Below are 70,950 nucleotides of genomic sequence, written 5' to 3' on the forward strand. Positions count from 1 at the left end.
GCCTCGCTTGTGTTGGGGCTCTGGAGCGAAGCCCTGGCCGCAGCGCTCGCTCCTCGTAACTCATCCCAGGGACGCACGTGATGGGGAGGCCGCGGGCGACCGCACGAGGACCGCAGGCCCCAACATACAATTTATGGCTCCGGTGGGGGAAAACAGCAGCCGGTTTGGGAGCAGAGCAGTGTGCAGGAGGGGCCTGCCTAGGGTGAGGCCGCTGTCCGGTTTCTCGGAGCTCGCTGTTCAAGCATTGACTCTGTCCATCACTCGCCGCAGCTGCCCCAGCTGCGCGGTAGATGCAGGGGGAAGGTGAGGAGCACGCGTGTGGCAGGGCACGGCTCAGGGCGCTGGGACACAAAGCCTGCCACGCTCCAGTCCCGCTGCACGTCACAGCTCCTGGCACAGTTTGGGCAGTGGGGTTGTCCCACCCTGCCAGGTGGACGTTTGGGTCTCTGATGCCGTTCGATGTCAGGCACCCGCATCCATCGGTGCTCGCGGTGAGCCAGCTCGGGTGCCGCGTGGGGCAGCAAAATGGCCATGGGCTGGCCCCAGTCCGCAGCCCTGACGTGGCCAGGCAGACAGGCGGGCCTGGAAAGGCTGATTGAAAAAAGCTGGGTGACCTGGGATGACACGGATGGCTGGTGAGTCAGCGTGGCCCCAGAAATGCACCCGATGGGTCGGGACCGCAGCATCACTGCCAGCCCCGAAGGCGGGAGTGGGAGGAAGGCACCATGGCTGAGACAACCCAGCACGGGAGGGTCTGGGGGCCCACTTGTGCTTCCCCGTGGGATTGGGGTGCAGCCCTGGCCTGTGCCCCGAGCCTGGTGCCTGCTGCTCACTCAGGACTGTTAGTCATGCCGTGCCTCAGTTTCCCCTCTTTGCAGGGGACGGCAGTGCCCCGTCCCCAAGGGCAGCACGCTGAGCTTTGGTAAGTTCTGGGGCTGAGTGAGCTGACAAAAAGCAAAACTGGGAAAGGAGGACTATTTCTCCAAAACTGGGCAAACGGGTGTCAAGGTCCATCAGTGCCGTGCGGGGCGGGGTGTGGAGGGTTGCCATTTCGGGGCTGAGCCCACTCGCTGAGGACGCCGGGGTCTGTATAAGCCTGAGGCTCCCTGCAGTGCCAGCCCGTGCTCTCCGTCCTCCCGTTCACTCACAATTCAAAATAAATACAGGGAGTGAACATGACCTTGAGTGTATAGACTAAAGCTTTTAAAACTCTCTTCTAATTCTTTTAACTTCCCGCACATCTATCCTCTGCAGCAGCCTCCTCATTTCTCTTTCTCTACAGTAAACTTAAACCCTTTCTAAAGTGCCCAGAGAAGATGCTGTAGATGAAATGTTGCTTTAGCTTAATTTCCTATTCCTAACATATGCTTTAATTAATGTCATTTGCTTTGATTTGCTGCCAGCATGCCAGCGCTGCACTTCCTTCGTTTCCCAACCTTTACCATAACCTTCTGGGAATGAGTATCAGGTGTTCCTGGCTGATTTCTTCTGTTTCAGGGCGTTTGTCTTGAGCTCCTTGGCTTTTCTGCGCTGCGTCAGTGGCACCAGCACAGAGGCAAAACCACAGCGACTGCCTTGGCGGGAAGTGCTGAGTATGTGTGGTACGCAGAGAGTGATGCTTGTATGCAAAGCACTGACCAATATTTCTTATCCCCCCCTTTTTTTTTTTTTTAACATGTTCTAGAGCTGGAAGTTCAATCCAGAGCAGTGAGGAACACGGCAAAGCAAGGGAGAGGGGGGATGGGGACCCCTGGCTCCTGGTTTCTCTGTGTGAGGATTGGAGGTGTCCCCATCGTTAGTCTGGGCGTGTGGTCATGGTGATGAGGTGGTGGTTGGGGTCTGGGGCAGAGCCCCCCTTGTCCCCTCCTGGAGCTGGCTCCCAGCTAGGTGTGGGGAACAGCAGGGGCAGCAGCCCCTGGCTCCCTCTGTAGCAGCAGTCGTGCTGAAGCTCGGTGGGGCAAACCCCCTCCATCTGAGCAACAGGGCTCCATGGGCGAGAGCAGCATCTCCTGCTTCTCCCCAAATTTCGTCCTGTTGGCTCATGACAGGTGCAGACTGACCAAGAGAACAGAGAAGCCCCTTCTTCCATCCCTCTCGCTGTTCCCACATCGTTCAGCATGGCGGCGGACACGCGATGCCCTTCCTGCTGCTGGAGCTGCCCCAGCCTCGCTGCACCGCCAGGTCAGTGCCCTCAGCTGCAGTGTCGGAAGGAAAACTGCTGATCTGGGGGATCTCTCTCCTTCTGTTCTCCTGATGGAGCCAGCCTGGTCTCCCATCCCCAGCAGAAAAGCAGCATTAAGCTCCCCACGACTTTCTGTAACTGGTATGCTTGAGAGCAGCTCCCTGCACAGCAGAGCCCGGAGGAATATTTAGCAATTGTCTGTTCTGGCCCCAAATCACTGGCACTTGCGTACAGCAGGCCTGAAATGGCCCCTTTCCCAGACAGCTCCTTAAGCAAGGTTTTCCTGTCTCTTTATTTAATGAATCTCAGCCATCCTTTCTCTCCTCGCTGGAGCCAGGGGCAGATGCAGGAGAGGTGGCGCACGCTGCTCCAGCACTTCATCTCTCCCCTCTCTCCAGTTTCCCTCCTTCTACCTGTGGCCTTTGGGGCTCCACAGCAAGTCATGTCCCACAAGGAGGGAAAATTCCCAGCTTCTGGGTCCCATTTGCTCCTGTTGAGACCCCCCCACCCCAGTAATAGGACCATGATGCCTTTTTGCAGCTCTTTCCCCCTCCTTGACTACAGGGGTGAAACCACCCCCAAGGCTAAGCCCTGCTTTCAGAGCAACCCCGCGTGCGGGGTGAGGAGGAAAATGCCCAAAATGGAGAACGGCATCTGTCCCAGGCCTGGCCCTGCCCCGCTGCAGCCCATGGAATGTGTTTCATCGCAGCGTCCCGGGAACAGGACGGAGGCGTGGGAGGGATGGGGCTGAGCGGGGAGCGAGCTGCCACATCCCGGAGGCTGGCTGGCGATGCAGGGTGGCTTTCTGGTGAGCAGAGTCACTGGGAACCAAAACTGTCCCGAGGGTTTGCCTCTTTGTGGGAGATGCTCGGGGCAAATCCCATCCCAGTGTCTCCGGACAGCAAAGGGATGTGGTGGTAAATTTTGATGGGCTTTGCCGACCTGCTTCCTAGGAAGGACCTTTTATTCCCCCTTCCCTCCCTGCCGCCAGCTCCCCAGTGGCTTTGCAGCCTCTCAGGGCTGGGGCTGGCCCCACAGCTGCTCCCCCCTCGTCTGCAGGACAGAAACTCAGGGCTGTCGCACTGCCCCGCAAAGCAAAACCCCTCCCCAAAGCAGCCCCTTCCCCCCCGCAGCCTCCTGCTCCCCAGACCCCTGAGCAGCTCCCTTTTTTCTCCCCGCTCTCATCTGCCTCTCTCACCTCGCCTTCCTCCATCCCGTCTGGCTGCCTCCTCGCCGGCAGCTCCACATCCGGACGCGTGTTTGTGCCTCTCCGCTCCAGCCGTGAGCCCCTACGCTGGGAGGCCAGCTGCTGGCTCTGCTCGCCGCTCCCCTCTGCCCTTTTAAATCACAGCTGCCTCCCTGTGCCCCGAAAGCCTCATGCCCCTTAAATCTGCCCCAGGGTGATTTAGCAAGGACCTGGGACAGGACTGACCCCCAGGAGCGTGATGCACAGCTATCATCAGGCATCTGGCGAGTGTTTACGTCCCCAGGGTCCCCGTTAGCTCCTGGCTCAGTGTTTCCCAAGAGCCTGAAAGATGGGGTGTCCCCTCACCCGTAGCCACGGTGTCGAGCCCCCACTTCGACCCGCTGCAGGGTCTGGCCCCAGTCCAGGGAGAAGGAGGAGGAGGTTTCCTTCTGGGCAGCACCGTGGTAGAAAGGGACTGGCCAAGAAGAGCCACAGGCTCTGGCAGGGACTGAGGGCTTGTGTGTGCCGGCCTGGGAGGCGGTGGCTTTTGCCGATGGCTGAGATGATGCTTTTGCCTAAATAGCAACTGGGATGCTAAGGTAAACAGTGGGAGCGTGGGCTGCGGCCTCTGTCCCAAAGCACGGCGGTGCTCACCGGGCACTGCTGACGCGCGCCCGTGCATTGCGGTGCTGCTGAGTCGGCAGGGTCTGGCCCAGAGGTGAGTGTCCACATTGGCGTTGTGACATTTAAACCTGGCTGGCCCGCTGTGGTGGAGCAGCGTGCTGTGCCACACTGGGGGCTCGGACAGAGTCTGCACCTAGCTGCAGGGCAGAGCCAGCTGGCAGCTGGCTGCCTTCATCCCTCCCACTGGGAATTTCTCACCCAGGCCAGCATTTTCCTGTTCATCCTGGAGGGCAGTGATTTCCTATAGCGGTCACCTCCTTGTCTCCAGCACAAATGAAATGGTCACTTTGGGCAGGGCTTGCCCTGAGCCCCTCATCCCCTGTGCGGTGACGGGTAGGTGATGCCAAGCGTGCCCCTCAGAGCCATGACACGTTGCTCTGAGAGCACTCTGGCCTGGTTTTGCAATACCTTAAGGCAGTTTTTTTTTTTTTTTTTTTTTCTCTGATGCAAGGCTTCTGAGACAAGCCTCTCCTCCTTTCTTCCTGCCTGGTGAGAAGTGACTCGCAGTGTTGTCACTTGGTGGATTTATGTGCATCTCGTTTTAGCTCGTAGCCCATGTGCTCCAGAGCAGCTTACCCAGGAGGTTCCGTGCGTCCTCCTCCCACTCCACCCAGGTCCCCAGCTCACGCCGCTACCCGAGTCCCTTCTCTCCCGGGCTGTCCTCTGGGCCTCAGCCGGCAGTGCCGGTGACCGTGATTGTGCGACCAGAGACGCTGACCCGCCGTAAGCTGCAGTGTGCGGAGCGGTGATGGCAGGGCCTGCTTGGGCCCCGTCCCACCAGCACCATTTTGACTCAGTGCAGGAAACGGAGCCGAGCTGCGGCTGCCGTGGCGCTTGCAGCCAGGCTGCAGGAAAATCACAGCGCGCTGAGCACTGGGCATTGTTCTGCTTTTATTTTTTAAACCATTATTTCCATTTCGGCATGGCCCTGTTTGCCTGCTCCCATGTTCCAGTGCACTGTAGCTTTAGGGCTCTTTTCATTAAAAAAAAAAAGAAAAAACAAAAAAGTAATTACAAAGCACATGGAGAATTTTTTTTTAACTTTTTTTTTTTTCCGTATTGAACTTAAATCAAACCTTTGGCTAGGAAAGACTGTTGGGGACTATCTCAGTTTGGTGTTCAGCAGGGCAGTGACCTCCGAACTATTCGTTCTTACACAGAGTGTTGCTGAGCTCACAGTAAAGTCTCTTCCGTACAAAATGTGCAATGGACTTGAAATGTTATTTTTCTAGATGCTGCTTTAAAAAATAGTAAGACAGCGTATTAAAAAAAAAAAAAGGACCCAGAGCATTCAGGCAAAATTAGTGTTAGTTTTAGAAATTAAAACAATTCCATAATTGGTTGCTTTTATCTGTAAAATACTTCAGCTTTAAAAAAAATGTCTAGACAGATGAATATTCGTTCATTGTTTAATTATTACTGGTTACATAGTGAACACTGCCTGTTTGCATCCTACACAGCTTTGCTCGAAATTACAAGGGGTAAATACACTTGGTACGCTGGGACAAAGTTATCAAATATCCCCCAAATCTTTAAAACCGAATCGGAATACGGCTGTCCGTTCGATGGACCCAGCTGCAGCGGTGCTTGGTGCAAGACTGAGCAACGCCTTAGTTTATAACGCTTTAAAACATTTGTTAAAACATTTCCTTACTGGTCTAAAACAAAGCCTTAGAGCCCAGGTCGGGCAGATACGTGCGGATAATTCGACTGAACGATTCAGAAGCAAAGAATCACTCGCGTTTTTTAAAACCGTGGGTATTTTCAATACGCCCTTCGTGTATCCATTTGGGGCAGATGCTTAAGATGAAAGGGCCGCATGTCAGCCCGTATCTTACCCGTGCTTCCTGTCACCGTTTCTTTGCAATTTAATTTTTGTGTTTTTCCTTTCAGCTTAGAAGTGTTTGGTACCAGTCTCTTGGCAAAAGAGCCTGAGGAATGGAAGGGTAAAGAAATATGACCCAGCTGCTATGCACAATGAGGTTTGTAAGTCCTTGTATGGTATAAATAAGCATATTACACAGTTATTAGAAATTTGGCGCTGTCCCTGTTTAGAAGCCCTAGTCTGCTGTGCGATTCCTCCCGAGTCCGTGCACAATTCGGTATTAGCGCTCCGTTCTTCCAGCCTTACTACCGGCCACATTCGGCAACTTTTTCTCAGTCCTCATCCGTTCAAACCTTCCTCGGCGGTGTAAACCGGTGAGTTTCCGCTCAGTCGACCCCAGCTCCCGCGGCCGAGGCTCTGGGGCTGGACCGCTCGGGGTTTTCCCCTCAGTCGGGGCGGCCCGGGGGCTCGGCTTTTCCCCTTCCCCGTCGGGTTTTGTGTGCGGGAGAAGCGGGTTTGTTCGGGGAGAATGGGGAGCGGCGCGGCTGGAGGAGCCGTGGAGCATCCCCGCGGGTCTGAGCCCGCTCGCCTTTTCCCGGCCCGCGGACTGCGTGTGATTGTTGGAGAAAAGTGACAGTAATTTTTTTTTATTAATCGCCGGTGTTTGGGGCCAAGGCGTGAGGGAGCTCGGTGACAGTGATGAGTGGTTTGGAGCGCTGGTCCCTCAAAGCCGGGCTTATCCTCCCCCTGCTCACTCCTTGGCCTCGGCGGTGACGAGCCGTGAATAGGAGCCACCCTGCCGTCGGGGATCCGGCCGTTTATCTGCCGGGTGATGACAGTCGGGTTGGTTTCGAGCCTCGCCGTGAATTACCGGAGCCTCCGGGAAACGCACGCGGCTGCCGCAGCCCGAGAGGGCTCCGGTCGGCGGGGACGCTTCTCCCGTCCCCTGCAGTCGGGGAATGATGAAACCGATCGCAACTTCCCCCAGCCCCACCGGTACCGATCGAGGTGTGCGGGCAGCCTGAACCGGGGGCGGAACGGGCCCGGCACCACCGCATAGACGGGGAGGGAGGAGGAGGCGGCTTTAGCTTGCAGGATGGCCCCCTCTGCCTTTTTTTTTGTTGTTGTTGTTGTTCAAAGAGAGGTGGTGGGGGGGGGGGGGGGATGAATGCATTTAAGGTAGGGAAGCGCAGGCAGGGTCCGTGGTTCCCGCTGTCCGTGGCTGCGGGAGGAAGGGGTGGAGGGAAACTCAGCCAAACAAAGCTGAGCGACCGGTACCAGAGTCAAATACAAAAATTCACCTTGCCGTGGAGCCTGGGCTCCGCAGCATGCGGGGAGAGCCCGGCCTGCAGGTGGGAACCACCGGTGGGACGGAGCGGCTGCGGGGCCCGGCTGCGCTCGTCCTCTGGGGCTCTGCGCGGGCTCTCCGCTCCCGCGGCGGTGGGGTTGGGGTACCGGGCCCGGCCCGCGGCTCAGAAGCAGCGCGGAAAACACCGCGGGGTCAGCGGCGGGGAGAGTCCTCACCCTCCCCGCCCTCAGGACGGCTCCTTACCCCCATCCCCTGTGCGGGGCCAGCACGGACGCGGGTCTCCGCTCGCCCTGGCCTGGCCCCGCAGCCGCACGTCGGGGCCCGACGCCGGCCCGGTCTCGCCTGCCCCCGGCCCCGCTCCGCCGGCTCCTGTGGGAATTGTTCGCCGCTCGCATCCCCCGGCCCGCCTGGGCCTTTCTTTTTTTTTTTTTTTTTCCCCTTTTTTTTTTTTTTTTTTTTTGGTAGGACTGGGGAAAAGGTTCATTAAGAGGTTGACCCCAGTTTACTTTTTATTCTGCTTCTGTTCCCAATTGCGGCACCACGTGACGGTGGGAGTGAGTTTGGGTTTTAAATTCACTTTCAAGAAAAAAAACCCCGATAAAAAAATCCTGCCCCGTGCAGCCCCTCCGGCTCATGGCCCTGTCCCCTTGAGCCCGGGGCTGCGGGAGGCGACCGGTACCTCGGCTCCCGCCCGGGACCCCCGGCTCGGGTAAGCGGCTCCCACCCGCTGCCCTCTCCGCGGGCGCGGAACGGAGGCGGCAGCACGGCGGATGTGCAGGGGCGCGATGGGGGTGCTGTCTCGAGACAGGGCGGTGGGCAGCAGCGGTGCTGTCGCGATAGAGGGGGGGGTAGCGCGGGGGAATGGGGGCTCAGCGCCGGGCGGGCAGCCCCGACAGCAGTTGGGGGGGTGGTTGGTGTGCGGTGGGGTCTTGGTAGTCGCGACGGCAGAGCGGGAGCGGCCCGTTGAGTCGCGACAGCGCTCGGGGACTCTCCCCAGGGGAGGGTTCTCCCCCTGGTTTGGGGGGTTGGCTTGGCGGTGCCCGTGCCTGGAGGGTGCGGGGGCTCCTGCCCGTGGCGTGTGCGGGGCGGGGAGCCCTTCTCCCCCTCTCACCTCCCCGCCGCCCTCACCTCGGGGCGGCCCCGGTGGGGCTGAACCCGGCGGCCTGGCCTCGCCGCCGCTTTGTCTGCGGCCGCCCCACTCCTGGGGCAGGGCTGGGGGCTCCCTGTTACGACCGGGGGAGGACGGGGAACCCTGTATGTGTGTGTGTGTGTCCCCCTCCCCTCTCTCTCTCGGAGAGACCCGCACGCAAGGGCCGGCCCTAGGCCCGGCGGGACACGGGGCGGTTTGGCTGCCGGTGCAGCAGAGCCAGGGATACGGCCAGAGGCTGCCGACCCCTCCCAAGCGTGACCCCCGCTTTCCTCATCGCCTCTCCCGGGACCATCGGGGCAGGCAGGGGGGTGCACGCGGACACCGGGGTCTCCCCCTCCCGAGCAGCGAGCGGCTCTGCTCACTGCCAGGCCCGGCGCAGCACCGAGCTAGGCCCGGGAGGCCGGGGACGCCGCGGCCGGGCCTGGTGAGAGGGGATCGGGCGACCGGTGACCCCCGCTCAGTGCCCCCACCTCCCCCCCCCCCACCCCCTCCCCCCTGTGTCGGCCGTCGGGTGGGCGCGGGGCGAGGGGTGCGGGCCGGGCGGAGCGGGCCAGAGCCGGTCTGCGGGGCCGTGACTGACGGCGGCAACGTCAGCAACAGGAGGGGAAGGGAAACGGGAGGGAGGGGGGGTGGGGGGGAGACAAAGAGGGAGGGAGTCGAAAGGCCCCAAACTGGATCTTTATGGAACATTTTCCGCCGAGATCAAGGGAAAGTGAATCCGCGCAGCGGGGGATGCCCCGCACGCCGCTGCCATCGGGGGCCGTGGAGCTTCGCCCGGCCTAAGCACCCCGCGCAGCCTCCGCGCTGCCCCGCGGGTGCCCTTCATGCCGCAGCCGCCCCCAGGCGAAGCCCGGAGCCCCCCGCTGCGCCTCCTGCCCCCCGGCCGGCCGTGTGAGTTCCCGGGGTGCGGAGGGAAGGGGGTTTGGGGGGCGGGGGTACCGCGGGTGCGGGGATCCCTCCAGCCAGCCAGTACCGGGACGGCTGCCGCCAGGCTCCCCGCCCCCCTCCGCTGTTTCCCCGGCCACAGACCCGGCTCCGTCCCCGGGAGCAGTGGGGGTCCCATCCGCGAGCAGCAGCCGGGCCCCTCGGGTGTCTCCGGGGCTGGGGAGAGGAACGCTCCGTCGGGGGTCGTCAGCGTTTCCCCTCCGTGGGAAGCACTGGTTTCGGTGTCCGGGGTCGGGACCCCGCAGCCTCCTCGGGGCCGCGCCGGTGCTGCCCATCCGTCCGTCCGTCGAGCGGCCGCGTCCCTCGGCGCTGTAAAAGTCGGGGCTGATGCGCGGCAGCCCCGGCGGAGCTGTCAGGCCTTATCTTTATTGGCTTTTCCCAGTCTCCGGCCAAGTTTAAGAGGGGCCCTTTTATCTCGGAGCCCGGCACTCCGCCTGTTTACACCACCCGGCTCCGCCGCGGAGCCCCGACGGGACGGGGCAGAGCAGAGCGACCGGCCGGGCCGGGCCGCCCTTCCCGACGGGTAGCGGTCCCGCATGGTGGCAAAAAGCCGGGGGAGGGGGTGGGAGAGGAGGAAGGGTCGGGGCTGTTTTGGAGGAAGGGGGCTGCGGCCACATCTGAGCTGAGCTGCCTGGGCCTCAGGCGAGAGCATAGCCACGCGTGGGTGGCTCCCCCGCGGGGGCAGACGAGCCCGGCCCAGCTCTCTCGGGCACATCGGCTGGACGTGACCCGCCCCGGTGCTGCGAGCTAACGGTGCTCCTCTCTTCCCCCTGACCCCCCGTCACCCCCTCCCCAAAGGAAATGCTCCAGGAGAAAAGCCTCTCTGAAACCGAGGAAGGGTTTCCAACAGCCCCCGCGCCCGGCCATGCGGACTCCGCCGCCGGTTCCCCGGTCCTGGGCGTAGCCGGGGGGAGCAGCACGCCGCTCAGCAGCCCGCAGCTCCCCGACCCCGAGCAGGTACGCACCGCCCGGCCCCGCGGCCCCCTCGACGGCTTCGCCCCTCGCGCTCCCCCTCCGCAGCCCGCCCGGAGCCCGGTCCCCCGCCACCGCGCATCCCATTGGCCACAGCCGGGAGGGAATCGCGAGGAAATCGAATTTTGCTTTACTTTTCTTTTATTATTATTATTTTTTTTTTTCCCCCGGAGCAAAGCAGAGCCGCTGCCGTCGGGGCGCGGAACCGCGGCCGCTCCTCCCGAGCAAGATCCGGCCCGGCGGTGTGTTTTGTTGTTTTGGTTTGGTTTTTTTCTCCCCACTAAATATATATATATAAAATTTTTTTTTTCTCTCCCCCCCGTGGTTTCTCGGCCCGTCGTGGCTTTCTCTGCCTTCGTCCCCCGCGCCCGGCTGGCGCCTCCGCGTTGCGGAGTGGACCCAGGTCTCACGCAGAAACCGCGGCCCTGGATCCGCGCATCGCTCAGCAGATCCGGGTGTCCCCGCTGATGCTCTCAGCCTCGGTTTTTTGGGAACCCCAGGGCGACAGCAGGGTCCGTCCGCTCCATCGGGGCACGGAAACACTTATGGGGGGGGGTGGGGGAAGAAAGAAAAAGAAAAAAAAAAAATCTATTTGGCCGCAGTGGATGTGGAAGTCTGCAATTAAAAGCGGCCTCAGTCCATTTCTCTTATTTTTGGCAAGGGGCAGTGGAATTTTTGGGCCTCCATCCTCCATCCACAGGCGGGATGAGGCCAGGGTGGCTTTGCCTGGCGCCCCGGCCCTGGGTGTGCAGCCACCCTGCCCCAGCCCCTCTCCTAGGAAAGGTTTTCTCAGTTCTTTCCTTGCCATTCTCATTCTCTTTATTTTTTTTTCCCCTCAGACAATAGAAAATATCAAAGTCTATCTCCACGAGAAGGAGCTATGGAAGAAATTTCATGAAGCTGGCACCGAAATGATAATAACCAAAGCAGGCAGGTTAGTGAAAAATTCCCCGCAATGTGTTTTGCTTCTGATCCGCGTGAAATGCCCTTGTTTGCCGCAGCTGGGTTTTGCAGAGCTACCCCAACCAGTGGCGTTTTAAAAAAAATTATTATTGTGATTGCAAATTTCAGTCAGATCGGTTTTTCGGTGTAAGCTCTGTGTGTGTTTGAGTGTGGCAATGAGATTGAGGATACAAGAAAGAGTTGTGCGGTCATTTGCTACATTTAGTCCCAATTCTCTTTGGTAGTTCCTCGTTTTATTATTTGTTGTGTGTGTTTGTTTGTTTGAAGATGTTAGCATGATTGTGGCTCTACTTTTTTTTTCTTTTTTTTTTTTCCTCCCCCTAAAGCGTACCCCACTCCCATTTTCTGCACAGTGCGCTAAGACCCCTGCTGCGATACTTTGCACCAAAGTTTTAGCAATACGAAGGCTGAGGCTGTGCTTTTAATCTCAAAACTTATCCTGTTAGTTATGGAAAAAAAAAATTTCTGCCTTCCCCTGGAAGCAAACCATGATTTTTACCAAACCAGAGCCCCCTCAGTGCGCACATCGAGGAACTCACAGAGGCTTTTCTTGGCCGGGGGACCCAGCTCAGGGCTCCCTTCCCGCCCGGGCTGCTCGGTGCGGGGATGGCAGAATTCAGGTCAGAAAAATCAAACATCAGAATGAAACCTCAGACCATCACCAGCCTGGGAGCCAGGCGGTTCCCAACAAAACCGGCTCCCACCGTGGCCACAGAGATATCTGCCCTCGGCTGCTGGGGCAGCGGGCTTGCACCGCTGCTGCTGGAAAATTAAAAAAAATCGCCAGGCTTAGGTGCTAAAATCCCATTAATTCTAGCACAGCTGCGTGGTTCTGCCCTGCGATTGCTGGGTTAACACCGTGCTAGGGAGCGGTGGGAGAGGACACTCAAATCACGGGGAGCAAGCAGAACAAAAAACTCTCACAGTCAATATCTGCGCAGTCTTTTTTTCCCCGTGGTCCCCGATCCTTCGTGCAGGGGGGTCGGGTTATTTTTATTTTTTTATTTTTGATGAAGTGATTGTGCAGGTAACTCTGGCCTTATCACACGACATTTTGGTGTCTGAAATCTTCGGGCTTGTTCTGTCGCCTCTGCTGATGCAGGGAGCCGGGTTCCCTAAGTCGGCTGAGACGGGGGGATCAAGACCTCAGATATTTCACCCTGAATTTATAGGATCTGAGCGTCTCTGTGCGGGACGTGTAATATCTTTGCCCAATTCTAGACCCCAAGCATCCCAAATGTGCATGTTATCTCTCCCCGAGTCTTAACGCGGCTCGTTTAAACGAATCCATCTGGAGGGGGCTCAGCCCCGCATTCCTCATCCGCGGGAGCTGGCAGCGCACAGGCAGCCACCTTCCAGGAGCCTGCGGATGGGACGGAGGGGATGGGGGGGGCTGACCCCAGGAGGTACAAAACTTGGGAGTTTGAGTTCTCCGACCGAATTCTCCATTTGTGAAAATTCAGTGCAGCACCATCAAGCTAACAGCACTTTAATTTTTTTTTTATAAATAGTTTTTCTTTTATTTTTTAAATTTTTAACTGCTGAAATGAAACAGAATAGTCCCTCCATTTTTTTTTTTTTTTCCTCCGTGCCCAGATGCACATGGTGTCAAAATAAAGAGCAAATTGTTTTCTCACTGTTAGCTCTGTCCCGGCCCGGGCTCCCCAGCAGCGCCGAAAACAAATAATGCACAAAATAGCGTGAGAAGGGCAGGAAAAAAAAATCGGGCAACTTAAATCCCGTGATTGCTTAAGTCTTTTCCTTCATCCCGAGTGCCAGGCTGAGCCACTCGTGTCCGTGCTGAGAGCAGGGCGATGGTAATGGCGAAATGAAAATGATTGCTTCTTGCAGATTTTATTTTACCCAAGCTATTGAAATAAAGAGTAGCAATAATAAACCTCCTCTTGACCCAATTAAAAAAAAAATGATGGTTAATGGAGATTTGTATGCACTTGTATTTAGCATTGGCGGGGGGGAAGAGGGAAACCGGCTAATTGCGGGCACTAATTAGGACTCTAATCCCCCTCCCAGCAGGCACAGAGATGCCCCTGAATGCAGTTACCTGAAATCACTTAAATGTCGGTCTGTCTGACCTCAAGGGGCACAAACGAAAAGAAATCGAATCCTGATTTTTAAAATTTCAAACAACAACAGAAAGTGACTTTAATGACAAGTTCACTCAATGGAGAGGAAATGTAAAACTCGGCGGAAGCGTTAATTCCATGGCAATGGTGTAAAATAGCCTTTTTGTATAAACAAGGCAAATATTGATAACTTGGTAGGGGGGTGGAGGGGGAGTCATTTGTTTCGTTCTTTGTAGAGCTCCGCAGAACGAGCCAACTATAAATTATCGAGAATTTAGGGCTGAGAATTACTTTGGGGGATTATTACTCCCTCTTAGGACTGATCTGTGGGAGACATTAGGAGAACACAGCAAGCTCAGCATTGAAATAGAAATCATGTTGTTGCCAAGAAAGCTTGATTTATAAAGTGGAAACATCTTTAAAATGCACTCGCTATCTTTTTAATGTTCGGCTGCTTCGTTGTGGGAGGGAAAAAAAAAAGCGAGAGATTATTTTATATTAAAAGGATCATCAAAAGATAAAAAGTTTATGTTAGCGAAGTTCCCTGAACTTTGCAGAAAACCGCTCTCGCCTCCCGCAGCCCCGGCCCCTGCCCATCGCCGCGCCCGGGCTCGTCCCTCCCGCCCGAGATTTGTTCTGGTGGCGAATTTTCTGCTCCTGAGGATTTGCCGTCGCCAGGCTTTAAAGGCCGAGTTACACCGGGTTGCGAAAATCCCCCCGTTTTCGCTGGAGCCGTCGGTTGCCCGAGGGCTGCCTAAGCCGGAGGGGAGGGAGAAGATAAACCGCCCACGCGTGATTTCGTTAAGCGCTCTCGCCGGTGACATTTTGCACAGCGGCTTTTTCGGGAAGGCAGCTGAAACCCCTGGGGTTCGGGCGAACCAGCCCAGCACGCACTGGTGTTTATAAATAAGGCTCTAACCCTTCACAAATTCTCCCATTTATTAAAAAAAAAAAAAAAAAGAAAAAAAAAAGAAGAAAAAGAAAAATTTTTGCAGGCAGAGAGGTCCTGTGAAACGAAATGAATGCAGTCGGTGTGGACGGTGACAAGGGGCGGGGGTGCTGGCGGTGCGGGGCGCCCGGCCGCGGGCGCGCACCTTTCCCGCTGGGCGGGGGGCGTTGCGCCGGGGTGCGGCTGCTGGAGGGGTGGGCGAAGCGGAGCGCGCACCGGGGGCTTCATGGCAAATCTCGCTTTGCCGTTTCACCCTCTTGCTCTCTTCTTTAACTGAACAATTGTAATTAATTAATTTATTATTTTTTTTAAACCTTGTGGCAAACCGCACTTCGTCTCTCGTAATCGTGAAATCTCATCATCCAGACCTTATTTCTGCAGGAAGTAAATTTTTTGCGTTCACCGTCTTCCTGGCTCAGGATTTTTCTCTTTCTGTTAGTTTTTCTTTAGCTCTAGCTGTTCCCTAGTTTTTCCAAGGTGCCAGTCCTTGCAGCTTTTCTCCAGATATTGCCAGGAACAAACAATTTGATGCAGCTTACGGCTAATCAGTAAAAAATATCGGTTCACAGGATGTCTGGTCACATTTTCGTGAACAATTACTGAAAAGAAAATACTGTGTAATTCCTCTGTGGTAGCACAACCACCCCAGCGATGCGAACAGGAGGCTTGGGATACTGAAACCGAGTTTTGGCTGGAGTGCAGGATGTGCACAGGTACAAAGATCGCTCCGGTCTCTATGGTAGCGGGGTTTAGGAAGCATATGTAGGAAAATACTGCACAGGAAAAAAAAAAAATCAATAAAGCAGTTTGCATGTGTGGAAAAGATACAAACCCCCTTTAGATGTTCAAGTTTCATTTTAAAAGTGGCTAAAAAAAAAAAAAATCTGTTCCCAATCAACTTTAGTAAACCAAAATAAAACTAGTTTTTAGGACATCAAGGTCTGAAGACGTATAAATGCTTTGGCTAAGCTGGTGCAGCTTTCCTCTGTGAATAATCCTTTAAAAGTTAAATTTTCCATGGCTCTGTAGGGCATATGGATTCCCAGTTCTCGTTACAATTAAAGGGAAATATTTGTCCAGAATCTTTTGAGGCAGTTACAAGAATCTCTGCTAAAGGTTTTTGATCCAAAAGCAAACCTTAATATCCGAGATCAGGGATGGAATGTGAGCCATCAATTTAAAACTTGGAAATAAAGTAGATATTTAAGGAATGTTTGATCTGCTGAGTCCTAAATTTGGGATCTTGGAATTACCCTGTCCGGGCAAACTCCTGCTTTCAGAGAAAGGAGCAGGAGCAAACTCCAATGGCTCTTGGCCGTGCCGCTAAAGATGTCGACAGCTTTGGCACAGAAGGCAGACCTCGCGCACGCCGAGTAGGGCAGGGATGGGGTTTTAGTGTTTAATATGCTTCTCTCTTCAGACAGCAATCCTTGCTTTTGGTTTGTTAAAGATGTGAGGTGCTCACAGTCAAAGGTGTTCCCAAAGCTTCTCCCGCTTGTCCTCAGGCTGGAGCTGCGGCAGCGCTGGCCAGGGTTGCCAGGAAGGGGTTGGCCAAGCCCAGACCAACTAGGGAAGATCGCTACCATTGCTGGGGCTCTGCCTCTGCATCGGAGGCTCCCGGGCACGGGGGCTGCAGGTCATTTCCTGCTCTGCACCGATGAGCCGGCCCGCGGCCTGGCACCCACGCCAAGGCTGCCCACGGCTCCTCCGAAAGGCCCTATGGAGCCTGTGCTGCCAGAGGGGCTGCACCACGGAGGGAGCCGGGTGCGGGAGCGAACCTGTCCTGAACCACTGCAGCGCCGGGTCGTTGGCCACGCTCTTGCACAGCTTCTCTCTGAGGTACCTCTGTGCTGCGCTGGTGCTGCCCGCACCGACCTCTCCCGTCATGCGGCACTTTGGGATGTTTTCTGCCCAAGTTCAGTTACGGCAAAACGAAAGCACCGGAGAAGCATCCCATGGCAAGAAGCCTGCCCGTGTTCCAAGTTACTGTGGGGCAAAGAGAGGAAATGTTTCTAGACCATGAGAGCAGCCATCCAGCTAACCAAGTTCTCAAGTATGTGAGAAACAATGTTTTATTTAAAAATTGGATGCGCTAGCCAGAAGAAAAAAATACAACCTCACCATTCCAAAATATAAAAATCCCTTAACTGTCTGACCTTCTCATCACTAGGTCATGGTCCTGCCACCAGATAAATCTCTCCTATCTGTCCATAGACTGAGAGTTCAATGTTGCTTGTGTTAGTGACAGTGAATTTGGGGCTGAAAAATGAACTACTGATGAGAACTCCTGTTGAACCTGTATTGTTTGTTATTCTGAGGCAAGGATCTGGCATGGGCTAATCCAGCACTTCAAAGTTAACTGCTCTTACTTTGTATACAGAGCGTCATAGCGGAGTGGCGTGGGTGATAAGAGAAATAAGGGACTGAGGGTTAGGATACACTGGGAAAATGGGACCCTGTTGAAAAACTCTTTGATCTCTTTAAAGTATTTTCTGAAAGCAAGAATCTATCAAAAAGGAAATGCCATTTAAAAGGCTAAAAGAAACAGCTGACATCCCCAAATTTGTTTTAATCTGCCCCGGAGAATATTATTTTTAAAGATGCGTTGTCAGTGGAAGAAGTACTTGTCAAAAGAAGGGAAATTGGAAAAAAGCAGAAAGGTCATCAGAATGGAAATGTTGTTCTTGAAGCCTTTGCGCACCGTTCCTTTCCCTCCTAACAACAAAGACGAGGAGAAGCATCCTTTAGCAGCCATGGCCAATTCTCAAGAAGAATTTGGGGCTGCATTAGTCATTAGCAGGGATGCAGGCGTGTCATCTGCCTTGGTGCTCCAAAACCATCACTGGAGGCATCTTGGCGTGCCCAGCAACCTCTGAGGAGGTGGTCTGTCAGCCATGATAGGGCTTGTTAGCCAAGATGTTGAGTGATTTCTTGTCTTTCTGATCCTTTCACAACCTAAGCATCACCTTTCCAGACAGCACCATGCAGGAGCTTCTGAAAATCCAGTCATCGCTTTATTTGGCTACCTTGAAATTGAAGATTGTAAAATCACTGGAAAGCTTTCTCTTCTTGAAACTCCTTTTGAAAATAGGACTTCAGCCGCTGAGCTGCTGAAGGGCTGGGGAATGTTTTTAGCCCCTGAAAGGAGGGAAGGAAGCACTCGGTGGTATCTGAAGCACTGTCCACACCACAGGGAGATGCAGCGAGCACCAGTCTACATATTCCCACAGGCTTCAGAGAGCACTGATGGCCTTTGGTGAGGACATGACTTGTGCTCCTCCAGCAGGACTCGGGTGTCCTGTTTCCATGCAGTTTTCTCTCCGGTAATACCGGTTGGGTTCCCCACAGCTTCCTTGTTTACTCTGTGCTGGTCAGAGAAACTTGTTTCTAGCAAACGCATCTGTAGGAGCATCAGAAATGATGCGTCTAAGCAAGGAAGGTCGTACCAAATCCCTGGGAGCAGGAGGGTGGTGAGGCCCGTGGGGTTTGCAGAGGCCACCATGTCACCCAGCATCCCAGGGACACACAGGCCCTGGCGCACAGCGTGGTGCGGGGCAGTTGGTGCTCAGATGAGCGCTTTGAGCTCTTTGATCAGCTCTTTGATCAGCGCTGGATTGCTGTCCCTTACCCAAAAAGTTGAACTTGGGAGCCTTGCAGTCACCCGTCTCTCCAGGAGGAACCAGGCCTGCTCGCATGGGGATTAGAACACAAGATGCCCATGAAGTGGCCAAGCCTGGGAAGCCTGAAATGCTGGGAACTGCTGCCCCAAATGAAAGCAAAGCTTTCCTCTTATCGCTGGCTTCCAAATCCAACCAACCAATTACACATTAATTAAACTTTGTTTGAACATAATAGAAGCTTTGGCTCCATGTCAGTAACTGCTCCACGGTAAAGGGGATTGGATAATAATAGAATAAATAAATAAACAAGAGATGCTTATTCTAACAGTTCATTTTAAAACAATTTGTGAATATCACGTAGAGATAAAATGTGCCTAGCATAAACTTAGCTAAGCAGTGACTGCTTCGTTATCAGAACAAATAATTCACTCGCACATCATCTTTGAAGCTTGGGAGGGCTACAGAATTGCGCTGCTTGTTTATTTTCCTGACTTTTACTGTTTTTGCTACATTTCATCTGCACAGAGCTTCGGGGAAGGGTTTAGCCGGGGCTGTGGCAGCGCGGTGCTGAGCCCCGGCGACGCCGGCCCCGCTCCCGCTGCCCGCGGTCCCCAGAGCCAGGCTCTGCCCTGCGCAGGGCATCATCCTGCACCCCAGCCCCCCGCAACCGGGTGCCAGGCCGTGGTGTTTTAATGCCATGTCGGATGGCCCCTTCGCTCCGTAGCCTTTGGACTCGATGATCTGAGATGTCTTTTCCAACTGTAATGATTTTATGATTTTTTCTCCCATGATTGCTTTCTTTGAGGGCAGATTTCTCATGTGAACGTAAATCTGATTTAATTTTTCCCTTCTGAAGGGCAGTTTCCTTTCTTCTGAAGGGAACTGGTGTCCCTGCCAGTGCAGGGAGAGAGGTGGAAACGTGCCTGCCAGAGCTGCTGAACCCAGCAGGGAGCTTCGAGGGATGTGGGCGACCATCAGGACGGTGCTGAGGAGTTTGGATGGTGCCTTCTTCACTGGGTTGAGCTGGAAGGGGGGCTCCAGCTGTCGTTGTGGGCTGCTTGTGCTGTGTTCCCCCATGCATCGCCGGCTGTCGCACAGGCACACCGTGGGCTCGTGGCCGGTCCCTGGGCTGGCAGGGGAGCTGCGGGGCTGCTGTCAGCGGGGAGCGACCGTAGCACCTAATGTGTGCTGGTGGGTTAGCTGTACGTCTCGTGTGGCTTTTAGAAAAATGAGCATAAAGAGGAAGAATTTGGTCTGGTCCTGGACCGCAGGGATGGCGGTGGTGTTTGCACATTCAGGGCGTTCACTGCAGCCCCAGGACACTCTGTCCGACCAGGCTTTGGGTCTGAACAAAAGATGATGACGCCAGGAATTGCTGTTCTTAATCTTCTACTTACTGGTGGCTTAAACTTCACCTAATAGTTGGTTTGTCCTGTGCTGCACGTGTGCCCAGCCCTTCACCTCGCTGAGCTTCCCGCCCTTGGCCCGGGAGGTGTTGCTGAGGGTCAGATGCCGCACGCTCCCTGGGAAGCCCCAGATTCCCAATTTTTGTAACTGGTTTCTGCACCGTGAAGCTCTCAACCGGTTTGGAATTGCGTGCGGCGGCGGGAAGGAGGGCGGATAAACCGCGGATCTGCCTGGGTCTTGCTTCAGACCTCCCACCAAAGCCAGGCTGAGCTTTCCCGGAGCTTGGCAAGACGTTGGCAAGTTTTTATTGCAGCACTGGGTTATTCTTCTGCCGCCGCTGGTCCCTGAGCGATGGGTGATGAAGCAAGCTATTGTCAGGGAAAGCTGGCCGAAGCGAAGCATCCTCTGCGGAGACGCCCATCCGCCCCAGAGCTCCTGCCTGCGGAGATTTGGCAGAGGGGCCGGTTATGCAAAGCTACTACTGAGCGTAGGGTCTATGGCTGTGAGTAGCTCCATTGACCTGGAGTAAATTTGGGGAAGCAGGCAGGTTTTTGGCCCCTTCCCAGGGCTGACGGGGAGCTGTATGGACCCACTGTAGGCACAGCCCCGCTCCCGGGCAGGGCTGGTGCAGCCCCGCGCCTCCGCCGTGGTTTTCTGCTCCCCTCTTTCACACGAGATGTTTAATAAGGGCCAGGACATGATATTAGGTGTTCTCTCTTGCTTTTTTTTTTCTTTTTTTTTTTTTTTTTTTTAAATTGAAACTCTATGACTGCATTTTCTTGGACCCAGCTCTTCGGTTTGTCATGCCTTCCCACCAGAAATGCACAACCCGTGTTTGTATCGTATTGCAAAGAGATATTTACTAAATGAGTCTCTGCCAAGGGGTTGAGAAATATGTTTTCATTAAGAAAATTAAACTGACAAGTCCCTGGACAGCACGTTAGTCGCATATTTTTTTTTTTAAGGCCAAAATGCAGCAGCTAATAATAATGATGAAATGTCCGTGCACAGCCAAATTACTAAAACCTACCCCGTGTTTTCCTGGAAAAGAATGCGGAGAGTTGGCAAACTTGGTTGTAGCTGGGTCTGTCGACTGCCGACTACAGTGCTACCACTGCGAGATACCGAGCGGTTTGCAAGTTAAGCAACACCTTCAATCAGATGTGAGTCCCCATTTGTTATCCTTAAAGAATTTCAGCTGTATATATTATAGTAGTACTTTGGCTCTTTGTATTTATTTTAGAGGCCTATACTAAAGAACATTATAAACTCAGGCATGTCCATGCTATATGAACTCCATATGCTGAAGCTTAATTTTAAATGCCATTAAAAAAGCACTTAACATTTACAGTATATCAGTCTGGCTACTTTAGCAGCTTGGATGTGCTACAGTAAATGAAATGATTGGGAAAAAAAAAAAGAAATTCAGAAGCTAGGTGTTCTAAAAGTCCCAAATGCACGTCGTTCACCTCGTACGACGCGGTCACTGTCAAATTGTATCGTTTCTGGGTTTTAATCAATTTCTCCTCTTTTTTTAAAAAAATTTATCTTAAAATGTCATTTTAAGGCTTAATTTAAAAAAAAAAAGAAGCTTGGCATTCAGATTGGATTCCTTATGGAATTTTTTTCAATGTGTGAATTGGGCTGTGTATTCGCAAATTGAAATGTCCTACTGTATTTATCCAGGTGCTTACCTGTAGGAGGACAAGGTTAAGAGGAGTGCAGAGTTTATGAATGAAAATCAAATACGGACATTGGTAAACCACCCCTTTTTAGTCCCGGCTAATTACATGGTAAACATCTGGAATTTCTGCAGGGCGGTTAAAAGACTCAATTGAAATGGTTTCGAACAGGGCCCATTTTGTTGCCTTCTCCCCAAGCAGCGACAAAATGGTGCTACAGACCTGGGCCAGCTCGGCCGGGCGCGGGGCAAGGCGCAGGGGAAGGAGGGAGGAAGGGCGGGAGGCAATGTGGCCTCGACGTCTGATGGGGAAATGATATCAGAATTTGGGCCCTTCTTAATTAGGGTAATTAGAATGACTCCAGGATGTAGCAATTCCCATCTTCCATCCCCTTGCGCCAGTGGAAAGGAGAATTTTCTGTCCTGGCTAGTTGCTTGAAGGCTGTGGTGAGCCCGTTTGCTCAACTGACGTGGTTTTTTTACTGGATGAGGAGGAGGTTGGAAAGACGGAGCTAAAAAACCAGTTGCTCAGAGGATGTAAAGTGCCTGATCTTGCAAATCCCGGCTCCTGATGCAGTCTCGAGGGCTTGGGAAGCCGATAGCAGTGTCCATACCCATCAGGGCAGTCTCCTTTGGATCGCAAGACTGGGTTGTGATGGTATATACTGGTTTCACGGCCATAGCTTTATTAAAAAATATTCTTTAATATTGCAAAGATTAATTAGATATGTAAGATATATGAATGTTTTTTAATGATACGCTGGTTTATGTGACATTCCCCGTTCGGCATTGGTTGCTACGTGTCTGCTAAACTCGATGGTAAATCAGTGGGCTGGGTAAAACAGAGCTCTGCGGTGCTCCTGGTTCCTGAATTTGGGAAATTCGGGAAGGCCGGAGGAGCGGTGACTGTCTGGATCACTGCGGAGTTTAACCCTTTGTGTCCCCCTGGGCTTTGCCAATCCTCAGTTTCCAGTCTGTGGCAGGGAAGGCGGATTCAGCCGCTGCGTTAGGAGACGATGCGGTGGGAGGCGGTGTGGTGGGCGCTGGGAACACGTGAATGAGAAAGCTGCATGTGCTTCTTCTGAAGTGTAGTGAGATCTCTTTATGCACCTTCATGGCAACAAGAAATCTGCATTTTTGAGGCTGCCATAAGCCATGTGGAGACTCCTGGGGTGGTGAGGGCTCCCTGTCCAGGCCTCCCATAAGGAGGGATGTGTTGACCCCCTCCTATCTCTCTACACCGGCCTTTTCCTGGCAGTGGCCCATAACCCCCCTCTACAAACCCTCGTCTGAATTTGTGCCCTGTTTTGCGCTCGCCCTGCACAGCCCGTGCGCTGGAAAGAGTGAGTTTAATTCAAGTGATGGATCAGCAGCAGTAATGTTTTGTGGCTCTTTTGTCCTAGCGTGAATTCCTCACGTGGTGGATCTGCCTTTTGAGGTGCTGCTCCAAGTTTCCATGGGATCTCGCACTGCTACAGGTCACTCACTGATGTGTTAACCCTTTGCTTTCCCTCAGGAGGATGTTCCCTAGTTACAAGGTTAAAGTGACCGGAATGAACCCCAAGACCAAGTACATCTTGTTGATCGACATCGTCCCGGCTGACGACCACCGGTATAAATTCTGTGACAATAAATGGTACGAGAACATTTCCTTTTGCCTTCTTTTCTGTAAGAAAATTGCAATTGGATCGACCGTTTGCTGCACAGGCTCAGAAACCAACACAAATACCTTCCCCCGGAGGGATGCCAATGTCCTAGAGCTCTCTTTCGTAGAGCAGCGATAGGTACAAGCGCCAATGGCTGAAGTTAAAACCAGGCAAATATAAAATAAAATATTCTTAACAGGCTGGGTGATTAACTGCTGGAACAAACTGCTAATGGAGGTGGTGGATTGCTCATTTCCAAAGTGCTGAAAATTGCATGTCTTCTCGGAGGAGATGCTTTAGGCCGAGCGTAGGTTGGTCACGTGCAGGTGTAAGGGGGTAAAGCCACAGCCCGCATTGTGCCCGAGGCTGGAGTAGATGATCTAACGGTCCAGTTTGGCCTTAAAAGTGAGGTGTCTCTCTGAGTCAAGAAAAGTTTTAAATTCCTTTCTTCTATAGTAATATTTTCCTTTTAGGAGATGAGCTATAAAGCAAAACATGGGGTGATTCTTTTATTTTTCCTCTGGAGTTTCCTTCTCTTCTGTTATTCTTCACTTCCCTGTGCCTTTGATAGTGAAGCTACTCACCCTATGGCAGCTGTGATTTTTGCTTTCTGACGAAGGAAGCCTGTTGTGTTCTCCTTTGATTTTTATCCCAAATACGCCAGCAGCCTCCCTCACTGTGAGCAGTCACTGTGCTTTTCCCAAACCCTTCCACCGACCGCTGCCTGGTGAAGAGACGAGCAACGGAACATTTCGTAGTCATCTTAACGGGAACGAGCCTGGTGACATCCTATAAAACAGTAATAATTTACTCGCACATTAGGGCTGCTCTAGTTTTTTTTTTTTTTTAAATCCTTTTTCTGTTCTCTTTTGTCCTGAAGTGCCGCTGGGTAAGAGGAGCGGACCGAGGGCCTCTGCGGTGCGGCAACCACTTTGTGTTTTAAACATTAAGCCCTAGATGATGGATAGTTGTTAACTCTGTTTAATTTAGCTTTTGCCAGGCCTAGAGGGGCTGCTTTTCCTGCTGCTGGAAATTCTCTGTTGTTTTTTGGTAATATTGCTTTTATTGGTGTGTTAAAAGAGGAGAACATTGCACAGCAATGGGGGGGGTCACCATTAGGCGGTGTCCCATGGCCGGGTCTTGTGTTGGTGAGAGCTGGTGATGGTGATGGTGTGGGGGCAAGGGGAGCTGGCAGAAGGCCAGCAGAAGGCCTTGCAGAATGGCCTTTGAAGGCTTCATCCTCTCCAAAAACCCAGATGAGGCTTCCTCCTTGACCAACGCCAACCAATTGTCATGTAGAGGCACTGCCCCACGGAAATGCCCCGTTGGAGCAGAGATGGGGTTTCTCGACAGCTAATGACCCTAAAACCAGAAGCCCCGAGACCCCGTGAGCAGCAGGAGCCTCTCCGACCCCCCCGCACCCCAGCACGTCCCCCCAGGGCTGGCAGAAGGGTTGCCGGGTTGAGTCCAAGGACAAAATTCTCTCCTGGTGTCCGCACCGAGGTGATGAGATCTGTAACCGCTGTGTTTGCAGGATGGTGGCTGGGAAGGCAGAGCCGGCCATGCCGGGGCGGCTGTACGTCCACCCCGACTCGCCGGCCACAGGAGCGCACTGGATGCGGCAGCTGGTGTCCTTTCAGAAGCTAAAGCTCACCAACAACCACCTGGATCCCTTCGGACATGTAAGAGAGATGTTCTGCAAGGGTTTGGGGCAGAGGTGGGCCCACGATGCTGAATTTGTATCTGGGCTGGGCTGCTGGGTGGGATGTCACAGTTAATTTAACAACGAGGAGCAATGTTTATTTTGTGCTGTCGGTGCAACTGGGTGGGGAGGGTTTAATGGCGAGGGAGGGGGGCTGTCGGTGCTGCCAGTGTGCTTCCTTGCTCTTGTAAACGCAGCCTCCAACTCGCTCCGTTGTTGCCTGCCGGATGCCACCGACCTTTTATTTTTTCTGCCCAGGAACTTTCCAGGCAGCGCTGTGGGATTTGCAGCCCCGGCTGTTGCTGCGTGCGGTACATAGAAGTCGTAGAAACAGGTTGCATAAACGCGTTCTTTTCCAAGCTGGCTTTGGCAGCCCTGTAAGAGATGAAGTATTTTACTTGGAAAATCTTAATTCATGTGTATTGCGAACGCAGAAGAGGGAAGTACACGGTTATCTACCCTAGTGCCTTCCAGGCAAACAAGTGCTTAGATAACGCGTATAAAAGTACGGACCTGTCTGGTTTGCACTGCCTGAGCTGAAAGTCACTTAAAAATAAACAAACCCCGCTGGCTGGCGGAAGGGAAGATAGGGTTTAACATCCTTTTAGCTTAGTGCCATCAGCTCCTCCTAGAACCACAGGTAAGAGAATCTACTCTGTATCATAAATGTGGTTTTTAACCTGCCAGGCTTTTTAAGCAGCAGCAGTTTGAGGAGGTGAGAGGGGCTGTGAAAAGGTCCCGAAGAAGGGTGCAGAGGGAGAAGGGGGCGTATCCCTCTTGCTCAAAAGAATCATGCACCAAGCCTCTAAAGAGCAGCTTTTCAGGTGGAGTGATTGTCCTGATGCCACCTAAGAGCCGCAGAGCAAGCGCGATCCTGACACAGCCAAATCAGGCGGAGCTTTGTGGGCTGACTCTAGGTGCAGGGTAACCCTACCAGGTTAAAACACTGGTAAAAATCCAGGGTTTTGGCTGCTTTTGTGATTTTCTGGAAATTTCAAAGTTTAAAAAGCGAGCGTGCCGATGCCGCGCGTCGCTGCGGCAGAGCCGGGCTCTGGCAGGGTGACACGGTGATAACCCAGCCCTGCGCAAAGCCGTCCGCAGCGCCGGGATCTGACCCTCCTCCCCCACCTACTGACCCCAGCGAAACATGTGTGAACTTCAAAGGCTCGTCAGGACCGTTTAATGCTGAGGTTATTAATCACAGGCCACCGCGCCCCTTCACTCTTCTTTAAGGGGGAAAGCACCACGGAAATGAAAACAACTGCGTTAAGGGTCGCGCAGTAAAAATTACATAAAGCCCACAAATGCCAAGATTTGGTGTCAGCAGCCGTACCGACCTGCTTGCTTTGCACGTGGCATTTTTTTACTCCTCTGTTTTTCTCTTGGTTAACTGCGTAGCTTAATATATGACTGTTTATGTTGTAAAATGCAAACCATAAAACATACAGGATGTACGATGTGGCCGTAAAACAAACAGGATGTGCAGTGTTGGTTTTGCAACCCTAAACGTTTGCTTTTCCTGACTTTGTCATTTTTTAACTGCGATTTTAACACCGCATTTTAACAGGGAGGATTTTTTTCCCCAGCCTGTTTGTCCTCCCACAGAGCTTCCCTGGTGACACAGAGGGGACTCTGGTTTGTGTTTCGGGCAGCGCGATGCCGTGGCCGCGCTCCGAAGGAGCCGCACGCGCTGTCCTGCCTCGTACCACGGCCCGGCACGCTCTGTCTCGCGCTGCTGGGAAAAAATGCCTGGAACCACCTCTTTTCAGTGCCCAGGCACTGACAACCTGCCTCGCTAAATGGGATTCAGCCGCTTCTTGGACAGTTCCTCGTTAGGCTTCTAAATTAATCATCTGCTTTAGAGAAGCGGTGCTTCACTTTCTGCTGTGCACGTGCAGCAGAGCTGGGCTCTGTACCCGGCCAGCGTGAGTTTTCCTATCAGCTCGAGCTGAGAACTGTTCTGCTGTTGCATGGGTGGCCGGTGTCCCCAGGACAGGCCGTGCCGGCGAGGTGTCCGGCAGGGCACGGTCCTCCCAGCCCTGCCTGCGAAGGCATTACATGATGAAGAATAGCAGCTTCTCATTTCTAGGAATTTGTTCCCAGCGATTGCAAGCGCTCTCTTAAAGCTCCCAAGACAAAACAAATCGGAAAACCCACAGGGTTGGTTTGCCTTCTCGTGCCCCGGCGAAGCCTGCCTACCATTTCCTTTTGTCTTTGATTTTCTCCAAACCCCAAAACCACGCGGAGCGATGATTTCTGCAGGCTGCTGGTGCTTTTTTTGGCTTGCGGGCAGCTGCCCAGCCAGAGCCGCGGCCGGCTCACCCTCCCCGGCACCCTCGGCAGCTCCTGCAGGCGTTATGGCACGGGGTCCATTCCACCATCCCGCGCCCCAGCTCTTGCCAGCATCCCAAAATCTTTGCTGCGTGTGAGCGATCCCCTCCAGCCCTGCCATGCTCCGATGCGTGAGGCTCGGACAGAATCCGCTTGATGCTTGGGGGCAGGAGGGGCGAGGAGGCAGGGGACAGGCACGTGGCAAAATATCTTTGTGCTAAATATTCCTCTTCTGGATTAACCATTTTTTTGGCAGACACTTATCTCTTCTATTCACCTACTGGTTAACGTCGAGCGTGGGGAGCTGATCCGGGGCTCAGGCTGGGGCGTGCGTGGTTACGGGGGTCTCACAAGAAGGAGGGGGTGGATTTGATGGGTTCACAGTTGCCGCGCAGCCAGAGCACCACAGGATGCTGGGCTCCATCCCCGTCCGCGGCCGCTCTGCGTGGTGTGAGGGGCATCCAGATTTGAAGGGCAAACGCCTGGCGGCATGTTTGAGCTGGGCTTCTCGGCACCTGGGATCCCACCTGGAGAACAGTGAGGCAGAAATTTCGCATTATTTCCGTGGATTATTGGTAAATGAATCCGTGTCCCCACTCTGTGCCCCGTAATAGCTGCTTAATATCGGGGACAAGCAATTCCGCAGAGTTCATAGAGAGAAGTGTAGGTACATTTGAGGCTTAAAATAAGTAAGTTAAGCAGCTTAATTAATAAGCCGTGGTGCCGAAGCCCTTCCTGTGATCCGCAGAATTAGGCGGAAGATTATTTACTGTGCTGGCAGGAGGGGCTGCCTCACAGCGGTGCTGGAAAGCCTCACGCTCGGACACCCAGCCCATCAAACCCAGCCACCAACTGGTCCTCCCTCGTCTCAAAATCCTCACTCTTGCTTCTTCCCCTGGCCCATTATCTATCATGGTAAATTAGTAGTTGCTGTCAGAGGCATGGGAGGCATTTTTCAATGCAGACACGTTAAAAACGAGCACATTTTAAATAAAAAGTGAAGCGTGGAGCTCTGTAATCTGCCTGCAAACCCCTCCGGTTGAGCAGGTTTTGTGGCAGGTAAGCCTGTGCCCAGTTCACACACCACAGCCTGAAAATGTGGGCTGTATATTTTCCTCTTGGGAGATTTTTTGACCATGAAAGGCTTCTTTCACACCAGGCTTAACAACTGCTGTTGAGCATGGATTAAGAAATCAGCAGCCGCTGTACTGTTCAGCTACGACGAGCTCTATCTGATCCTAAAGAAAGCATTGTAAGCCACCCTATGCTTAGAGTAAAATCTTAATGTATGTATTTTCAAAGCTCTACATACAGAGATAATCAGCCTGATAGAGCCGCTGATTTATGTTGGGCTGGTGAGTGACTGAGTTAGGGATTCTGGCAGAGCCGATGCTCTCTGCTCTAATGCCACGTGAATAACAGGCCGTCGCAGTATTCTCTCTTTGGAGCCAGAGGTGCTCTCTCAAGTGCCGGCAAGCTGCACAAGGGTGGCACATCCCCTACCCCATCCCAGTGTATTCTGCCTGGAACACGTCGAGCTAACATATTGGTTCGGCCATACCAGCCATAGATGATGCGTGAGAGTAACCTCTCCATTGGAAAGGAGAACACAATTCCCTGTTTTTTTTTTTCTCAGAAGGTTTGTTCAGGGCATACGGGGAAATACTGAGCAAGTCCTGACGAGTATCTCCGCAGTGATAAATGCTCACGGATGGAATTCCACTTTCCTCAGAGGTTTAAAGTATGTAAACAGCGGGGCGGAGGGCGCCCGTGAGATGGTCCTTATGGCCGGGCTGCGGGGCGGCAAGGGCAGCTCCTGGCCCCGGCAGGTGAAGGATGCTCAGGATGGGTGTGGAGCTGCTGAAGGGGCACGGGGAGCTGGCTGAGGGGCTTCGGCTCGGACCCGCGGTGAGGTGGTTCTCCTGTGTTACTCGTTTTCAGTTAATCAGGATTTTTTTTTTTGTTATTTCACCGTTCAGGCTTTTATTCATCTCCTGGCTCAAGGTATTGTTTAAGATGCTGAGCCTGGCAGCTCTTTGAAGCAAAAATAATCTATTTTCTTTTCCACTTGTGAGTGCCTGGGGCACGGTAACCGTACAGAGGGCCACAGTAACCCCATAGCACACTCAGGCTCTCAGCCCTGACTCCCTGAAGACCCCACAAGTGCTGCCCTGGGCTTGAGCAGCGGGCAGAGCTGGCGAGGGCGCCGGGAGGGGTCCCTGCTCCCACGGGATTGTGTGGGGGCGTGGGTGCTGCCTGCTCCATGGTGCCTGCAGCATGCCATGACAGAGAGAGAAAAACCTCTTGGCACAGCCAGCCCTCCTGCTAGGGACACATAATAGTGAACAGAGGTGCCTAATAATGCACATGGAGGTGCTTAAGGTACCTTGAGGGGTGGTGAGGATGAGCAGCAAGGGCTTGAAACCGTCCAGCAAGAGTTAAGCAGAGTCCTTGAACACAAGGGCTGCCGCAAAGAGGCAGGGGTTGTTAATTAAGGCAGCATTTAATTTGGTTTTACACTCCGGGGACTTCAGGCGTGGGTGAGAGGACCAGCCATGAAGAGTGCCAGGCTTAGGGCTGTGGGCCAGTGGCTCCTGAGATTGAGCTTGGATCTTTCTCCTGAAGACCTTTTGAGTGGGGTTTCAGTGTCCAGAGGCATTAGCGATGAGCTGGATGGCAGTTCCGAGGGAAGCCTGGCTCACCAGATGCGATGTGTCTGGGAGAAAACCCTACCTTGCCCCCAGGCCCCCCCTTCCCCCCTGATTTTAGGCAGGCTGTGAACACACGGAGCCACGTAAGGCCAGCGCTGGTAGGCGTGGAGTAACGCTGGAAAACGGCAGCGGAGCAAGCACATCACGTCAGGGCTTGCTTTTGTTGTTGTTGTTGTTAATGACTCCACTGAAACGAAACCTCTGCCAGAGGAATCAGCCTTTCTCATGGGCTTCTGCAGCCGGGCCAGCTTGGAAAGGGCGAGAGCATCACATCAGTATTTCTGGCAGGCTTCAGCTGGGATCAGATCAATTGGAAATGATTTTCTTTTTTTTTTTTTTACAGAATATATAAAGATATTCCTGTGAGGGAAAAAAAAAAAAAGACAAGTAATAAATGTAGATTAGAAGTGGTGATTGTGACAAATAAAAGTAGATATTTAATTTAACCCCCCAACACAGCAGTGGTGAGTTGGTTATGTTCCACACCCTGTGCCTACCTCACTCCTTGGCTGCTGACGGTGCCTTTTAATGGCCAGAATGGACTTTATCTGCTTCTACTGTGTGGGGTTGTTTTGGTTTCTGAGATGTAACCTACTGAGAGTCAAAGCTACAGGATATTATAGATGGTCTGCACTTGTGGTAGCATTTTAAGGGATATTCCTCATTTTCTTGACCCAAACCTGCTATTTACTGGCTTTACTCTTTAATGCTGATGGCTTTGCTCTTTAATGCTGATGAGTTTGTTATTTCTCTCCGGATTTATTATTTGCACACTTGGTTTTATTTGATTATCACTGAAAGACTTAATTTTCCCCCTGGTCTTGGGGTTTCCCTCTCATTTTTCTATTAATTCAATTTTAGCGTTTTTCTGTCTTTGCTCGTCAGGCGCACTCAGGCACTTTAATTAGGTTAATGTCCAAGTGATCCTATGAAACCCTGCATTTTATTTACAATTTTTTTTTTATTTGTTTGCTTTATGATTTGTGGCCAAGCAGTTTCCTCGCCGGGCGCTGGTATGAGGTTTATGTGCCGCCTCGGCAGCAGCCTCCCCGAAGGGCCGGGGCCGCAGCAGCTCCCGGGCAAGGGCCTGGCTGGTGGGAAGGGACGCGGCCTCGCGGGCTGCACCCGGCTTGGGCTCACGTCGAGCGGTAATGTCTAGCTCTGTAGCAACAGAGAGGTTTCACATCCTTATTCTCAGCTAAAGATTTCTTTTATATATGTGTATATATATATATATATATGCACACACACAGAAAAAATATTGTTTTAATATATAAATGATTTCTTATATATACACACACATGGTTTTACATATATATATATATATAAGAAAAATATATAAGAATTTCATCTCTATACATCTCTCCTGTTATCGAACTAGCTTCTTTCTCAGTCCATTTAAAACTTGAAAAAAACCTTCTGTCCAGCCCTAAATCTGCAATCATTTTTTTTTTTGAGTATCACTTAGTCTTCTGCTGAAAGAACATGCATGAAAAGGTTATTTTCTTTTTTTTTTAAACCATTCATTTTAGGATATGTCTTACAGCTGATCTGAGAAATAGTGGTGCCCAAATAAATGATAAAGGCCGATGTGAACGAGCTTTGTTCCTCCAAGAGAAAAAAGGCGCAGCGCTGTGTGCCGCTGGGGATGGCAGGTGTTCCGTAGGAATGAGTAGATCCCAGTGTGCAATTTAAATAGCTAGGTAAGAAAAGACCGGTGGAACTCTTGGTTGAGAAGATGATTTATATCTCGTTTTCGATCGTTTTGTTGTTACATTACTGGTTTCTATGAGTCAAATGCAGTCAATTTCAGTAACGTTTAACTGGAGTCACAATCTGAAGTTGTCTTCCAGTCTTAGGTGGGGATCTGGCCTGGAGAAGGGCAAGCGAAGAGGTCATGGCTTTGCCAAAGAGCTCCTGCGCCCGCGGGTGGCGTGAGGCCGGGCAGCAGCACGGGGTGGCTGAGGGGCACGCTGGCTCACACACGGGTGGGGGTCCCAGCATCACAGCTCTGGGGTCTGCCCTGGGCTCGCCGGTCAGAGACAAATGCTCACGTGCTCGTATGGAGGTGAACTTCTCCACACCAAAGCTGTATTGAGCTTTCAGGAAATGCTACGACAAATTTCTGCCGCCATTAGATGAAAAAAGACGAAGAAAAAAAATTAAAAATTCCAGCTTTCGCCCTCTTATAAGGAACAATTTCTCTGAGCTGATGTTGACTCTTTTCCCAGGATTTTCCAGCCTTTCTTTTTTTCCCCATTGTGCAGATTGCCAGGACAAACGTGCGGCTTTGGGAGGCTCCTCCTCCGGCAGCTCGACGGGGAGCAGCCCGGCCGGCTTCAGGGCCGGGGCCGGCTGGAGAAAGCCCCTTCCCACCGTCGGTGGGGTTCTGCCGCACGGCGAGGCAGCCCGGTTTGAGCAGAGCAAGGCGAATCGTTGCCTGGGGTGGCTTGTACCATCACATGCTCTAAATATTGATCGAGACGAACCGCAGAGGTGGCTGCGATGCTCGAAGAGCCTCATTGATTAACATGCTCTTTTTTCCACGCCGGAGGCTGAATCGGGCTCCTTGTTCTGGTCCCTCGTGCCCCAGCTCCGCATCCCAACGTGGGACAAGGGCCAGCCTCGGCTCAAAGGCTTTTTCACTTTAAAAAGAATAGAAGGAAGGAAGAAAGAAGCAGAAAATATATTAAAATGAGAGATTTTATATTAGTTATGTGATCCCCTGGGAGCAACCATAAAATTATGTGGCTTTTTCGTAGCCGTTTACTATTCAATATAAAAAGGGCAGTTGCCATAACAACCACTGCATCAGATGACATTTGATACCTTGGCGAAACAGGGAGCGCTCTTAAATCAACTCCCCAGATTTCATACGAAAGTAAATACGTTTTACTGGTGATTTCAAGGCAAGTTTGCACTGCGACAGGCAATGCGGTGCCGTTACCCCGCTAAGCTGCTGGCCCCTGGGCCCGATCCTGCAAGCTGGTAGATGTCTTCAAGGCCCGAAGCCGACATTACGCAGCAGCGTGTGAGATTAGACGCTGAAGGACTGTGTTTTCCTAAGTAAAATTAAATGGAAGGAGCAAATGACACCATTTTTTTTGACATTTGTTGCTGACTGGGGAATGCCAAAAAAATAAAGCAGTTGAGCTACGTTACAGCTTCAGTTCCAGCTGCCAGCTGTGTGATCAGCACAAAGGAGGGTGACGGCGAGGGGAGGGAAAAAGAAAAATATGTTTATGTAAGCTCACATTGACTTTGGAGTCGGGCTCTCTCGCAATCTGGTCCGCACGTGCGACGTTGCGGGGGTAGAAGTGACATCACCCTCGAGATCCGCTTTGGCTCCGCTCCGGCCAGCGGTGAGGGAGTCAGGCGGCGCGGCGGGGGGGGCTCGGGCAGGAGGAGGCATCACTGGGAGCTTCAGGCCGTGCAGCGCGGCAACCGCCTCGGGATGGAAAATGTTTCGCAAATGCTGGAGGAGCCGCTTGGGTCTCGCCCGAGGAGGGTCTGCGCCATCGGTTGCCCGCAGCAGCGCAGCTGGTTCCTACGGCATTTTGGTGCCATCCGCACTGATGCTCTTAACGAAGGTTGCCGTTACTCCTGTGGGTGTTTTTTAGCAGTCATTTTCTTTCTTGAAAATGTGTATTTTCCAGGCAGAGAAAGTGCTTGGGTGGCAGCGGTGGGAGGTGCCATCGGTAGGAGGGCCCGTGTCGGGATGGCGAGCCAATAGCCACTTCCTAAACTGGGAGTTGTCCATCTAGTTTGAGGATTCTGGTTGGGATATCTGTTTGATTTGCCTTTTGTTGTTTTGGTTTGAATACCAAAAATTACATTTATTAGACTCCCAAATATGCAGCCATTTCACTAAGCTGAGCTGTTTGTTTCTCTCATCGGCAAACAGACAAGATCACCGGTTGCAGAGAGAGGCTTTCTGTGCCTCAGTGCTGCTCAGGAAACACAATTCCAATTATCTCCCTTACTAATTTTTGTATCCTTGTCCTTTATCACATTAAAATTCCCCTCTAACCAATTCACCCGTAACTATTTTCGGTGTGAAGATGAGGCAAACCATTTCTTTTTCAGCAGCTCACCTATTTCAAACTGCTCACATTTTGTACTGAAAACTGTTTAAAAATGTGTGTGACAGCGCCTGACACTGACTTCATCCCCTTGTGCCTGTGCGATGAAGGAAAATGTGAAGTTACGTTTTTTCGCATCACCTACATCGCCTTCTGTCCCGCCGGGCGCTGCCGCCGAGGCCCTGCCCGCCCCGCACCGACCAGCAGCCGCCGTGCTCTGCCCCGTCAATTAAAATACTTCTCATTTTTGACACAATTCTTTAAGTTAATCTTTCCACTGATGTTCGTCATCGGAGTGGAATTTACATTTGTTTTGTGTATTTTTAGCCAGTGGCCAGTTTTCCACAGCAGCCTTGAAAACTATTTAGCCAGAATTGTTGGCATTTCGCTTCGCGCAGGCGCGGTGTTTTGCCGCTAAGGCTTGGGAGGGTTTTTTGAATGATTTGTGGGGTTTTTGAATGCGTAAGCACAGGGAGGACGCGTGTGCAGACACAGTCTCTGTACAGCAGTTCTTGTTTTCAAGCCTGTGAAATGCTCCGTGTGAGTACGCGAAGGCTGGTCGCTGCTCCTCGAAAAAGAGGTGAGAAATTATCCAGGCTGGGAACGTGGTGGGGGGCATTCGAAATAGCACCATGACTTCCCATTTTCATCCCCAGTCTGATGTGCTGACCGCTCTGCTAAATAGCCAATGGTTTGGTTTTATTTTTTTTTTTCTTCGTCATGCGAGAATGGCATATTTTTACGGGGCTTTGCTGGGAGCTGTTTCCCATCCCCATCCGTGGACACCGACTCACTGAATTTAACCTCAGGGTCTGCGGTTCTCACGTCTATTAATCACGTTTTGCGCTCAGGGACGGCTGTTGGGCTTTGATCTGGCACATCTCAAGGGGTCTCTTTTTGTGGTCCCTGCACGCGAAGAAATGTGGCACTTTCCAGCAGGTACTTACACTGAGACACGTGGGCAAAGCGTCGCTTTGCTGCGCGGGACAGACGTGCCCAGCCTTGAAAATGCACTGGGCTGAAATAAGCCATTTAGGGTTATATTTTTTCCCCCACAAACATCCCACTGATGCCAAGCAGGTCACAGTGAAACTACAGGCAGGTTTGCAGCCACAACTGTAACCTCGAGCATCTATCAAAAATCCTTTCCTAAATGTGTCTGTCAGGCTCCAAAAAGTAATGTCTTGTTCATTTTCAAAATTGTTTGGATGCCTTGAGTTTATAAAAAAATTATAAAGTTATATAAAAAAAAGATAAATATTTTTAAGGGGCTCGTTACAGTCCAGTGGGTACTACTTTGGAGGGGGAATACAGACATGCAGAATGCATCCAGAGTGTATCGGAGCTTGGTCTCCTAATTTTCCCTTTGGAAAAAATCTCAGTTTGAGACTGGTGTCTTTGTCCTGCTCTTGGCTTGCTCTGGCTCTGGGGACAAGCCACTCACCCTTGCTAGAGCTGGGCGGCCAAGGACAGGAGCACACCCCACCTTCTGCTCCAGACAATCGTTATTTATCAGCTTGGCTCAGCTCTTAATTGTTGAAAATCGAAATGCCCCTTCTTACGGAGGTCTCGGCCCTCCGGCGTTATTCATCTTGGCTTTGTTTTACGAGTGGCTGATACATGAAAGCAGAGCAAAGGCTCCCAGCCCAAACCTGAGCCGACCCTCTCAGATCTACGCCCTGCACATCAACAGCCGCAAAGTGGTTAAGAGACTTGATGCAAAGCTGATAAAATGCCAAAAATTCCTCATTCTCTCTCTTGGGGAGCAGAGAGGGTTGTCTGGAAAATGTCAACAATAAAAATTGCATTTAAGTGGTATATAATGCAGCCAGCTACTGTGGGCAGAGTTACGCGCACCAGACGAAGGGCTGTACCGAGCACAAGCTCCCTGCGCTGCCTCCCGTCCCAGCCGGAGCGCACAGAGCAGCGCAGCCCGAGCTCCCCTCAGCGTGGGCGGGCACGGCGCAGGAAGGGTTCCTGAGCACGAAAAGCTGATCACGGAGCAAATGTCTTCTGTTTCTTAGTAATCCTCACTTAAAATTGGCTAAATCCACAATTAGTGTAAACTGATCCCGCTCTGCTGCGTTGTGTCCGTCCCTGCATCCATCCATCCGTTTCTCCATCCACCTCTCTCCCCATTCAACTGCCACCAGTTGAAGACCCCAGTGCAGTCCTCCCTCTTCGGCCCTGTGCCCGTGTCGCTGTCGGGGATGGCCTTGTCCTGGCAGGCTGCTTTGGGCACCCCAGTAAGGGCTGGGGTGTTGCCTGGCTGGAGATGCCCCGGGCTCGAGGGCCAGCCGTGCGTGGGGGGTGCAGACTCAGCTGGCCAGCTTGGGAGCGGGAAGAGGAGATGGAGAAGGGTTGTGCCAAGACAACAAGAAGAAAGCAGTATTTCTTCTTTGCCCAGTAAAAGGACTAAAGACTTTTCTTAAAACTATTCCAATTCTTAAAAGAAATTCCAGTTCTTAAAACCATTTTGTTCTGCAGCATCTGGGCACATCCCTTCTTTGTGGAAGACCAACGCCGCGGGGCCAGGCGGGGCCGGGCGGCACGGCCGGGGCTCAGACGGCCCCGCTTGGCCCCTGGTGCTCCATCGGAGAGCCGGGGCTGTTCAGTCCCTGCTGGGCCTCGGCCCTTCCTCGCCTTCCCTCGCCCCCGCCGTGAAAGCGCGCTTGGCCGCGAGACTCGGGAAGAGGGCAGAAGCTGCGGGGTGGCTGTGAGAGGTGCCTGGACCCAGCCACCCGCACGGAGCCACTCTGCAAACAGGAGGGAGGAGGGAAAAAAAAAAAAATTAAAAAAAAAAACAAACTCTTTTGTAGTTTTCTTTTACCAGCAGATAAAAGAAAAATAGTTTTCTTTTCTTCTTTTTTTTTTTCCCCCTCCCCTGTGGTTTCTGTGAAATTTTTTTGCCTCTGCTAAACTGTGTATTTTTCAGCTCAGTAAAGTATTTATTAGGAATCTTTATGGACCAGTCTGCTGGTGAATTATATGTATTGTACAGCTTCAGCATGAGCTGGGAAAAAAATTTATGGCTTTTTTTCCACCCAGCCTGACTCTATCCAATAGCGAGAAGAAAATGAGGGTTTACCGGGAAAGCTTTAAGTTCAGCTCTGCTTGCCAGAGCAGCGGATACCTTTTCTGTCTTGATCCATGTGCGTTTATATAATGTAATTTTCCCCTCTAATTTGAAAGCAAAGCTCAAGCTGAGCGCTAGTGGGTTTTTGTGTCTCGCTAGTAAAGTCTGGAGTAGCTATGGCTTGTCTTTTTTTTTTTTTTTTTAATTTTGGATTTCTCACTTTAGCACCAATTGTTTTTCAGATCATCCTTAATTCAATGCATAAATACCAGCCACGACTGCATATTGTGAAGGCAGATGAGAACAACGCTTTCGGGTCGAAGAACACAGCGTTCTGCACCCACGTTTTTCCGGAGACCTCCTTTATCTCGGTGACCTCCTACCAGAATCACAAGGTAGGCTGCTTTTCTGGCTGAAGGCGCTTCCTTTCTGTTCACGGGCTTCGGCAGCTCGCTGCCGCTGCGAAATGATCCCCTCGAATTGCGGCGGCACCGCGACGTGGCTGCGGCGCTGTGCTTTGGTGAGCAGGAGCTGTTTGCTCAGAGGGAGAGCTTATTGTACTGCTATTGTGCAGCAGAAAATCCCTGCTTTAAAAGAAGAGTTTCCATCCCAGCCCTACAAGAACTAAGGAAGAGCGACGAGCCAGAGGATGCAGCACAAACATCGTTGGGTAACAGTATCTTGGCAAACCCTACGAGTCTGGATGCTAACAAATCGGCGTGCTCCTGAACGCTGAGATGTCATTCAAAACAGCAAGCAAATCTAATAATGACTGGTAAAGCTTGCTCATAAATCTGGAGTGAAAAGTAATTATAGTATGTGTATTTAGGGAGACACAGGCGGAATGCAGCCATAAAAATGCAGCTAAGAGCGGCTCTGTGGTTAGCACACGAAGGCAGGAGGTGGTTTAGGTTTGTTTTTGGGGATATAAAGTACAAAGGGCTTGGGTGAGTGTCACAGTCACCTGTGTCTTGTCAGGTCTGGCTGCTTTTCTTTTTTAAGCGTGTTGATAGCAGCGGGTAGGTAGCGATCCCGTCTGAGGGTTTTCCCAGCCCAGGTTCCCAGCGGGACGGATGGCACGGTGACAGTTCATTGTCACCTCCCCGTGACAGTGCGCGGGGAGAGGACACCGGGCAGGGGATGGCAAGGCTCCGTGTTCAGTCCTGCTGCTGATCCGTGTGCCTTTGCACAGGCTCCTGCTCCCTTGCGGTTTTCCTAAGAGTGGAGTCAGACCGCAGGGCTGCATGAGAAGAAAATGCTGCAGGAACAGCACCGTGTGCGAAATTCTCCCTCCCCAACAGTCTGAGCAGAGCTTTTCCTCCCAAGCAGGATGCCTGTATGCCCTTTGATGCTTGAAGCATAGAGTCCTTGCGAGATTTTGCAATTAGTGAGCCAGTTAAAAGGCTCAGAGCGGAAACATGGATGTGAGAGTTATGGTAAGATGGGAGGGGGAAAAAAAAGTCCCTATTTGGACACTGAAGTGAATCTTTGCAAAGTTGTAGCTGTTGGTGTAAAATGACCAGCTGCCCAAACATGGTTAACCAAAAAGGCTCGAAGGAGCGTATTTACTACCTATTTAAAACGTCTCACATGTCAATAGTGCCTTTCATCCCTAAGGTTCCCAAAGTGCTTCATAAACTTAATACTTCCACTGTCACTGCCGCACAACCGCTGCCTGGGGGAGGCTGGTACCCGGGTGGCAGCACGGACCGGACCCGACAGATTTAGGGAGACGAGTGCTGATTCCTTAGGGAAGATCCTGTGCGGAGCTGCCCCAGTGCTGCCCAGCTCTTGCTGTGGGGTCTGCAGGCTGGAGGGGTCGGATGCTGCCCGGCACGGGGCAGCACGATGGGGAGTCAGGAAAATCACACCCTCAGAGAAATATCCAAACGGTTTTACTTATTCTCTTAGGCATTAACAATTATCTGTCCCCCCAGCCAAGGCATCTTTTATGAAAAACAAACCACCACATTATTTTTAGCTCAGAAAGATCCTGCTAGCAATAATTGTCCTTGCGAATAATCGTCTTTCTAAACAAAAAAGGAGAGTTGTGGTCCCAGAGTATCCCAGAGATGCACAGCTGATGACAGAGGCTACCGCGCGTACGGATCAGAGAGGAAGGTGTTTTCCCAAAACTCCCTCCTGGGTTGGATGAAGCCAGGGAAAGGTGACAAAAAGGGGTTAAAGCTCATGTCAGAGGAAAACCACAGTCACGAAATAACAAAACTAAACAAAGATGTACAAACCTGGTGTCGGGCTGTGGGTTAGGAAGGGCCCTGCGCTTCTCCTCGTCCGTCAGCTGATTGGGAGCTGCCCTGGAGCCGCTGTGGGCTGCGGGAGCAGAGAGGAAAAGCTCGAGGGTTAAATTCGCATCACCACCTTCCTTTTCCATCACAGACACCGGCCAGCTGTTTTCTCAGGAGTTTTTTGGTCAGGGATGTTTTTCAGCACTGCCAAAAGGATCGTTGTTAGACAACCACATACCTCTTCCCGGCATTCCTGACCATTGCACGGCTTGGTTCTGTACCTGCCTTACAGAGGGAAGGGATCAGACTGGCAATGGAAAACTGTATTTACTGGGGCCATAGGACAGATGAACTACTGAACATTTTTAAAGGAAATTTCACACATAATTTTTTTTAACAGAATTTTCATGCAGTGGGACAGCTTTCATAGCTGACTTACAAAAGCTGAGCTCCATCAAAATTAAGTCTAGTCTAAGTCAATCCCAAAACATTTTGACCCCTTTAATAGCTCTTGAGGAGGAAAGGTAGCTCTTGCAAAACCACAGCCCAAAGATAAAGCACTATTTGAGGTATGGTTCTTTTCGCAGAGGAAAAATGACTGAATGATGGACATAAAGCTAAATAAAATTGTTATGGAAATCAAGGAGAGCCGTGCCATAAGGCATAGGGCACTCTAACATAGAAACCTTCTTTGAAATCAAATATATTGCCTGAAACAAGAGCTGAGAATAAGAACACAGGACCCAGAATAAGACCCAGACTCAAGGAAATGCGCGTTCCTGTCCTTGTTCGTAACTGACAACTTTGTCATCTTTAAAAGCTGCTTCTGCAAGATCTAGCGTGGAATGTCACAGCTCCATTTCTCTCTTAGCGCAGAGACACTGTCTCTGTCCCCACATCTTTAAATGGCTGAAGCTCTCACAGACTCCGCGTTTCACGGGGTGGCACGTAGGACAGGGCACCTAGAGACCTGCGGCCTCAGAGCTGCTGCGGCACGTGGGGCGCTGATCCCTTTTCAAACCCTTTATGGTTTCATTCTTTTAAAGATAACCCAGCTGAAAATTGAAAACAACCCCTTTGCCAAGGGATTCAGGGGGAGTGACGACAGCGACCTGCGCGTGGCACGACTGCAAAGGTACGGCCGGGCGGCGCGAGGAGGGACGGCGGCGAGGAGGCGCTCGGTGGGGCGGCCTCCTGCCTGCCTCGTCGGGGTTGGGGAGCCGCTGCAGCGTGCACGTGTGCGCACACGCGTGTGCGTGTGGGGACACCGAACCCAGGCAGCGTCTACGGTGCCAGCGCACCCTTCAGACCCGAGCCCTGCGCAGAAATAAGCCTTGCAGCTGGGCTTTAATCCTCATTCTGCTGCTGATGTGCTACACCTCTTTGGAGAAGAATGACTTAGAAGGTGCTTACACCACAGAGTGCATCACATTTTCTTGTGTTTGAGGACATTAAGGCTTTTAATGCCATTTATACCCCTGACAAGCTTTTCCTGTCACTCGGTGACATGCTGTGTGTGGTGGTGTACCGCTTGCCCACACCCAGCAGTGTGACCAGTATGAGTTCATTCTACTTGGCAAAGGGCGCTGAAGTCATTGGATGGAGATGCTCTAGGAAAGCCACACTAATATTTCATCCCCCTATTAATACCGATTGCTGTCTAACTGGTAATAATTTTTCTCACCTCCTTTAGCAAAGAGTATCCAGTAATTTCCAAAAGCATCATGAGGCAGAGGTTGGTGTCCAGTCACGGCCAGCTTTCAGCAAAGCCAGATGTTAACCCACTTCATGGGAATCACCAGACCCTTCAGCATTATCAGTACGAGAACGGTGCTCACATGCAATTTGCAGCTTCAGATACTCAAGATCTGCCACTCAACACCTTCACAGCACAGAGGGATTCAGGGCTCTTCTATCATTGCCTAAAAAGAAGAGGTAACTCGTGTTTACAGCTAGAAAAATATTACAGCAAATAAACCTAAGAGCATGAGCACTGACAGACTTACCACCAATTCCAGTTCGTTTTGGAGCGATCTCTTAGGCCTTGCTCTTCAAAGATACTGATGTGATCCAAGTGTTTTGAAGGGTCAGGACCCAAGAGCTGGGTTTTCGGGCAGTTATTAGAGGTTTTGTCCCATAGAAGGCAAATTCAGACTCTGAGCCAGAGCTGAAAAAAATAATCAGAATGCATCATTCAAATGGTGTGAAAATTACCCATTGTGAGACTCAGCTGAATTAATAATTGTTTGGAGGAGGCCTCATCTATCCTGAGATGCTGTGACACTGCCATTAGCAGTAATGAAATTATACACACTCAGCACTTTTCCAGGACGAAGCCGTCAGCAAGTCTCTCCATCTCTGCAGATTAGCGGGGCTGTGGTACCGAGGTGTAAGCATCCCGTTCTCCTAAACCACTGGTTCTCAAGTTTAAGGGAGCTGTGACTACATTCTCTTCCTTTCAGTCCCGAGTCAGATGAGATCATGGCATGTTTTAAGTTAAATGGAAAAATTTAGCACAGAAAAAAATCCTATTTGCATGTCTCATTGGCCGCTAATTTATTTAAGCTGTGAGAATCCTCTGATTGTTGGCAAATGAAGAATCTAACAGCCCCAGTAATGAGGACTAAAAGGCAAATGTGTAATTTTAGCAGATATTTAATCTCCAGATGAATTCACTAATTCACCCAGAGAATATTCCTAACAGCTAACAGAAAGTAAACCCGGGCACGGCCATCGTCATCCGTAGGAGAGGGGCTGCAGCTTCTCAGCGTAAAGGCGAGGGGAAGGGCTGATGACTGGGAAAGGGCTCCTTTATCTGGAAATATTTCTGCAGCTTTTGACATGAATATCTGGGAAATGTATAGCCATTTTTGTAACGACAGGAAGGCAGGCTGCGATAAGACCCTCTAAGAGACTTCTTGAATTTGTCAGGAGTAACACCGCAAGAGCGTCAGGGACCTCTGCTATCTGGATGAACGTGAAGTGGTCTCTGATGTGAGAGTAGCAGCCCCAGTCACTCACTTAACCTGACAAATGTCACCAGAACGCTTTGAGGCTGAGGGGATTAGCCTGACGTTTGCAACACAATGTCTTTTTGATGTTGTGCATTGTTTTTCCAAACTGAAATGGTTTAACTGGATTAATCTGAAAAAGAGCAGCAGTTGTTCGGCGAAATAACCAGAGCTTGCATGCTTGGCTCTTAAGGGGACTCCATAAAACCACCTCAGGCTTTCAGCAGATTGCTGTTAAATGCCGTCGCGCTGGGAGCTGCTGCTGAACACGCATTTTTTTTCTGTTTGCAGAAAGTGCTCGGCACCTGGACCTGCCCTGCAAGCGCTCCTACCTGGAAGCCTCCTCTTCCGTAGGAGACGATCACTATTTCCGTTCCCCGCCTCCGTACGATCAGCAGATGCTCAGCCCTTCCTACTGCAGCGAGGTGGCTCCGAGGGAAGCGTGCATGTACTCTGGTTCTGGGGCTGAAATCGCTGGTGTCTCAACGGTTGACGACTTGCCGCCTCCGCCTCCCCCCTTGAGCTGCAATATGTGGACTTCTGTCGCACCTTACACCAGCTACAGTGTTCAGACAATGGAAACTGTCCCTTACCAGCCTTTCCCCGCTCATTTTACCGCCACCACCATGATGCCGCGGCTCCCATCCATCACGGGTCAAGGCTCGCAGCCACCAGGTAACAGCCACCACTTCAGTGTCTACAACCAGCTGTCCCAGTCTCAGGTCCGGGAGCGCGTTCCTCCTTCCTCTTTCCCGAGGGAAAGGGTGCACCCGTCCGTGTGCGAGAGAAAACCCCCCTCTCCGCACCTAAACGCGGCGAACGAGTTCCTGTACTCACAGAGCTTTTCCTTGTCTCGGGAGTCGTCGCTGCAGTATCATTCAGGGATGGGGACTGTGGAGAACTGGACTGACGGGTGACTCTGACGGCCGAGCGGTGCCACAGCCAGCGTTACTGCTCCAGGACAGTGTTCAATCAGTGTCGATACCTGTGGGTAACTTGCACTTCGGTGAGACAAATGTGCATTTCCAGAGGGATTTGTGTGGGTGAAGAGCTCGTATCTTCAGACACACAGAGAATGACATCTCCTGTCTCGGTGGGCTGGATTCATCAGTCTCTTACTGACTCCCGAATAAATTAATTCTCGCGTCTTCATTCCTGATCAGTAGGAAACATATTCACAACTAACAAGTGAAGTAGCTAGTAATTTTCTTTTGCTTGGAATATTAAACACTCATGAGCAAATTTTGGCTATTTGGGAAAAATACAAGCTTCACTTTTACAATACCTGGTTCATGAAGTCACAGCATCCCAAAACTCAAAGGAAAAAGGGATCTGTTTGGTTGCATAGCTCAAGGACTGCTGTGGCAGCACCTCTTTAGCTCTCTTTACCTGTAGAAATCCCTTCTTCCTCTGGAAGTGACGGAGCCGTAGGAGCACAGGGGCCGGCGGGGCGGCTTGGCCGTGGGGTCAGGGAGCTGCGGTGCCCTCCGGTACCTCCCCGGTGCAGGGTTCGTGCCATGGCATGGAGAGGAGAAGGCACCGATGCACAGATGTCTCTTCTTCCCCCCACAACACCATCGTTTGTGGCTGTGGGAAGCTAAGAAGTGAAGCGTTATGCCCGAGGCCAAACAGCAAATTAATTGCAGCGGTAGGAACAGACGCAGTGTCTTCAGACTCCCATCTGTTGATTGAATCACACTTGCTTATTGCAATGTATTTATGAAGTTTAAGCTTAAAAGTCGCTAATAGTTTCCAGAAACGATTTCTGTATTTGCTGGTCCTTGATTTCTTTCGTATTCAGCTGAAACGCGCCTTTTGTGCTATGTTTTTTTCTTTTGCAGCTAACTCGGGAAGAATTGTTTTCGGCGTAACGGAGGCATAGAGGAGTATTTTCTTAATTGTGGGGTTGGATGAGTTCCCGTTGCCTGTCAGGCTTTACAGTGTACAAATATTTGTAGAGCAGGTGAAAATCTGTAACCAGTGTATACATTGCTACTCTTGTTTACTGTGGAAGTATCTTGAACTGACTCCTTCAGCGCTGGCTTTGCCTACCAGTGTCCCTGCGAGGTAAGGGGGGATCCCTCAGCGACAGCCGCGGCGTGAAACGGCCCCGCGTGGGAAAGCAAGCTGCACTCCTTCTGGAGCAAAACTCCCCTTGCCCTCACCTGAACATCCTGAGCAGGGGTGCGTCCTCCTCTGGGCTGCTGTGTGTCCGTCCCACCAGGCTCCCAGGGATGTCCCAAGGGATGGCAACGCAGAGGTGATGCTGGGAGTTTGGTTCCACTAAGGAGTGCAGTATTTAAGCTTTAGTCATGCACAGTGGGGTGGTTTGTTTGTTTTTTTCACTCTGCTGCTTCCTAAATGGGCAAAGGCAAAAAGCTGAAATACAAATCTGGAAGTCGGGTGGTGCTTCTGTGTTTTGATGAATCCATTCCAATAAAGAGAGGCTGACGGACGAGGGCGGCTGCTTGCAGCGAGACAACCCTGAGGCCACTAAAGCGGAGGTCACGTTTCAACCAGGACAATCTCATACACCCATTCAGCAGACTACGTGTGTGACTGGTGTGGATTTTGTAATCAGATTTTGGAAATCACTACAATTTTTGCATGCTGAATAGCTATTTATATACATATATATTTTATATATATATATATAAAAATATATATATATCACAAATGCAGGCCACGTGTCCAATTCAGCTTTGCTTTTTACAAATGAAATACTTAATAAAAATGAATGTTGCAAGTTTTTTTTTGGAAAGACATCTATTTAAGATTTTTTTTTTTTTATTACACACCTTTGATGTAAAAACTAAGAATTGGTTAGATAAAAACCATATATGCTACAGATAAATCTTTATTAGAAACCACATTAGATACAGGTGGTATGGAATTTTTAAATGTTTGTTACATAGCATGGACATTTTATTTTACATATCAGAACATAAAGTCATTTTACTACTATAAGCTGTCTCTGGGTGCGTTTCAATAATTAGTATAAAAATGTTTCGTGGTGGATTACTGGATGCTTCGTCTCTCTTCTGTCTCCTGCTGTCCAATTATACCACCCTCACACTTTCCCCAAGGTGCACATTTGACTCTTTTTTTTTTTTTTTCCATCTCATAGCTACACCGTCAACTGTATCTGCCCACCGCAAGACTAAGGGGTTTGGTTCGTTTGTGATAGCTCGCGTTTCTTTTTTTAATGGGCACACGAACTGATCTGAACACCCCAGGCACTACCAGGCCGGGTTAAAAGCAGCCGCTGGCCTGACACCAAAAGCACCAAAACGACGTTCCTGTACCTGTGCGCAGATCAGTTACGACAAGAGTGACCAATTAAAGGTTGCAGGCAGGGGGAGAGGGCTGAGGGCGTCACTGACCGTTATTTGAAACGCTCCGTTCATCTCTCATCGTGACGCTGAAACAGCACTAAATGACAAAAATGCTGCCACCACGTCCTAAAATTAATGAGCTCAGCAGCCCAGAGTGCAGATGACAAGCTGGACTGGATCTTTTGCCTGTTTTACAAATATGATTAGCAGAATAACAATGTCTTCTTTAATGAATAATAATTTCTTCTATTTTTAACCATTTTTCACATATCTTCTGCTCATCAATGCAATATTTATCAATTTAAGGCATTTTAAAAAGTAACTCCCATCAGAATTGTTCCAGCGCCTTTCCATTAACGCAGGAGACGTAGAGGAGACTCGAACACGTAATCAATCCAAGTTTTAACTTGTGAGCACGCAGCAGGCACTGCCCTCAGCCTGGTAAAGGGCACAGCTGAGGCTCAGGCTCAAGCCAGCCACTGGAGCGGAGCGAGCGCCCCGCAAAACCCCGTGGCAAACAACAAGCTTTTAGTCATAAAACCAGCACAGGATATTTGCGAGTGCAGGGTCTGATTGTAAAAGGCTGAGCTAGCATACAAAAGTGCAAAATCTGGATATATGCTAATCTGGTCATCTGGGCTCCTTTTATAGTCAGTGGCGAGAGATCAGACATTTAGATTAAACTGGGATGAATCATTCTCCAGTGATGATCTTTTTCCACTCAGAGAAGAATCCAGCTCAGCCACTTAGACTAGATTTCCCATTTCTAAATGGCTTGAGTTAGTGGGATCCCCTTTCTGTGGGAGATTGCTAAAAGCATTTAGATGGCGTTAAATAGCGGTCAGCTTACAAGCCACGCTCATCCTGAGCACAGACCCATAGCTAGCTCATCCCCGAAGCACGCTCTGGTTGTATTAATTCACGGAACGGAAACACACTGTTCTGTTTTGGGGTTGGGGTGGGTTTTTTCCATTGCAAAATTTCTGACCTGGTTTGCGTATCCAACCCCAAGAGCGAGCTCACGGGCAAGGCGGGCGGCGCTGGGCTGGCCAGACGAGGCACCCAGGTTCCGCTCCATCTCCTCCACATTTCACACCTGGGTAGGTTCCGCAGCTGCGGAGCGTGCGGCTCCCTGTGCGGCATCGTTCCCAGCGATGCCTGCCTGGCGCGTGCTGCCCAGCCGTGGGCGTTGGGAAACAGAGCACAGTGATATCCAAGTATCCTAGAGGATCTGAACCTGCCCATTTTGGAGGCAGGATGTCAATGGTCTATTTGTTTTTCAAATCAGAAACACTGAGCTGCGGACATCATTAAAAAAAAAATCCCAACAACCTGCACAGCATTAAAATAGATCAAGTACGCTTACTGCGTCAGGGCTTGATTTACTACAGTTTAAACAGCTTGTCCTTCTCAAGAATGTGGAGAACTTCACATGTGTGGAGGCTTTTTCAGCTCTAGCTCTGGTGAGACGGCTTGTTGCATCGTAGCAGGGAACAGCAATCCGAGGGCAGAAAAACTAGGTCCATTTCAAATCAGATTAAGGCAAAAATTAGCAAGCAAGGAAAACTTGGATACACACGAGGTCTGTTTTCCATTCATGTATTCTAATCTGTACCTAAAAGGCTAGGGGATTTTTTTATTCTGTTTTTCTTTAAGGTAGATGTCCAAATTTAATATTGGCGCAAGCACGCTTGGTTCCACGGCATCCAACAGCGCTTGTGCCAGAACTGAGTTTGGATTCGACTCTAAATAGAACAAATATTTGTATCAGTTTGCTGAGTATGTGAGTAATATGAATATTTGCCAAAATTTAAACAAGCTAAACTTAAGTCATGCCAAAAGCCCCACCATTCAATTTGGTATCATTGGCAGCTCACAGGCTCAAGAGAGGCCTAAGTCTGGAAGAGCTGGGGTGTTTTTGGCAAACACTAATTTTTTTTTTCTCTCTCCACATTTTGGAAAATTTGTGCCTCTCTATATTAATTTATGATGTCATTAAATAATTCTTTTTGCAGCTTGTATAGAAAGAACGTTTCTTTTGAAGATGAGAACTCCCCGGAGGATGGTTATAGTGAAAAATTCCACGAGGAGGAAAAAAACTCCTCCCTCCTTGGCCACTCACGTTTCTGCAGTAGTGTTTGAACAGCAAAAAATTTACAATATTTTTAAATTAAAGATCTGCTGCAAGGAGGTGCCGTGCACGTGACTGCGACAAGAGGCGGCCTAAATTCAATGCTATTTGAGGGATTTTATTGCTGCGATAGCAGCCTGGAAGAGAAATCACGGGTCCGTGACTTGCTGGTGGAGAGAATATGGTTTTGAACTGATTCCTTTTCCACAAAGTACAGGACCAATATTAAAAATGAAAGAGAAGAAAATATTGGGAATGGTACAACAAAAGCATACAGCCTTGTCCAACACGAGCTGCATTTTAATGTGAAAACACTGTCACGAGAGAAACCGCCCCTTGGGCTCTGCCTGTAAAACCGTCACTGCAGGCACTGGCGGTCAGATGGCAGCTTCATGCTCGGGTTCACAGCCACCCCTTGCACCCGCGCCATGCAGCACAGACCAGCCTCTGTTGTATTTAAACCAAAGCGAAGTTTAAAATTAAACTTGGCACGGGCTGCCCAGCCCTGTTGAGAAACTCCTTGGGTGACGGCAAGGGAAGTTAATACCCTTGGAGCTGCGTGCTGCGGTGCTGGGTGTTACGGCTGCCAAGCAAGCCCACATACCTGCCCTCTGTCAGAAAGGCCGTTATTCCAGTCACGACCAGCAAACGTACCTGTCTGACTATTTCTGAGACTGACTTTTCCAACGTCACTGTGGATTTATGCACGTGTGCAGCAAGGCGCCTCCGGGTTGAAAATGGCACTCCTGAGCCTGAGTCCGCCTTCGGAACCGGCTCCTGAGAGAGAGGAAATTTAAAAGCATATTAATTAGTGCAAATGCTGATAACGCTAGTCCAAATTAAAATCAAGATAATTTGATTTCTGTTAATATGAAACTTGTTTAACAAGAGAAAAGCAAAACTTACTGGAATGAAAACAGGAGGAATAGCCACGACAGGTCAAAAGGCAGAAAAATGCCAACAGGTAAGAGGCTTGACTGAGTATTCTGCATACGCCAACATCTTTCATCTGGGTTTCTTGTGGTTGTTTTCCTTAGTTTTCAGCAAATTTTTATCTTTTTTATCTTTCAGCCATACATTGTTACAGTTTTGATGATTATTTTCACCGGGGCTGTGTTTACAAACTAGAGGAAGCTTGTTTGTTTGTTTGTTTAAAAAAAGAGAATCGTGTGGAACGTTGACAACATCTACTTGGATCCCAGTGATTTTAAGAATTCTGATAGACAAAGTCTGACAAATGTAGCTTCCAGTTGGGAGGTTTACACTGATAGCAGGAAACCGGGCCAAATTGTGTACTAAGCCATCCCTGCCAGCAGGAATGGATGTGTCCTTTAACAATTATTTACTAGAGAACAACATGTGCAGAGAACAACATGTGCAAAACTACTGCGTCTCCTTAACAGTCGCTATCTTACGTAAGGCAGACAACAATGCGTGCTGGAGTTTAGTGTTCAGCAGAGATCAAAAAGAATATTTTCATATTTTTGTGCCAAAATCATAAGGTTCAGTCCTATTTCTGTTGAAGCCAATAGGAAAACTTTCACAGACTTCAGCATAGCAAGACCAGCCCTCTAATCTGCTTTTCAACAGGCGCAGCTTGCAGCCTTGGCTGTGCGGTGTGGTTCAGGTATGAGGCACAGCGTCCTGGAGTTTGATGGATGACCCAGCCACACTCTGCAAATTACAGTTCCCTCACGCCCAGTGCATCTGAGCAGCTACTGAGAGAATAATAAAAGTGTGAATCGAATACACTCCATTGTATTTAATGCCAGTTGTGAATCTAATACACAAATGGATAGCTCAAAATGAAAGAACTCATTTTAGCCTGAAACTTTAGAGCAGATTGCCCTGGACATGAGGAATCAATCATGAGACATCCTGGAAAGGTGGTGAACTCGCTTTGTGCATCAGCAGTAATGTGAAACAGTCAGCGTGCAATGGATACCTAGGCTGAAAGCAAAGGCGGTGGCTACTGAGCCACTACGTGCAGGACAAAAATGGAAGTAGGCATAGGTAACCAATTCAATGTAAAGTACAAAATAAACATAGCCAGAACGTCCTACCTGATTAGACATCTCTGGGTAAAGATTTGGTCTAAGATTTACTTAGGAGAACACCAAAGGTGACCCAGAGGAGAAACACAACAAAGATTTTAGCCATATAAAAACTCTGTTTCAAATGAATCCACATTCTTCCTTCACATCCTTCTTGAGACACAATCAGTTCAAAGCTTAGATAGTTTTTCCCCCTCCCTCACCCTTTCCCTCCCACCATTTATCATTATGAAGGCAAGTAGACAGGTTAGAGGCAGGACAAACTTCCGCTGGGATTTCTGTCCAGTGTCACGGAGAACGACTAGATTTACACGCAGTGTTGGAACCAAGCACATGCTTGTTACGTAAAGGTTTGGATGGCCTGCAGTTTTTCTTCATTTCTTCGTCAGTAGCATGTAAGGAGAAAGGAGTTTTAACTCTTCGTATAAACATTGCCCAAGCACTTCAAGACTGGAAGGTGTCAATGCAAGCGGGCTGGAGGGGTGTGCTGCAAAAAGCAAGAGGGCAAGTCTCGTCCTTCAGCACACACAGGATATTTAGGGCAAGGCAAACGAAGGCTGGAATGCTGGCGTCTTGATGGGTCCACTGACCATCCTCCTGCTGTGATACAGAAACTTGGGAGCAGTAGAGACGGTAAAGCTAGGGCATGTCCCACTAAAGCAGGCCACCACGTTCGCAGTGTGACCGAGCGTGCTGCCGCCAGCTCGTCGAGTGTTTTTACGTCTAGCACAGACATAGCTCTCTCTCCTCTTAAAAGAGCTAAGCTGAGTTAAAGATGCAAAGAAACCACTAGTAAGTCCTCATTTAGACCAGTTACTAACACAAATCAGTACACACGAAGCTAAAAGCCTGTACTTGTGTTCCTCTTAGGTGTGGTTTCAAAGGGGAAAACAGCTTCAGCTGCAGAGTAAGGACTCGGGTGAAATTCAGGATTTACAAATGCTAGTATACTCAGCAATGATTCTGTCTACAGCCATTAGCGAACTACTCAGTTTTTGCTCATGCATATAATGAAAATAATATTCACTCACCTCTGGGAAGCAGTTAACTAGATTGTCTGAAAATCAATTTTCATCCCATTAGCAGCAAAAGAAAGGAAAGCAGGAAGTCAGTAGCCAGGAACTAAATACAAGGAAAATATGAACTGGAAAACTAAAAAGAGCAGAAAAAGGGGGAGAAAAAGGAAATAAATAAATAAATAACTTATTTCCTTGCCAAAGAGCAAAAGCAACTGGCAACGTGCAAGCAAGCTGCCTGAGGATCTGACAGTCACTGGGGAGTGCACGCACTTGCGCTCACGTGCAAGCGGCCCGAGCGCAGTTCCGCGCAGTGCGTACGGTGAGGTTCACAGACGGGGACCCTAGTTTACCGCACTCACATGTTGCCAAGGTTGGCAGTGCTGGATGAGCCTATGGATTCCATACCCTCAGATATCACTTTGCATGGAGTCAACAACTTTAGTGTTACAGAGCGAGGTTTAGGTCGTTCTCTAAGTTCACTTGTGTTAACCGCTTGTGTTCTCATTATATGTGAAGAACTATGGATAACACAGCTACGCTTTTCATAATTTGAAAAACAGGTCTCTGAAAACATGCAAAAAATGAGAAAAGTAACTTTTATCCTATTTAAGACAGACTAAACATCCCCTTCCTCCTGGGATCTCTCATTACTTCTTCAGTAAAGTTTCAATTTTACAGGTATGCGGCCAGTCCTGATCAAACCATTGATGCTAATAAAAAAAAATTCCTATTAATTTCAAAATAACAAGATATTCTCCTACCACATATGACCCTGATCACTGTATGACCCTTTCCTGACAGGCTAATAGAGTAATAATTCCTTACTTGGCTCCAACACTATGCTCAGATGTTTCCTTGGAAATATTTTGTTCCTTTCTGTTGTTTCTTGCTGCAGATTGAGATTCTTTGTGCGGCAACGGTTCCTTGAATCGGTTTTCCACAGCCTAGTTTCTTTTGCGTCCTTCCAGTTTTCCTTTCCGTAGATACTGGAGTGCACCATTTCAATGAATCATGCTTTCTTCTCATAAAATATCATCTCAGTTCAATGCCAAAGGCCAGATTTCTATAAAAGAGATTCAGAATGAGCAATAAGTACAGGAAAAAATGATATTTTGTTGTTCTGTGTTTTTCTTCTCCCGTCATTTTTGGAGGGTCAGGGATTCCTTAGAAGACTACTAGCATTAGAGGAACTGAGCAACACGACATCTGTAATATTTCATATCTTTAAGAGCTACCTTCTCTGCTGGAGTCCATTAGTTAAGTAGAGTGGGTACTGCTGGCTTCCTTTGCTCCTGGGCAGGGCCATCAAGAGCTAGTTCAGTTCTTGGGTCAACAAAATATCTGTCCTCTTATTACTCTAACCTTTCCCACCCCGAGTCCCTAAAGCACACTGACAGGTAGCCCAGCGGCAGCTGCCACGGGTCAGAGCAGAGGGTAAGGAGCAGGGGGCCCTGGGGTAACGGACTTTTACTGAGTCCTCCAGGCCCGAGGGAAACCGTTCTCGTTATTCCTCTTGCCTTCCCACCTCCCCTCTTGGCAAGAAGGAGACTAAGCGCCCAGTAAAGTGTTCAATCAAATAGTCGGGGCAGTTGGGATACAGAGCGACGCTGAGCCGGGCTTCCCAGTAGCGCGCGTGGAATCAGGGCTATGGCTGCCGGCTATGAACGGCCATCGCCCGCGTGCCTCCAGTAGAAGGATAAAAGTCAGTAGACCGTACAGTAAGGCTTCGGCTTATAAAAGTCACTATAACTTATCAACAGCGACACAAAGAAGGCTTGCTGTGTACGGCCCACCATGCCAGCAAGCAAATAAAATGAATTTGACCTGGTGTTGCACAGATGGCTGGCTGTGCAACGAGGTTTGGGCACCTGACTGCCTAAACAGGCAAGATCTCCAGATCTCCAGGGCATCAGCAATGTCTTTCATGTGCTGGTACAGTGCCTCACACAGAGGAACAACTGGGAACTACCAGTATAAAGTGATAATAATGGCTGTCCACACGTTGCATTTAATAGGGTACATTCCTTTTTGCAGTATTGCTGAAAAACACTAAAAAATAAATGAAATAGAAACTGTTCTTTTACTTACTGCTGAAAACAGCCAATCACACTGTCCTCGATAGCCACGTATAATAACATTCCAGAAATATTTTAAAATTGCTTGCTCTATGGTAAAATAATACACTACAAACGAGACTTCTGGAGATGTTACCTAAATTAGCCCTGTTCAAATGCCTTTGTGCTATTTAATCATAATAATAAAAGTTAGAGTGCTTTTCCCTTTCCATCAGAAACTGGTCTTAGATGTTTTGCTAGCCCCACTCTATACTGGCAACGTGGTGTCGTGGTGTATAATTTCATAGACACAAAGACACTTCGCTACCATAGCTTTCATTATTAAACAATATATTTTAATTGTCATCACCTTTCTCATATAGACATGGGCCAAATCTGCCCTTACTGCCTTCAGCCGAGCTACACAAGGGATGAATTTGGCTCAACATATATAAAAAATACAGCAAGTCAAGTAATAAAAAGAAATGTTTGGGTTTCTTTTTTTTATAGCAGTCAATGATTTTTGCCATAAGAACACACATGCCTGGCCAGTAAAATCCCATGATAAAGGACTAAAGTGTTTAAGACTTCATATGCAGAATAGCCCATGGTGTTTAATTACAATAGCAAAAGATGCCATGTTATAAAAGCATTTCTTACCTGGAGAAAGGATCCATGCTCTCCAGTGAAGCTTAATTGCCCAAGACATGCTGAGTTTTTCCCTCCTGGCAATAACCTCTCACACCAATAACTCTGCCATTTCTTTTGACATCTGAAGAGCTGAATATTGTTAATTTTTGTTCTAATTTCCTTATTTGGATTATAGCCTTCCAGTGTTTTATTTCCGATGAAAGTTTTGAACATTATAGGAGCTTCATTTGTGGGACATTCCTCTTTCTTTCTTCCACTTTTCCCCTTGGAATTTCGCGCTCTCTCAGCCCTGCTCTGGCACTCCTGCTCCCCCATCTCTTTGTGCCTTCCCGGCATACTTGGCTCCAGATGGAGATTTATGCATTTCCCCTCTCGTGATTCTTTCCTGCTCCACTAGAAAGGTTCCAGCTTCTTCCCAGGCCCAGAAGATCCACATTTCTGCAGCATGAATTTACTTAAGACATTAAAGAAAATGCCTTGCCTGACTGTAAGTCCCTGTGACTCAGGCACTCCTGAGTCACTGATTTTACAGCTCTCACACACACAAATCTGCACAACGGGCACAGAGCAGTAACTCTGAAATAAGCAGCGGTGCTTACAGGGAGTCATTCTTGTGCAAAAAAAAAAAAAAAAAAAAAAAGCATTCAATCGATATTATTTTGGGAAAAATGAGTTTTTCATTATTTATTGTTATATTAGATTTATAGCTCAGATTTGGGCTGAACTTTTATTAATTCATAAGGAGAAGATTCAATTTTTACATAGAAAAACCTGCTTTTTTTTTGAGATGGGGAGGAAACCTCTCCCTTGGAAAAGTGATGTGATATTGAGCCATGATTTAGAATCATCACCTGCGTTATCCTCCTCATCCTCACGCCTGCATCCTCAGCTTTTGATGAAGTCAATTTCCTGAGTGCACGTGAAAGCCTGTGGCTGCAGCCTGGAACAATCCTACCTCAGTGCTTCCCTTGTGTTGTTGATCCTTTAATTTCCTCCAGCCGACTCCTGCAGGGGACTAGTTCGAAGTTTTATGCTACTCTTTTGGACTAATCATTTACGACTGACTTAAAAAAAAAAAATCACTTACATACTGCTACTGCTAGATAGAAGGGTTACTAATTGGGATGTACTTCTAGCCAAATGGCAACACAGGTTTAACAGCAACTCACAGGAACCTAAAAATTCCGCGCAGAGCTTTATAACCAGACCAGTTATTTAGCATCTTATTCGAAATTACAGTTGCGACCCATTAAATACCTCTGCAGCGCAAATTTTCACTCCTTGAAAAACCAGGCTAGTAGAAAGTTACATAAAACCAATTAACAGAGAAAATCAGAATATCAAGAGAATGATCTCCTATTCTGATGGTTCTGAAAGTTACACACAGGGCTCTCGTCATGGGACCCAATTCTATCTGCTAAAAACAGAATTGGAGAATGTCTGAAATTACAGATCTGAAAGACAGACACATGTTGGATTAGAAGTGTAAAAATATGTGCCGCAGGGGCTAACTGCTGACTGCTGAGAAAACAGGGAATAAGATGAAATACAGAAGGGACATATACATTAATTTATCCAAGATTATTAATGTTAGTACTCACTAAAATGTAGACCAAACCAGTATTTTTATTATATGAGATAAACAATATTCATTTAACATTGCTTTTGTAATAAAATCTATTAAATTCCAACTCAAAGTTGAGAATCTGATGCCCCATCTCTTAGATAACATGATTATTTTATCATGTTAATTAAGTTATTGCAGATGCTCATCCTTCCAAATATGTTCTTTTTGAATAGTGTAGCTCTTCTGAGTTGTGCTAACGAGGATTATCATGACAGTTGTCACCCAGGCTTAAACACACAAACATGAATGGTCAATTATAAGAATTGTATTTCTATATGCTATAGGTGATAAAATTGTTATCAAAGAATTTTTAAATTACATTAAAGGATAAACTTATACAACAATGTGATATATTTTACACAAGAGCTACCGCTACAAACTGTTGTTAAATCTTAAAATCAATACAAGGACATTACTTCAAGTGAAAGCAAAGCCACTCTACATTTTCAAGAACAGAAATGGGTTCTGCTGCTATTTCTGGCTGCATCTGTCAGCCCGGCTCCGATTCACTCACACAGTGTGGGTAAAAGCCAGTAATTCAACTATTTCACACGCTCACGACAAAAAAAACCCCTGAGATTTGATTAGAAATTATTTTGGTATACAAAAGGAAAGGTATTCCAAAATACTTTAGGAAACAGAAAGGGGGAGATAGAAAGGCTGAAGCGATCATTTATATGAATGGGTATGTATGGCAGAAAGAGAAAAATCTCAAGCAGCAGCCGATTTATACGCTGCTAATTCCTTCCTTAGACGATCAGACTTAGACTGGTCTGATTTCAGCAGGAAAATCTCTGCATAGAGATCAACACTGGTCTCAAGCATAAGATCCTAATTATTTGAAAGGCATTTGTTTTCATAGCTTTTTTTTATGTGTTCAAGTCGATGGCATTTTAATGCCTTATTAAATGGTTGTTTTACAGCAGCCCGTCTGTTCAGTCTCTGTGCCCATGTCTGTACTTTGTGCTGCAGGATTTCACCTTTCATGCTAGCCAAAAAATATTTTCCAAATTCCCCGTAAAAGTTTTCGATATTTCCTAAGACAAATAGAGCGGGTTTTTTACACACTCTGAAATGACATTGATACGGTAGATATGACATGTATGCCTCTCCATTTCCCTCAGGTGGAGGTTTGTGTTTATTAAAGGGATACGCTCCCTAGCTTGGGCCCAACTTTATATGATTTCTAAAAATTAGATAAACAAACACAAATGTTTTCATTTCTGTTTTTCTTTAATTGAGTTTAAATCTCAGCAATACAAAATATGCGAACAGTCTCCTGCCACGTTTTTAGCCCAGACGTTGCCATGTGGGGGTCTCTAAATGCACAAGAAATTAAAAAAATGAACCAATTCAAAAGTAACGTGAAATAAAATGAAATTTATGAGAAGTTTTTCTATCAAATTCCTTTAAAGTGCATGTAAGGTAAACAAACATTCAAATATGAAAAAGAAGGTAGATTTAAAAAAATCAGATGTTTACCAGCATTCTAACAATAGTCCCAGTGAAATATTTCTTTTGAACACATGGTGAAGCCCTTGCTTTGTGGAAGCCAAATGGCAGAACGCTCACTCTTCAGTGGGGCCAGGGTTTGTAACCAGGTAGCTCTTTCCTGTCGCTCACACACAAAGACTGCGCTGCCTCTCCACTCGCGCTGAAGAGCGGCTTTATTGGAGCTGGCATTAAATAACAAAGTCCTTTACTTATCTGTCTTATTCGTCCTGATGAGTACGTGGTATGGATCAGCAAAAATCCTTTAAGATGAAGTATAATCTAAATTGTCTGTTTTCAGTTCTTGAGGGTTCTGTAGCAGTAAGCAGTAATGAACAGACGATGGAAGCAGCCAGACCTACAAAAGAAATAGTATTTTAAAAGTACTGTACTTAGGGGAAAAAAGCTTTGCCTTTGTACATAAAGAGCTCTATTCATTAAAAGAAGTTTTTACAAATGTGGTTATTTCAAATAGTCAAAAAGTGTGAAACACACTTAAAATGAGTAAAATTTGTGGGTTTTCCGATGGGTTAAATACCGCCATACTAATAAAGCTCTCCTCACACCTCTTCCTAGCTCATAGTCTTTGGCCTCATTCTGCAAGATGTTTTGAATTGCGGGAGCTCAGCACTTCGCTGCAATGGACCATTAGCCGCTGAAGTCCCAGCTCTGCAGAGATTAATGGACTTTAAAGGGACTCAGAAGCAATCACCTAAACCTGAATTCGGCATGGCACACGTCAGTGTCCTGCACCAAGCCCGTGAAGCACAGACGTCAGTGAGCATACACGGGTCCTAACAACTCTACCCTGAGGATCCCACCGGAGGACAGCACGCTCCGAGGAGTAGCTAAGTGGGCACAATAAAGGGGAAATGAGAATGGTGGCCAAGTCACACAAATCAGAAACATCAAGCAACCTCAAATCTTCTTCCTTACAGCTCCTAACGGGTCAAATTTTAAAGCACAAATGACCTTGCATCACTCCAGAACCCAAGCACCTCCCAAATCCACACGTGTCTGGGTCATTGATTGAGAGGCTCCAATATCAGGCACAAGCAACAGCTACCAGCCTGCTCTTTAATGGCAACGTGCTCGTTTCTGCAGGAGGGCGTCCCACGTTCAGAACCCGTTTTCTGATGCTCTCCTTCCCACTCCTGCTTTTAAAATGTACCTGGCACTTACGCTGTATGAAACACACATTGACAGCTTACACATGAAAAAAACATCCCTGCTTCATGTTTCATGAAACGCATCCTGCTGATGTTGGTCGGTATTACTGGATAACCCGCAGTAACCTAGCAGTACCACTGGTTTACACGCGAGCTCATTCAACGGAGTTTTTACAAAGCGATGAAAACCTTTACACAACTGATTTTGCAGTGTTTGATCCCTCTCACTGCTTGAAGAAGGCTTCAAATAGCTTTAAAATGAAACAAATGCGTTAAAATCAGATTATTCATAAGTACCCACTCTCCTAATTTTTGTCCTTTCAGTTTTCAGCTGCCTGTGAAGTCCAGAAGCCAGGATATCTGTGTTTAACAAATGTGTGTAAACCCATGCACTTCCCTTTGCTTCTGTGACTCTGGTATCCCAGTCTGTTGCCTCACATGTCAATGAGACACTAGAAATGTAACACGACAACTCCATGATGGCTCAGGTATAGAAAAATAAGACATTTAGGAAAGCATGGCTTTAGATACAAAAACTTTAAAGTTTAATCTCTGTTTGCTCTAGCAAAAACCCCTCAACATTTCATAGCACTTGGTTTAATGCAGCAAGAAAATTATCAGTCTATTACTTAGTTCACATGCACAGACCCCAGAAATCATCGTGATGTTTTGTAGCTAGACAGGTATAAAAATATATATATTTCAGCCACATGGTATTGTATCCGTCCTTCACTAAGGTACGGATTTCCTTTGCTTCATCTAACAGTAGAGATGGAGAATTTAATAGCAGCATACCTCCTTGAACACTAACAAATTAATAAAATTCAATTTATTGCAGCATACTTATGTCAGGAGAAACTAATGGACGATAGAGTCGTATGTTTCTTCAATACAACTATGTTTGTTTCAAAAAAAAAGTCCATAATTCCGCGCACAGCAGGAATCCCGTAACAGGAGATGATGTCTTTGCCCACCGCTCCAACTCCCTGTCCCAAAGGAACACAGACTTTCAGGAGAGCCATTTTGACATCTGGGCTACTATCTGGGTTTCCCCAGGTGACCTGTTCCCCGTGTTCTGGGATAGGGCAGCGCTGGTAAGGACCCTCCAGCATTGCTCTCCAGGTAAACCTGCGCTCAAGCCTGTTTCCGACCATGGAAGCACAACATTCCTCCCTTCTGCGATCAGTAGGCAACGTGCCCTTCCGAGTCCCTTCAGCCTGCCGAGGATTTGTCCAAACCATATATCCTTTTCCAAAGAAACGGCAGTGAAAATGTTCTATAGATTTAACCACTGTCAGATGTTCTTTGAGCAGAATATTAATTTCTCTCCCGAGAACATAAACTTTTTGTTGTAATAAGCCACCATCCTCTGAAGTCCTTTGATTTCCTCTGTCAATACTGCCCCCAGACCATAAGCGCTAGCATCTGTGTCCAGTCTGAAAGGTGTTTGAAACATGGGAAGGCTAAAATAGGAGCACTTACAAGAGCTTTTTTTTAAAAAACTGAAAATGTTAAATCACACTATGCTAGCCACCGAAATGGTTTCCTTCTCACCAAACTCATGCAGTGGTTTTACAATATTACCAAAGCCACAAATAAACTGCCTGAAATAGCAGTAGCGGTAATCCTTAAAAAACTCAGAAACCTTTACCTGAGTGCCATTGTCTGGAGAGCCAGTCAGGATTTTCCCGCCTCCATTTTCTTTTTGTCTGTGAAAACCATTCCCTGGCTGGCTGTGTACTCATAATTAATTACTTCTGCCTGCAATGATTCACTTGTCTTTGGATTTGATTTCAGGTTGATGACTTTCAACGTATTACAGACCATTTGTAAATACGTCAGTTCCTGTTCAAGTGTTTTACTTCATACCAAGATATCATCTAGAGATAATGTGAAACAGGCACGCTGTACATACCTTCTCCCTATCCTCTAAAATGCAGCAGGTGCTGAGCCAAAAGACATCTTTTTAAATTGCAGGAGGTCTTGTCCTGGTCTGAAAGCTGTTCCCTCCCCCTTTTCCTGTTACTTGGCTCCACAAAATCTGCTCTGGCCACCATTTGACTTTAATCAGAACTGCGAGTGAGGTCCAAAAATTGTTGAAAGCTCACTTATCCCATCCCAGTTCATTTCCTTGATGCTCGGTAGCACTTCTTACCGCTTCGCTTTTGCTAAATAGCAAGGTGTGTTGTAATGGGTTGGTTTCCCTCAGAACCAATCTGTGGTAGACCACTGTGTGCAGGCTGTATATTTATTGGATCCAGAAAACTGACTTTTAACTGGAAAAAAACTTTTAGGGAATCTAAACAGTACACCAAACTTGCGATTGTGGCACAGCCACGGTGTCTTTATCCCTGGTAACACAAGTACCAACAGCAACGGCGACTAACTTCAGTAGGGGCTCGCAAGCTCAGCGTGGCCTGGATGTACGTACTGCACCTTGATGACTCGTATTGATCTCTGAGCCGTCGTGTTCTCAAAGTCGGTTAGCTGTGCTAGCCGGGTTAAAGCTAGAGCAAGTACACCCTCCTGCAGCAGCATATACTGCCAGGAAGTCACTTGAGAACATGCTGCAGCTCTGTATTTAAATGAATTTAAATTTCTTACTGCAAGAGAAAATTAACCTCTCCTTCAGATCTAGCAGCTAAGCTTTCAACAAGAGCTTGGCCTTTAAAATATTATTTCCCTCAGTCTACCTTTACGTGGGTGAAAAGATACTGCAACATGTAGCTGCTGTAGTACTTCACTGCTGTACCAGGAAAATCGGCTCACTGCAAATCAGTTACCTACAAATACTATGCTTTGCCTGGGCCTCATAATTAAAGAAAATTTCCAGATATTTAATTTGTAAGACAGTATTTCCAGCATTTATTACTCTATTACTAGCCATAATGAAATCCAAATCCTTCCATAGCTTATCCATCATTTTAGTTACATTTCTTACTCAAAAGAGGACAAATTTCCATAATCAGTTTTCCCACCTTTTGGATGCTTCATGTTTGCCAGCAGTCTCTCCCTGCTTGAGACCAATTTACTCTTTTTCAGCCCACCTAGTCCAATAACTTCAGTTTGAGAAAGGGCACTTTATTCCATTCATTTCACAGATCCTAATATACGTTCAAAAAGTAAACTGACCAAATCTACAGAAAAGCTATAAGCTTTATCCTCATTCCATTGGAGCTCAGCACTTTCAGCTTCATGTCTTCACATTTCCTGAATTGATTGAAGAACTTTCCCTAGACGTTTCTGAGGCTCTGTCCTGGCCAGCCTCAGAATGGCTTTTATGGCCAATTTTTTCATAAATCTAATATTTAACCGAACTACTTCCTTTAATTTTTCCACAGCTGCCAATTTTCCTTGTTTCACAAACCAAGATTATCACTTTTCCTAATTGTACAGTAAGGCCAGGGATCAGATTAGGATTGCCCCTTTTCATCGTTCATTTTATAAACAGTACTTGAGTTACAGGATTTGGCTGCTAGGAGCTCCAGTTTCTCTCCATCTTTGCAGTCCTTCACCGGGGCTCTGATTTGAACAGACCATATGTGCTCCTCCTGAAGTCTAGAGCTCAGAAGTAGAGGGTCTGACATTTTTTGAGCTGATCTGAAATATTCGATCTGACTATCTGTAAATTTCAAATTATAAGTGTTTTCTTTCCTCCTAATTTCTCATCTCACAGACACCGCTGACTGACAATAATTTTATTACCCTATGGTCTTCAAATGTGAAGATTCTTTGATTTCCTTCCAAAATTGATATTTTAGCTTTTATCTTCATCTGTGCTAGCAAGTTCTGGTTGCCCAAAACTTCCCTGCTTTCTGCTATCTTCTGGTAAGCTTTCCGGGTGATGGCAGTCAGAGTGCTGGACAAGAGAGTGATAGTGTCAGTTCAGTCTTGGAGGTCTGTATCCAGCCTTCCTATCTGGCCTGAGAATTTTGTAAATGTCCCCAGATCTTTCTTTCTTATCACAGGTCTCAGTCCTTCCAGACATTGCAGATTCTTGTTGAAACTACATCTGGCCATCTTTGACTTCTGCAATTCCTGCAGAAAACAAGGTACTTGAGAAAAAAGAAGCAGCAACCACTTTTCAGATACCGGTGTTTAAAACATTGTCTGGATGTTCTGAATTAATATTGTGTCAGAAGAAGCCAAATGGCTGTATGCCAAGACTCAACCCAAGGTGTATTTTTATGGCAAAGCTATAAACCCACAAAATAAATGGTTTATAATGGAAATTCTGACACACTTTCAATATTAAGTGCAGAAATGCACTGGCTGTGGCAAGTAAGTGTTTGACAGCTGTGGTACTCACCTGTCAGCGGTACTGCCTGTACAAGTCCAGTTTGATGGTAGGATTCCTCCTCTATCTCATCCTGCGTCAGCCACGTGGTTTTGGGGCAGATGGGCTGAGCCGTATTCTGCAGTTCATTCTGGAGCCTTTCAAAACCCTTCTTCTGGCTGATTACAGAAGAAAAGCAACAAAAGCATTCAGAGTACTGAAGCCTGAGTGTTCCGAAGCTTATTGCACTGCTGTGGCTCCAGGCAGAGCAGCTTTCATCAGCTGAAAGATGGGAGGTTTTCTTCGACGCTGTTCTTTTTGAGTGGCACTTCCCACACAGGGACAAGGTGGGGAAGAACTGTGGGACTGGGCATACTGGCCTCGCTTTCCATTAGAAGCTCAATCAAAAACCATCCTTGGAAACTTGTTGATACCAGAGCTACGGATCAGCCCATGCACGACTGGAGAAAGGAGCAACCCTGAGTAATATTTAGGACACTCTATCAGTTTACACAGGCATAAAGATTATTGACATGCTATGAATGCGATAATAATAAGAAAATATAGGCAATAATGAGAAAAGACTAAAAAGAATTTCATAAGGCTGAAACGTCATGCAAATAAATACCATGCCAAACACTATGTTATAACTCTGAAGAAAGACAAGGGACAGTTTTATTCACACATGGATGCTCTGTTTGCCTACATTAGTAGCCTCCTATCGACATATCATTCATCTATAAAGGGAAAGCAGGAGGGAGAAGGGTGAAAAAGCAGAGAAATATTCAGGACGACAATGTTCAAAACAATGCTATGCACTGGCTCTACATCTGATCTGTCCGCACGGCATCTATTAAACCTGAGAGCTCCAAATACAGTTTAGGGGGTTATGGATAGTTTTCCCATCCCAAGCATCCTGATTTGCAGTCATTTTCTTCAGGAAAACCAAGAAAGGATGCAGTCTTTGATTGTCAGAATAGAAGTTGAGACACGCGTACACACACTTGTACACACATCTTGAACTTATTTCATACTTCACACACAAGTTGGAGAGAAAAGATTGTGACTCAAAGTGAATGAAATCTAAACAGCTGAGAAATAAACACAGGATGATGGATTAAACTTCCCAAGTAGCATGCAAACCTTCTATGCTGCAAGATTAAGGTTTGCTACTCTTAATGCACAGATAAACTGCAACAGCAACTAACAATGCAGAAAGCTTTTTCTTTTAAATAAAACGGAGAGGAAATGAAAACCAAATTACACATTACTTAAAAATAATCTATCTGGGGATGAAATAAAACATTTGTGACTATGAACCAGGATTCATACCTTTACTTCCAACATCTTCCATTAACATCCCCAGGAAATTTAACACACTTAAATTAATGTTCTAAAGGGCACGCTGAAGCGAGGGAAGCAGAGCCTGGGGCATACTAACTGGCTGCAGCCTTTAAGAGAGTCTAACAGCTTAAAGACATAACCAAATTTTACTTGCATCTTGAGGATATTATTCATAAATTCACATTAGCTTAGTTTGGTAGAGTCTAAGGGCATTTACAGAATGCCTAGAAATGAAATCAAAGCTAAAAAAAGGCATTGTTTTGTTTCAAATCACAAGCAGGCTGCTTGTCTCAGATTTGAAAACCTCTGTGGTTCTCCACAGAACTTCCTGTAAAAACAAAATGCTGCCATAATGATTTAAGACAGGACCGAAACACTATTGACCAAAACAAAAAGTTGAATACGAGGCAAGAATCAGATGAAAGCTGGTGGAAAAGCAGCATAGGAAAAAATCTTAACCAAGATACATCCAGATGCATCAATAATCGTGTAATTAGAAGTTTGCAGAGGGCTGCAAACTCAGAAGAAAGTCAGTGCTTATACAAGCTTGTGCTTTCCATGCTGGACCCATTAGCAGAGTCAGCTAAACAGTCCACAGCCTGCCTGACAGACAAGAAACGCCTCGGTGGTTATGTGCTCTAGCGTTTTCCTTTGGAAATACAGCTGGTATGCGAGACACAAATGCTCTGGCTTCTGCTTGAACTCAGAGACCCTCATAAGGTAATTCACACCCCCTTTTATCAGTTATGGCCAATATTCTGTGGCACAAAGCATGTTGATTCCCTACTTGGTCAACACATCTTTAAAATCTACACATCTAGTCTACATGCCTTTCAATTTAATTATTTTAGTGGCTCTTTTCATGTTTGTATTTAGGTAAAAGACAGTTGAGGATATTTTTAATATTCTGGTAATGGAGGTTATGTTCAGGCAAACTTCTGTCACCAATAGAAAGACAGGATCCGGCCTTCATTCTGTATCTTTACTGAACAAGCGGTACCTGTTACACTTTGTGCTACTTACCTCAGTAAGCTTTTTGGGTGCTCAAACACATACACGCATACATAGCTAAAAAATTAACATTCATTTTAAAAATATAAAATCAGTTCTGATGCAACCTGGTGAGCTGAAGGAAAGTATCAATGTGTCTGGGGAAAGAGTCTTTGGCACGAGAGTTTATTTTCTTTTTGTGGAGATCAGGTTTTTCTTTACGATTAGTCTCATATGTTTCTTGTTGGTTAATTTTACAATATGAATTACTGTTTCTGTTAGTTTAATCTCTCTATTTGGATGCTGTTGGAACGGAGCTGCAGCGTGGGTACATACATGCCCAGGTCTTCTCCAGCTGTGCCTTGCAAACGAGGAAAAGGAAGGAGATTGACAGCAGCTCTTGTTGCTCCCCAGACCAGCTCTGCAAAGCTACAACAGCCACAGTGCTTTCTTTGGACCAGCCTTCGTCCTTTTATTAGCTCCTAGCTGCTTTTCTGGGTAAGAAAATCAATGGAAAATGGATTTTTGAAAATATTTGTTTTGGTGTAAAACAAAGATAGCCCAAGAAAAGTACTTCAGGCAGAAATCTCATGACTGAAAAAATTAGACTGGTAAGACTTTAAAACCAAGTTCAGAGTTAAGGGTTTTCTTGGTTTTACTTTCTTTGGAAGCAACAGAAACTGCAAAACTCTTTTTTGATACAATGATGCTCAGGACCCTTGAGGGTCTAAGTATCTCCTTCTGACAGGATTTAAGTCAAGAGATTTTTCTTAAATAGTATTAACTATTAGAATACTAGATTTAAAGAAAGAAATACAACTTTCACCGTTGAGATGTAAAAGGTTTCACAACTCAGACCCCTACAGTCCAAGCAGTAGAAGAGCTAGAATATTTCCGCTATGGCATGGGAGCAGGATGTGGAAAGTTGGAAGGTCCTTGGAAAAAATACGTGCCATAGGAACTCCATTTTGTTCCATTTTGAAATCACCAGGGGAAAATTGAGGGATGGAAGCCACGAGTGCGAACTCAACCCCAAGCAGAGAGAGCACAGCTGTTATGGAGCTCCTACAGCTTCAGGTCCGCGGTGGGAATTTTGGAGATCCACTTTGTTGGCATTGCCTGAAACGGCCACCCTACACCACCGTGCAAACCCCATTTACCTGGGCACTGCAGAGGCAGAGAACTGATCCGGCGTCCGTGAATGCGTCATGTATAGTCAATGTGCATGAAATAGCAGAAATCCTAAAATCACTTAGACAAAGATAAATCTTTCTTAGGCCCTGTCTAGACTACGAAAAGATGGGTTCTGTCCCTCACTGCCAGGGCTGGAGAGGATGTGGTCAGCTGGGTATGTTTGATCGTGTGTGTGGTTAGACTGCACAAAACTGAAATTGCTTTGCAGAACCAGCGTTCGCTGAAAATACTACCCCAACCCTAGCAGTCGCCTTGCTGGGCGGACAATGTCAATCTGCCAAACATAAAAAATGAGGTTTTGTAAAGCTACTTGTTATTAGCTGCTCAGACCTTGACTGCAGCTGAATGAAGAAACCCCAGCATTCCCACAACGAACACATGGCTTAACAAAAATACGGGAGGTCCTTTCCTCAGAGTAGATGACAAGCCTAGGAACAATTGTTAAAATAAATACTTGAAAACTTGGCTCTCTTTCTTCACCTACACGAAAAGGAACAGTTAAATCCATAACCCAAAGTTTCTGACTAACTTTTACAAAGTATTTCTCCTTTGAAACAGTTAAGCAGCGTACTTTGATCTTTGTGTATGAAATATTTCATCTCTCAGAGTAATCATAGTCCATGTCCAGCCTCATTTTAAAGTATGATTTGTGGCTTTAATATTTACAACGTTATTTTGAGGAAACACAAAAAATATAATTCATTCAGTATTGTTTATGTCTAGTTTGAACTAGCAGATGTTACAAATTGAAGTTAAGATATTCAAATTTTTCACATCTTTTGGAGTTTTGAATTGTGCCTATGGGACAAAATTTCTTCCTTTGCAAGGCTCCTTCCCTGACTGATCTCCAGTTGATTTTAGGATTATTTGATTTCTACCTGACATTAGAAGACAGAAATTGGCTAAAAGTAAATTCTGGATCGTATTAAGGATTGTTTTGCTTGCCAAGTAATATTATCCTATAAGTCTATATAGTATAAACCACTATAGTAAAGGAATATTGATATATGAATTATTTCCATACAAAAAGGAACTGATTAAGAAATACAGCACATAACTTATATTGGTGTAACACTACTGTACCACATATATAGGGCTGTCTGAAAAGGGGAAGCCTGGGGTAAAGGCTGGGGTACATGGTGGGAGAGACCGCCTGGAGCGTAGGTTAATGGAAAATGAAGAGCACGGAGGATGGTCACTGACTCTGGCACAACACACAGCAACAACCTCAACACGGATCAATGCAAATAAAAGTTTATATTGACAGAAAACTTATCTAACATAACACTACCATTTTATATTTAATAATACTGAGGAAAAAAAAAGATTGGCTCATTCCTTTAAACTCTTTAACAGGAGTACCTACAACGTTTTCACATTTTCCTGTCTTATTTGTGATTGTTTTTATAAGACTGGATAAACTGTACTACATCTAGTTGCCTTGGGAATAACATCTCTAATATTTTGACAGTGTAAGTCCCTCAATACTCCTTGTGCAAACAAGTAGGACTGGACTAGAAGATGGCAGGCTATTTGTTTGGAGTGACTGTTGTGCATGCACTCCAAAAGAAAACTGGCATGCACTCCCTAGATGAGAAAATACAATATTCCTTCATGTCCAAACTAGTATTTTATTTGCGATGGCATTCATCCGACCCACTTTTGAAACAGAGATAAATGCAGAAGACAAGTTCTTCAGAACTCAGAAAGAAAAAAGGCTCACGTGCCTTGAGAGCCATTGTTACCCAAGAGGGAGTTTTCCCAAGAGGCACCAATGAAATTAAAAATAGGTGGCAAAGATAAAATTAACTAAATGCTTATAAAAGGGGAACATCCACTATCTCTGCTGCATTCCAATAGACATCCTCATCTGGAATTTATTTTTAGGATGCTCATTCCTTCTCGCAGGTCCAACGCTACCCATTTCACACCATTTAACTATTGAAAGCTCCTGAAATTCCGGACCGGAGAAGCCAGAGCCCAGTGTATTTCACAGTGATATAGCTAATGTGTCAGACTTGTAAAATAGCTCTTAGTGGTAGACCTCCATTTAGAGAAAGACGGAAACTAGCTTTAAATACTTAAGGCTTTAATATCTAGTCCATTACGCCGCAGCAAGGTCTTGTAAAGAGTCAATTATGGGATACTTCTGATTTGATCCACATGCAAGGGAAATCCGCTTCTTTGCCTTTAAACCTCTGTAGTAAGTGTCCTGTTTAAATAATTAGTGACACTTTTTCTTTGATCAAATTGATTCACATTGTTATTCTTTTATGTTAATTTAAAACTTAATCCATGTAAAATCCAAGACAGATCTTAATCCACCATTCAGAGGGCTTTTACAAAAGGGCACTATCATGAGATTGTCCAGAAAACATGACAGGTTAAAGACAGTGGTGAACTAACTTGAAGTAAAATGGCTTTTGGGGTTTTTTTTTTTCCCCTTCTGAAAACCCGTGAGTCACCAACCGAGCTAATACTAGTAGCACGGGTAAGCAACACGACGATTTGGAAATAATTGTGAGCGGAGACACAAAGCTTGCAGCTACTTTACCAGAAAACCTATTCTCCAACATATTTCATGACAAAGCCAAAATCTGAGCACTTCCTGCCATTAAAAATGTGTTAATCATGGAAAATATTTTAAAATAAACTGCAGCTACTTTAACTTATATTCTTGCTTTCTGTTCAAAGCTCAGTTGTCCAGGTTACAGGGAAGTTACCAGCAACAAAGCTGGAAGGGTTTGCAGGCCAGACAGAGCGAGTTAAGGTGCCCTGCCAGTAGATACACAGAAGAAAAATTACTCTCAATATTTATCATTTCATGTCCACGCCTTTGTCTTTGGTAAAAGACTTCTATAAATCTATGAATGAGAGGCTGGTAAGAAAGTTACCTGTATGAGAGCATAAATACTTAAGTTTACCATAACATTTCAGATGTGTCCATGTTTTTTAATAATAACTTAAAAGTTATGCTTCCAGACAGCAGCACTGCCATTTAATGACAAATGAGGCACAGGAACTACTTTGCCAAAACACTGCTGTGTGTTTCTTCAAAAGGCTTGATGGAGGAGTACCTAAACCCTCCGAGCATTTTTCTAAAATATTACTGCAAAACTGCAAAAGAAATAATAACACATAATGTTCCACAATAATTAAAAAAATATTTAAGGAAAACAAGATGACCATTTGGTTTAACTGCATGACAAAAATCCCTGAGCAAAATTGTTTTATAAGATGACTAATAGAAAGTAATCGCTGCAAAATTTCCTCTTGAGCATGAAGAGCTGGGTCTTGAGGACCTCTGCTGTTCAGGCAGCGCACTGTCCAGCCGCAGGGGCTGGGTAGCGCCTGCTCAACAGCAAAGGTGGACAATTCTGCCTTATTTTAGAAATTAGTCTGGCTGTACAGTTACACTGCAATTTGAAAAATATATTTAATTTAGTACAATAACCTCAGTACTTTTGTACGAGATTCTCTTTCTGCTATCTGTCATTTATAAAGTTAGACTGCTGTGAAAATGTAAATAGCCAGTATTTCAGTGCACTGCTTAAATCTGTACATTGACGGTAAAACTGGGAGATTTGCACATATTTCCCTTTCACCATTTCAAATAGAGTGGAGTAAGAAGAAACTCACAGGTAACACTGGAGACACCAAAGATATGGCAGGTACCATCTGGTAAGCTGTATACGGATAAATCAAACTGAAGATAAAATCTTTACAGAGTTCCTTCTGTACAGGAACAGTCTCCATCTTCTAGGACAATGGCACATTAAAACCTGTCACACCCAAAAGCTGCAGACAATAGCAACAGCCCAGCAAGGCCGCCTCCGACACCTTAGGAATTCCTAAGTTAGGGCTACAAATGCCAATAAGAAAAAGCATGTGTTATCAAAGCAAGGTGGGACTTTCAGGGAGCATGAGAAAGGAAAGCATTTTATTCTGTCCCTTAGGTTTTGGGAAAACCTCCCTCTCTAACACCTGAGCATTGTGTACACAGAGCTCATACCCAATCTCTGGACTTGCATGTGCTACACACCTAAAAAGCTGCTGGGCTACATTCTAATCTCGTTTAAGCTACTAATTGCCCTTTATTAAGAAATAGTTTTTATTTTTCAGGAAAAGTTGGACTGTAAAATTTTGCCCCTTTATTTGGCTTTCAAACACCATCTGGAGCAAGACTGCACAAACAGAGCACAGGCAGTGTTCTAACTCCACTCCCGGCGTCCTGCCCTTGACAAGTATTCTCCTTTTAGAGGTATTAAATCTTGGCAACATCCACGGCAGTTCCCACTTAAGCTGAAGTAAGTACATGTACAGAAGGGCTCTGTCAACATATCTGAGTGGAAAGATGTTTGGATTAACTAAGAAAACCTATTTCAAATCTCAGATAATAAAATGTCCTCCTAAATCCTAATTGCAACTTTCATCTTGTGTCTTAGACCCTGCCACCAGCTGATGTGCCGATACAGATCAAGTGTTTAGTTTGATAAATGCGGCTTACTAGGGTCTTGGTATTGCTGACTGACAGAGTAGCTGAATAGGATCCAGGCTTCTAAAGGTGATTATCTGCCTAAAGAAGGAAGAAGATGAGCACAGGACAACCTTGTTTGTCATTTTGCGCACTTAATCAGACAAAGCTCATAATACCAAGAGCTTCTCTCTACTATCAAAAATAAAACAAAAGCAGCTTTCAAATAAATTACACTACCATTTTACACAGGGGGAAATCCATAAGCATACATTGGAGAATTATCTTTTAGTTGCTATTTTCCAGCAAAATAATTTATAACTGGAACGCTAAATCACATTCCCAGGGTCTTTTCCTTAGAGTGTTAACTTTGGAGTTTATTGCACCCAGAGCTCACTATACAGCACGCATAAAGCAGCATCCTTGTTTTAAACAGCAGACCCAGGTAGAAAGTCACTAGACAATGATTTAAACTAAAAGGACAGGTTTTGTTACCTGAAAGAAATAGAAATACAATGTAATTTCAAGAATGATACCGGACTGAAAAGGCTAAATAACTAACGCCCCTTTTCTGCGTGGAGGTAACACCAGGAGTCTGTGGTCGTTGCTTTATCTTTGCATCTGTACAAAAAAAGAAAAGCATGAAGCAATTCTAATTTAATGTGACAGAGCTGTATATATCTCACCTACGGATTTAACTTACAAAGCATTATGTTTAAAGAAGGTTGGTGAGTAGTGTCCCTTTATACCTTACTTTCAGCTTTGTTTTATACGACAAGAAAAAGAACAATTCATTTTCATTAAGTTCTCTTTACTTCCAAAAGGGAAAATCCGAGAAGGGGAAAAAAGAAGAATGTTTACTTTTGGTTCTGCTGTAGGGTTAATATATCATCTACAGTTGTGTTACAAATGTCTTTCTATTTTGTAAAAAATCTGTGATGTTTAATTTGCATTTCTTTAACCAAGAGCTTGCACTAAATTCATTTAATACTACTTAAATACAACCTGAGTATTAAAAGCAGGTCCAATAAAAATACACAGAGATAAATAGCATTTTCAGTGTGGAGTACTTCACCATTTAGATGAAAAAATAAAATGAAAGACCCAAACTTGAAGAAGCAATAAAAATGTCTAAGTAAGGCAGTAAGAAAGGAGTCCAAATCTCAACTGAAATGCATTCAATCCAGAAAAAAAAAAAATTACACATTCGGAATTGCTAATGACTGGTTATTCTTACGATCATCACAATTTAACAGCAACTGGATTCCTGTTTCATACTGAAAGGTCCTAGGCTTCGCTTCTGTATCACGTACAGCAAATACTTAAGCAGCCAGTCGTCACAAAACAAATTGTGAAGTAAAGGCCATTTTCTTGAAACC

General features: G+C 47.6%; 1 protein-coding gene across 7 annotated transcripts; it reads left to right on the forward strand.

Annotated features, from left to right (window-relative positions):
- The first annotated feature begins 5,496 nt into the window (after positions 1-5,496).
- TBX4 (T-box transcription factor 4) lies at positions 5,497-44,729 on the forward strand. Of its 7 annotated transcripts, none has more exons than XM_086763282.1 (10): positions 5,497-6,034; positions 10,080-10,238; positions 11,093-11,187; positions 22,474-22,593; positions 24,138-24,285; positions 36,748-36,900; positions 39,798-39,886; positions 40,445-40,686; positions 42,054-42,437; positions 43,604-44,729. In XM_086763282.1, the coding sequence occupies exons 1-10, from the start codon at positions 6,023-6,025 to the stop codon at positions 43,642-43,644; spliced, it is 1,443 nt and encodes a 480-aa protein (XP_086619408.1). In that variant the 5' UTR covers positions 5,497-6,022; the 3' UTR covers positions 43,645-44,729. The 7 variants fall into 7 exon arrangements, with proteins under 7 accessions (XP_086619408.1, XP_086619403.1, XP_086619406.1 ...); XM_086763278.1 differs by lacking the exon at positions 5,497-6,034 and adding exons at positions 6,064-6,251; positions 9,038-9,227 and having other exon boundaries at positions 42,054-44,729; XM_086763279.1 differs by lacking the exon at positions 5,497-6,034 and adding exons at positions 7,859-7,895; positions 9,038-9,227 and having other exon boundaries at positions 42,054-44,729.
- Positions 44,730-70,950: the final 26,221 nt, after the last annotated feature.

Source organism: Chlamydotis macqueenii, chromosome 19 (assembly GCF_036417535.1).
Source record: "Chlamydotis macqueenii isolate bChlMac1 chromosome 19, bChlMac1.mat, whole genome shotgun sequence".
Classification (NCBI taxonomy): Eukaryota; Metazoa; Chordata; class Aves; order Otidiformes; family Otididae; genus Chlamydotis; species Chlamydotis macqueenii.

Excerpts from the sequence above, each read along its gene's own strand:
- TBX4 (XM_086763277.1), top strand. Across the intron at positions 10,239-11,092 it reads AGCTCCCCGACCCCGAGCAG|ACAATAGAAAATATCAAAGT; the intron begins GTACGCACCGCC and ends TTTTCCCCTCAG. Across the intron at positions 36,901-39,797 it reads CCTCCTACCAGAATCACAAG|ATAACCCAGCTGAAAATTGA; the intron begins GTAGGCTGCTTT and ends ATTCTTTTAAAG.